Raw genomic sequence first — 72,089 nt, 5'->3', positions numbered from 1 at the left:
TTGCAGTTAGTTCTGAAGAAACTATCTGCAAAACCTAGCATTAATACTACTTAGGCAGAATTATTCTCTATGATTGTGAAATTTAAGACAAGGATTTCAGCTTGCTAATGAAATATTTCTAAGACTATTCCCCAGATTTACTAATCTCCCGTGTAGGACTAGCTTAGTCCAGCATGGAAGCAACAGTTTAGGAGCAGGATGGCAGTGTGCCATGCATATTAATGAGGCACACTTACATGGAGCGTGTAAGAGTGCAGGGGGTGTGTCTGAGAGCAGAGCTCTCAGAATAAACATGCCCCCACAATGTAGAACAACAGAAAGGGGTATGCAATGACTGAGACCGCTCACAGGTGACCGCATATCTCCAGCAACAGTCCCCCTTGTGCATAACAGCAACAGAATGTATAAATAAAATGAAGAAACCCTTTTTTTTTAGAAATCTGATTACAGCTAACCATAGCTGCCCCGGTGTGCCCATCGCTTAGCTATGGTTGATGTAGCTTAAATGGCTGAAGAGGATAACAAGGAAGATATATGCAAATGAAGCAGCATAGCAATAGTGTAGTGGGCAGAGTATTTGCCTTACGAGCAAGCATTCTCGGTTCAAGTCCCACTGCAGCAGATTTTGTTTTCCATGGCAAAGCACGTTATGAGTAATACTTATGTTGCATAACTCACTAAATAACATATATTTCTGAACTGGAGTACTGCACTAAATGCACATGTGAGGTGTCAGTGTCATAATGAAAAAGGCACTAGTAAGCAGGTGTAAGCACAAATAAGCAGTAGTAAGCATATGTAAGCACTAGTAAGTGGGCTTAAGCCCGTTTGTGCGGCAGTAAGCAATGCCCACACTGGTTAAACAATTCTAAAGCTAACACTGTGTAAGCAGATGTAACAGCAGGTTAGCAGTGCTTACTGTCACACAAACCCGCTTACAACTGCTCAAAAGTGGCTTAATCACTCTGTATCCAACGGCCCTTGTTCGGCCCATCAACAAAATAAACAGCCACGGAGGTCTCAAACCCAGGACCCTCTACACCATAGTCCCAGCAGTTATCCACCAAGCCATCACAGAAGTACGGAAATATGAGGTAGTAGCAAACAATTCCTCACCATAGTATAACCAAACTGAACCTATGAAAGGAATTAGTATACAGTTATATGTACCATAACCCACTACATAGCATAAATATGTGAACTGGAGTACAGCAGTAAGCCCAGAAGTGAGGTGTAATTGTAACAGAGTGTTGAAGTCCCCAATAAAACACAAGGACCGCACAGAGTGTACGTACACATTAATCATGGATATCAGACATACATATAAGGTGTAATGAATAATAACACAATGCCAAAAAGGCATTATAATGAAAGTCTAATGTAAGCAACTCTAAGCATTGCACAGGCCAGCTTAGGAGGTGTGAGCAATGTGTAGACCAGCTAACTCATTGTGGCCAGTGGTATACCCCTTTAAACAATGCCAACCATAGGTAAGCAGGTTTGCCCATAGCTTAACCTTTTCAAAACTGGCCAATCATGGAAAAGTGTGGGAAATCAGCCTTACTTAAACCCAAGAGGTGGGAATACATCTCATAACTGGTTGTAGCTTTCCCTTACAGGCACTATGGCAGTAAGGGGAGAAGGAGTGCACTTCCGGGCACAGTGCTGGTGCATCCAGGAGTCCAAGGTTATGGCAGGACTCCTAGTTAAAGACCATGCTCAGAGACTGCTGCAAGGCCAGTACCAGGGCTCCCAATATAAGGCAGAGGCCTGGGATCATCTCGCCCGTAACCTCATCAGTGCCACTGGCATACCCTGAACTGGTGAGCAGGTTAGGCACCACTATGCCGACCTGAAGCAGCGGAAGGGGGACCTCTTGGAGGAGTGGCTCCAAGAGGCTAGAGCATCAGGGGATGTTCCAGTATATCACCCTAGTATGTGTGCAATAATTGCCAGCTCAGGTATATCATGGATAGGTATGGCTAAATATTCCTCTTATGTCCCCTACAGCTACAACAGAGTGGGCTGCGAACCAGGAGGCCCACATCAGTCACCTGGCAAGGTTGCGATGTGAGGCAGGTCAGTAATACCCATGCATTTACTGTCATAGGAAATAAAAATAAAAGTAGTAGTAAATTAATTGCTAGTATAAAACCTGTATTGTTCAAGGAAAGTACTGCATACACTAGAGAATATGGCAGTAAGATTCTCATATTGTCTGTAAGTCAATAAAAATGTAATAGCCTGACAAAACAGGTCTAACTGCTGGACTGCATGTATATATCCTGGTATCATACGGTAATGTAAATATGCAATCTTGTAATAGTACTGTAGTATTAAGCACTGTTACCCACACTGTGCACCATAAATTGAATATGTAGGAATGCCTGTATATGACAGGTGTAATCCCCAGAGGCCATTTAGTACAACTGAGAGACTCATAGACAGTAAACAGGAAAAGTGCAGACAACAAAAAATGAATAGCACATACAACTGAGATTTGACCTGTAGTTTTTTAGCACACACAGCTACAGTTTGAATCCTGCCAATGGTAGTAGTCTGCATACAGAATCATACCTCACAACTTTACAGATATGTTCAGAATGTCTAATAAAGTGACCCATATCTGTTGCCTATCAACCTGTCCCCCTGGGAAATCAGTGGGATAATCCTAGATGTATAGGGCAGCAAACAGGAAATACAACTGATTGACACACAGCTATGAGAACAAAGCTGATACACTAGTAACTCCCCAATACCTTATGTGACTAAGAAGCCACGTATGCTCCATTTACACCCCAACTTGTCAAGCTGTGGTCAGAATGTGTATAGTAACAGAGTGAGATGTATGTGCATAATAGTAATGTGGACTCTGGTACTGTGTGTGGGAACATTCAAGTAGTGCTAATAAATATTCCTCCCACAGGACTGACAGATACCAACACTGTGCCCAGAAATAAAAAAAATGATATGCAGTTGCTCTGAATAATGAGGTATTACACATCACTGTCACCACACTGTCCATCAACATGTAACTGTGTAGGAAACTGTATATGAGTGTTGTAATACCAGGTCAGAATACAAAAGCACAGGGGATTAATAAGACAGAAAGCAGACAGGAGATATACAGCAATAGCTATATAGCAGACACAATTGTGATGGACAGTGTTTAAGTTGTAGCAGACACAGCCATGGTCTGAATCCTGGGAGTGGAATTAGGCTGCATACAGATGCACACCCCATAACTGTACAGATGAGGCCAGAATGTCCAGTATATGTGCCCATATCTGCTGCCTGTCCCCCTATCCCCCTGGTAAGTCTGTGGGATGATTCCAGATGTGTAGCCAGCAAACAGGGAATACAAGTGATTGTCATACATCATGGGAACACATCTGTCACTGTAGCAACCACCAAAACTGTTAGGAGAGTAATACTTCAAGTATGTACTGTCTACACTCCCATGCTGTCAAGCTGTGACCAGAGTGTGTACAGTAACAGAGTGAGATGTATGTGCATAATACTAATGTGTAATCTGGAACTTTGTGCGGCAACAGTCAGGTAGTGCTAACAAACATTGCTCCCACAGGTATGTTGGATACAAACACTGTGCTGAGAAATACATGCCATTATAATCTGTACTGGTACTGTTCACTTTGGTATTGTAGGAAATTGTGAGTGTTGTAGTTTCTCTGAATAATAAAGTATCACTGGTCACTGTCACCCACACTGTACTACATAATATAACTGTGTAGGAAAGCATGCATATGTGTGTGTCAGGTCACTAAAGGTGGAAGAGGGCAATATTCTAGATATTTCAAGGCACACCAGCATGTGGTCAACACATGGCCAGAGTCTGTGCAGAAAGAGTTGGATAGCTATGTGCACAACATCAACCCGGAATCTGGGAGTATGTGTAGAAACAGTTAGTTAGTGTTAACAGACATTCCCTCCACGGGTATACCAGGTAAGAGCTGTATACTGCAGGTAACACCAGTTCATGTGTAACGATGATGACAGCCATATCACTGTCCAAACTAAGGCTATAGGGTAGTGTAGTAAGACTTGTAAGGTACAGATAATAGCACTGACTAGGAAAGTAATGTGGACTACAGGAATATACTAGTTGCTAATTGACATCTTCCCCTCCACCATATCTCCAACAATAATCAACATACCCACCCCAACTGGTATGTATTGACTCTGATAATGTCCAATTGTTTGATAAATATATTAATGGTTCCCATGCATGTGTTATATTGAATTATTCCAACATTGGTGGCATGGTGCCATCAACGTACCTGCTTGCTGTTCTTATTACCACTGTGGTCCCATATATGCATGTGTCCTGTTTGCTATGCAACTGTTCCATATCTGGTGTCTGGGTTAATGGGAATATCTATGCATGCTGTTATACCTAACCTTGGAATGTGTTGACTATTACTAACCCATATATGATGATGAAATCTAAACACTATAGCATGCTTGGGAAGGCTGGCCTCAGCGGACCCACCTGTCCCACCTCAGCTGGCCGTGGCAACGGGCACCAGCATGTCTGGAGCCCAACCCCAGACCTCCCTGTCCATTGGTCCTGCACCATATTCGGGTGGAACCGCCTCAGGGGATGGGGCTCGCCCCCTGGGAGTGGGCGTGGACAGGCATCTGTCACCCATCGCCAGGTCGGGGTCGTGGTGCGTAGAGCGATCATTGAGCAGTTTGGTGATCTTCTATGCCAGCTCGAGGGCCATATGTCACGATTAGAGAGTCAACCTAGCTCTGCGACTCAGCCCCCAGCACAGCCACCTTTGGGGCTGTGAAGGTACAGTGGTGACTGCCCATGGGTGGGGACCTCAGTCCCACTGTTACCACTAGGGGGCTATAGGGCTTCCGATACCCCAACACCCCTCCCCATCAAAGTGTTTACCCCCCACACGTGTCATATACCACCCCTGTATGCATCTTGTTTGTCTTGTCTGTTAACCTACCCAACCTACCTCTCCAAATATACCTACTACCCCTCCCCAACATTCCACTCTCACCTGCAAAAAAAGATAAAAAGGGCAATCTGTTCCCACAAAGAAATCTCGCCGCATACATAGCTGTCCATTTTGCACACATGTCCACTGGACACATGTAATCCGGTCTAATTGGCATCACAACTTATTATTGTTGTCCTGATCCCTCCCCCAGAGGTTTGAGTGTCCAAATCCACCTCCAAATTCAGTGTATATGCACAGCTGTTGCTGTAGAAGAAATGGGCAGGTATGGACCTTCCCTACATCCGTTCTGCACATGCCTAGCTATTTCCCCTACTGTCTTTCCCTCTTTGTGCCCCTTTTTCACCCCTTTCCTATCAACCCTTTTTTCTTTTCTTTTGAAGAAATTAGCGCGGGGGTAAGCATGAATAAGCACTTTTAAGCAGCAGTAAGCAGGTCTAAGCCTGTTTGCACAGGGGTAAGCAATGCCTACACTGGGTAAGCAATTTAGAAGCTAACTGAGTATAAGAAACTGTAACCGGAAGTTAGCAGTACTTACCTCCGTGCAAACAACCAAACCCGCTTACAACTGCTTTAAAGTGCCTTAATCACTCTATATCCAATGGCCCATATTCTGCACAGCAACAAAATAAACAGCCTCTGTAAGGCTCAAACCCAGGACCCTGCACACCATAGACAAAGTGATTTACCACTAAGCCTTGCCAGATATTCATAACCCTGATGTTTTCAAAAACATATCATCCAGCCCAGTCATTAAACAGTACAGAGAATGTATTTCAACATGTAGATGTATGTGTGTGTAAATATATTAATATCTAAACAGATACAACATATCTTTACATATATATATATATATATATATATATATATATATATATGTATATACATGCAAAGGCCTACATCAACACATATATATGTCTACACCTATATGTCTACATATACACAAGTTACATATATGTAAGTATATATATATATATATATATATATCTAATACGGACATAGTTATATATATATATATGTAAGCAGATATATATATCCATATAGTTATATATGGACATACATGTGTAGATATCAATGGGAGATTAACTAAATCATATATGTCAACATATACCGTTAATGCGGTTGAGACGCCCCAAACAATATACGTCTTGCACGAATAGGTATACCCACCCCCCACCCCCACAGCCAAACACATCTGCCTTGCAATACACTACTATCAAGTGTTGCAGATCCCATAACCAGGTCCTGACATGACATGGGCACTATATGTTAACAGTACTACATCCCACCTGTATGATATCAGGCTGGTATTGGTAACATACCATGCAGTACAGTCTTGCTCCAGTAGGTAATGTAAAATGCGGAAGCTATCAACATCCCCAGGATACGTATGCATTTATGCAGATACAGATATACATATATATATATATATATATATATATATATATATATATATATATATATCCCTCTATCTATCTATAGATATATATATATATATATATATATATATATATATATATATATATATATATATATATATATATATATGAGTGTACTTTCCTACAACGAAAATTCACTGTTTTGAAATGGGAAAGTACATCCCCACTTAGCAGTTTCGCTTAATCTCACTAGATCGAAACTACCACACCACAATGGAGTGCAGTGAAAAATGGGCTATGTCCTCCACTGTGGTGCGATAGTCACGGACCTTAGGGTTAGGGCACAGATTAAGGTAAGAGGATAGCCCTACTAGCTATCCCCTTACCCTAACCCATGCCCTAACCCTAAGGTCAGTAACTATCGCACCACAGTGGAGGACATAGCCCGATTTTGAATTTCTTCCACTGTGGTGTGATAGTCACGGACCTTAGGGTAAGGGCATGGGTCAAGGTAAGGGGATAGCCCTACTAACTATCCCCTTACCCTAACCCATGTCCTAACCCTAAGGTCCATGACTGCTAGCCCGTTTGGGTGTACTTTTGAAGTTCGAAGTAGTGAACTTTTGTTCTTCAAAAGTACACCTCTATATATATATATATATATATACACACACATGTGACTACACATTTACATGCAGAGATATGTACAGTAAGATACTTATGTAGTAGGTGCACACTATATGGAACAGCCACTATGCCTATAGTTAACACCCTAACATATGGACACTGGATAATCTACCCATACAAATGACATTTGTTGCCTGCAACATATACCCACAGAGTGGTCATAGGATAAAACACCACACGCAGGTTTGCAGAAATGGAAAACCTTTATTTGTGTACTATTACAGATTTATATACCATGTCATATAGCTATTCAGACACTGACATCCATATAAACAGAGTACTGCAACTGTGAAACAGTTATACTAATACAGTAGTCTGGAAAGGACCACAATTGTTGCTGTCCGGGCCAAACCTTCAAATCGTACAACAGTAATGACAGACTGGCCCACAGGATACCACACAATCAACAGTAAGTAATGCAGGTGTACAGTTCAGCAGCCTCTGTCTAGCCTCTGTACACAATCACTAGGTGGTAAAGATTTCAGTTGACCAAATGGGATGTAACTGTTACATAACAAGGCATAACTGACACCATCACAGGCACACTGACAAACAGAACAGTCTGTATGGAAGGAGGCAGTAGGCCTGCAGTAACCCGCTTTATGTAAGCAATGTCAAGATAGGTGAAATGTATGGTACTGTAAATCCAGATGACTTAAGGCAGCTCACCCCTGATACCCAGATTTTGTAACAGCCTAGGTTATGTATGGTGCATCCCCCCTAGACTCAATAATACAGGGCCATATACCACTGTAACATACACTGGCCTCTGGAGTGCATATGGGCACACATGTATTGTGTAGGTAAAGCTCACAAATATATGGCCCCAGCCCCACCGTATGTGTGGGGGATACAACAGCAGTGGACTGCTGGCAGGAATGGCAGCGTGGTATACGTATATGTGCATATGTATTACTATCTGTATATGTGTAGACATATAATGCTCTGTGTGTGTATATATATATATATATATATATATATATATATATATATATATATATTTGAGTGTGTATATGCATATCTATGTATATATACATACCCATCTATATATGTCGATATGTACATGTGTAATTATCTATATAGATATCTGGATAATCATATGTACATATATTTCATCATATGTCCTGAACATGGAGTGTAGCCCAACCTCAGCCCCTATAGTCTCAACTTCATAGTGCAAGGGATGTCAAGTATGTATAGCAGGTATATTAGACTTTTGCTACTGTAATAGGGATTGTCTTCACAGACATGGTGTGTGGGGGAGGTCACATCTGCTTTTCACATGTACACCATTGGCTATTGACAGACATCCTAAGGACATCATAGTACAGTACTGCTGCAAGCACGTAAGGTTCCGTGGAATACAGCAGAGATATTGGCCAATATATGTGGACATTCTGACACAATCTGTACAGTCCAGATGTATACACAGAACCCCTTAGTGCAGAACATGTGGACCAAGCCTGACAATATGGATGTTAACAGCCATGTAGATGGGTATAACACATAACGACTGGTATACATTCGCCCGCATAGGTTATGCATTCATACACCCCTGTCTGTCCTGACACATAATAACTGCTGGTACAGAGGTGCCATGGCCACATACTACCCACTAGATACTGACATACATCTGTACAGCATCCCACTACTCTGTCTGACAGCAGTACATCTGGCAAGTATCTGGACATGACATTGCACTGGGTAAGTACACTAAGCTGCTAGGCATGTAACAAAGCACTGTGCAGGCTACAGGCAGACTAGCTCAACACTAGCCTACATCTCCTATGGGTGAATGCACATGTACCTGCATATATAGCAGGCTCTACGCTCTACAAGCATGTCACAACACAGGGTAAGGTGCACCTGTGTGAAAGTGCATAACCACAACCAATGTGAAAACAGCCACATATGGTAAGCTAGCATAATATTACAATATATGGACTATCTATTCAACACCATCCTCATATGTGCCACTCACACACTAACCCTACATATACTGGGCCGCTACACAGTGTGGTCTGATGCCTGTCTGTGGTATGGGACATGTGTGAGTATGACCCTACAAACATGTAAGCCAATACGGTAATACAGTGGAGCAGCATGTAACATAGGATAGGACGGGACCTAGAACAATGATATCTACCACAGTCTGTACACAGAACAAAGTACATATTAAGAATACACACACTGTCGACATTCACCATAAGTACACAGACCTCAGTATTGTACAAACAACCACAGACTGTCCAGGTTATGTCATCAAATATAAGCCCTACTGTACATAACATTTGCAGCAGTCTGATATTTCACTGGCTTATCAGATATGATGACACTAATTATGGTGTACAGCACATATGCACCTCTTAATGCATGACATATGTACAAAGGTTGACAGAGTTGTGGCTGGAAGCACATACGCAGGGCCAATATTGATATGCTGCTGTGATAACCTCATACATTTTCTGTTGTAACAGTGTTTGTCGCAACATATGTCCTATGAGGGATATGAAATCAGTAACTGTCACAGCTTTCACCATCTACAGACTGCAATCCTCACACTACCTTATGCAGTTCACAGATAGATGCTCAGTGGGTAACACATGAAATCAAAGGCACCACACACTGCCCAGTCTGCAGATGACCCTACAGATGGGGAGTCCTCATAAACATAGAACTGACATGGCAGGTATTAAAACATGTAGGACAACCATATCCGCACACACCCTGTTAAACCAACATTACTCTGAATGCAGTATAGCAGCACTTACAGTCTGTAGTCAGGTCAGGCACACCCCCCTCCAGTGTGTTGGCCTGTTTCCACAGTGTATGTTGTCAGAGGTAATTCCCCAATCCATCTGAGATGCTGTTTGCCAAACAACAGATCGAGTTCCTGCTCACAGTGAATGAAAAGGCGCAACACCAACATGATGTTCCTAGATACTGGAGTGTGTTTCCATGCAATTGGCTATGGGAATGTTATCACAGCTGTTCATCATGCAATCAGCTAGGGGAGGGCTGCAATTCGTGCAGAGGCCATCAGCTGATCATGAGCATCACTTAAAATACATATGCTGCTGCCTAAGCAAGGCAGGTGTAGGCCTCCACATCCACCAGTGAGGGAGTGAGAGAGGCAGACAGAGGCAAAAACAAGTCAGGGAGGGATGGGAGAGTAAAACTTAAGCATGTTTGTCTCACACACCTACCAGCGCAGGGTATGAAACCCCTGATGACTATGTAGTGCTATCACAGTTCTATGCAGTTATTGGATGCACCACATAGGTTACCTGATGTGGAGCCCTCAGAACATATATGTGATGGTGAGTGACATCTGCAACAGGGATATGGTAGCTATATGGTAGGTGTAGTACATGTGCCTGTCCACATGAACAGGTGCCAATATCAACACAGCCACACTCTCACAGGGATGCACACACATTGACACACTTGGTAGGGCCAGGAATACAACACATCACTAGTGAGATTGCCACAACACATTACTGTGCAGGTATCACATGCACCACACAGGTCATACGTAGGTTATATGGGCAAAGGGTATGGGGAGGGGTCTGACAACAGACAGCATGTTTCAGTATGCCAGTGAGTGTTGTAGTGAGTGTGAATGTGATCATACGGATCATACAACACACACAAACACACAGGGTGCCAGTGCTGACATGCATGGGTGCATTTCTGCATAGGTGTGTGGTGGTCGACTGTGCCAGATGGCTATACAAGGCTTGGTGATGGATATACCCTGGCGTCAGGCCATATGACAATAGTCTGCATTGTGGCTCAGGACTGTAGTTTATGCATTTGCCCACACAGGTGGGTATTGTATCCAGCATCCAGTCACCTGGGTGACTATTGCATGTAGCCAATGCTGTGCATCACTTGCCATGTATGTGTTCCTTAGTCCATGACATGGACGGTGTCTGGGATGTGCACACCTCCCACACGCATGTACAGTGACATGTGGAACTGTACCTGGGGTGTCTGGCCCATGTTCACATATTATCATCAGATGTGCCAATCTTGGCCACCTGTGGCAGGAACTGGTAATGGACAGCAGGTTTACTCTGCATCTACATTGATAGCATGCTAATGCCATTCCCTGGTGTCAGTGGCATCTGTCCATACAGGGCATGTTTTCAGGCATGGTATGTCCTTTATGGGTCACATTTGATGGCACCACAGGTGTTGCAGGTGTCCAGTGGAGAACATGGAGAAGGTGCACTGTCTGCATTTATGTGCCTATTGGACAGATGGACAGGGTGCCATGCCCTCTGTAGCCCACTGCAATCACTCCATAGTTACTATCAGTGGCCAATATGCAGTGTACTACCCACATATTGGCTGTTGCCTAGGCAAGTGTGTGTGTGTATGCGACATGGGTTGAGACTGTGCTCTGGATAATACTGGGATTGCCTGGCCTTGATGTCACATGTATGGGTATGGATTTGCACCCCAGCCTCTCAGATATTTCAAATCTGTTATCCCTGTAAGGTGGACATTGTGATATATACTAGGGGCACCATAAAAGAAATTTGCAAAACCCGCTCCACATTGGACCCAGGTGTCACACACTCACACCCACCTCCACACAGGATATGAGTTACAAACACAGAAAGACAAACACACACACACACACACACACACACACACACACACACACACACACACACACACCTGTCATGTCTGGGATTAGAACCCCTAACTAACTAGTTTAGTACACTACAGCACTATGCAGTTATAGTATGGGCCACGGAGATTACTGGAGTATTCCTTCCCCAAAGGTGTATATCACATTGGATGACATCAGCAGGATTGCCAAAGTAGGGCATTCAAATTGTAGTGAATGTGGCTAGGCTAAAATACATTACTCCCTACACAGACAGTGACACACACACAAGACATCCACAACCGACATGTGTGGGTATAGAACTCCTAACAGAGGTCTATATCACACTAAAGCATGGAGCTGTTAAAGGATGCACCATGGGGATTACTGGAGAACACCTTCCCCAAAGGTGTATTTCACATTGGATGACATCAGCAAGATTGCCAAAGTAGGGCATTCAAATTATATGGAGTGTGACTACCCTAAAAAGCATTTCTCTCTACATAGACAGATTCAGACAGACACACACACACACAAACACAGACACACGCATATGCTTGCCAAGTCTGGGATTAGAACTCATACTATAGCAGTACACAGTTATAGGATGTGCTACGGCGATTACTGAGCTACAACCTTCCCAGGGGTGTATTTCTAGGTGGCTGACATTATGAGCCTTGCCAAAATAGAGCATTTCAATTGCAGGGAGTGTGACCACCCTAAATAGCATTGCTGTCTACATAGACAGAGTCAGACAGACACACACACACACACACACACACACACACACACACACACACACACACACACACACACACACACACACAGACACATGTGCTAAGTCTGGGATTAGAACCCCTACCTAACTAGTTTATCACACTACAGCAGTACACAGTTATGGCACACGTTACCGAGATTACTGGGCTACAACCTTCCCAGAGGTGTATTTCTAGGTGGATGACATTAGCAGCCTTACCAAAGTCGAGCATTTCAATTGTAGTGAGTGTGACAACCCTAAAAAAGCATTGCTTTCTACACAGACAGACACACACACAAACACACAGACACACACACACACACACACACACACACACACACACACACACACACACACACACACACACACACACACACACACACACACACTTGCAATCTGGGATTAGAACTCCTACCTAACTAGTTTATCACACTATGAGATTACTGGGCTATAACCTTCACAGAGGTGTATTTCTAGGTGGATGACATTAGCAGCCTTACCAAAGTAGAGCATTTCAATTGTATGGAGTATGACCACACTAAAAAGCATTGATCTCTACACAGACAGAGTCAGACAGACACACACACACACACACACACACACACACACACACACACACACACACACACACACACACACACACACACACTTGCCTAGTCTGGGATTAGAACTCCTACCTAATTAGTTTATCACACTACAGCAGTTTGCAGTTATGGGACACGCCACAGAGATTACTGGGCTACAACTCTCCAAAAGGTGTATTTCACAGTGGATGACCTCAGCATGCTTGTCATAGTAAAGCTATGGGGAGGGCAGTGTGTGTGCATGGCCATAACCCATTCATCTATGGGTTGACTTACCACATGCAGGCACAAACAGGGTCATATTTCACAGGTACGTGTATACAGCTGCTAGATGACTACTTCCTTGCACTGTCATGTTGCACAGCTAGCACATGCACCACATACTCTGTAATGCGGACAGATACTGGTGGTTAGTATCTGCAGTGAGTGACATCTGACTCTCATGTGGTTGTGGCCCTTTAGCTGTGTGCTGGGTGGGACAGGCCTGGATGGCTCCTTGTCACAATCACCCCCTTCCACACATCTATGTATGTCTACCTTTGGCTTATTATAGTGTGGTGTCCTTACATATATGCCTTTATTTCTATCCACTGTGTGTGCAAAGCATGAGTGGTGCATACTGAGGAGTGTCTACAGTAACATCTGTGACTGCCAGATATGTCTGGTCCACTGGTATTTGCAGGCATGGCCTTCATGTGTTTACATTTGTGAGCATGCCCAGTATGACCTTTCAGTATGTTGTTGGCTGACATTGCCTTCATTTCTGTAAGTGTGTGAGCATGCCCAGTATTCCCATCTGTATTGAATGTGTGGATTGAGTCCAGGTAGTTTGTAATGCAATGCTGACCTTTGTGTTGTACACCTACAGGTCGCATGCTGTCTCTGCAGGGTATCCGTCGATCATTTGGCATTGACTGTTAATACATTTCTGCATAAGATGGGGGGCACACCTGACTATTTCTACATTTCTACACAGGACTGGGGGGGCACACCTGACTGTTACTACTTTCTACATAGGATGGGGGGGTGCACCTGACTATTTCTACATTTCTACACAGGTTTGGGGGACACACCTGACTGTTATTACATTACTATGTAGGATGAGGGGGCACGCCTGACACTTGTACACATTTGCTAGGACTGTACTGATATGTCGGGTACTCCATTTCATTCTGTAGTCTTATCTATCATGCTGACTAGAGGCATACCAGTTTACTACGGATCTTAGCTTTTATTTACCTACATATTAGTTTCTGACTTCCTACCCTTCAGAACTGACATCCCACTGCCTGACCTGTTGTAGTCTGTCTGTGTAGGCCTGTGGGGGGGTTACCCATAGGCCTCATTCAGAGGCCATAGCACATCATTTGTTTGTGTTTGTCTACACCTGTCCTGCTGGCTGTGACTGTTGTTGGGTATGTGAACTCCCCTGACTGGCATGTGTGAGTCATTTACCTTGTGGGTGTCCCAGTATTGAGGGTGGTGCTGCAGGGCTGCCTATGTCAGATGCACATTGTACACTCCCTACATATGGTTAAGCACAGGTAGTGTAATGTTTGGCATCCCTTTTACTGTATGTGCGAGTCAGAGAGAGGTGTTATTCCCTGTGTCCCTCCTGTGTCAGTGTATGTGCTATGCGTTGCCTCTTTGCCAAGGCCAGGGCATACTGGGTATGCATCCTTCTGCCTACTAGGGCAGGCTCAGGTTGTTCCTCCTCTGAGTCACTCTGTGCCTTGTGCAGGCCTTGGCAATGGTGGGGGGCTGTGTGGCCCTGCCCTGTGCTGTTCCTGCTGCAGCTGTTTCCACAGGATCATATTGTGTAGCATGGCTCATACAAGAACAATTTGGGTACATGTGGCTGGTTAGTACTGCAAAGCTCCACTGGATGTGTCCAGGCACCGGAATGCTCTACTATGATTCTGGTCTGTGCATGTGCCTCATTATGGAGTTCTTGTTCGGGTGTGTGTGCATTTCTGATGGATGTCACCAGCCACGGCTCCAGTGAGTATCCAGCATCCTCCACTAGGTGACCATCAGGGATGTCCCCATTGGCAAATCTCTGGTACACCTGCATCAGATGCCAGATGTGGGAATCATGATAGCTTCCAGGGCAGCCAGCACACACATTCATTATTATGCCCTGGGCATCGTACACGACCTGGCAGTTGATGGAGGGGAAGCCCTTGCAGTTGATGTAGACCCTACCCTGCTCACCAGGTGGTGCTTTGATGCGTATGTGCGTGCAGTCTATAGCACCCATTACCTCGGGGTTTTCTGCTATTTGGTGGAACAGTTGCATATTGCTGGCCAACGCCTCACGGGTGTTGGGGAAATATACGTGCTCACCAACATGTGCTGACATGGCATCCAGGAACTGGTGGAGTACCCTGGATGATGATGCCTCTGAAATCCCCATCATATCCCAAGATGGCCATTGGAAGGTACCTGTAGCTTGTATTCGTAGGCCTACACTTACCTTGGTATCCACTGGGATGGGTTCCCCTCTGTTAGTTCTGTGTGTCAGGTGTGGCCGGCACAGCTCAACAATTTGCTGTAGGAGGTCCCTGTCCACCCTATAGCGCTCCACTATCTCCAGCTCATGTAGCCCCTGGTAGGTTACCCTGGGTCTGTACACTTTTCTCCGTCTCCTCACTGTGGGTTGGTCGACAGCATTCACATCCTCACCACCCACAGCCTCTTCCACAAGTTGTATGATAGCTATTGCAGTCCCTATCATTTTGCTGTTGTGAGTGTTAAAAGTTCCCTTCTTGTTTACACCACTGTAGAGTGTGGGAAAAAACAGAGGGGAAGGTGTTTGCATAGTTTATAGTAGTTTTCTGGGCTGGGCTGGTCTGCTGCCTGTGTAATTGGATGATTCTGATACATTTCACCTGACAGTTATTCTAGTTCTCCTTGATTACCTTCCTACTGCCATTTTCCCTTCCCATTGCCTTCCTGTTTAAGCCCGGGGGCGCGCTGCACAAACAGTGTGCACAAATGTGTACATTGTTGCTATTTCCTGGTTTAACTTTTTTTTCTGCCTTTAAAACCTGGTGCGCGGTGCTCACACCCACTTAGGCAATGTAAAGAGTGCTAGGCAGATTTAGACACACCCCCTAGCTTAGCTGTGCTAAGCTAGGAGCAAACCCGAGCCACAGGGCTCCAATCCACTTACAGTATGCCTGACATACACCGCCATGATATCACTTAACTCCTAGGCTTGCACCAAACTATTCCTACTCTTACACTGTTGGGACCTGACTAGCATGCTGGGGAAAACTGGGATTCACTATCATTCCCTCATTTGCATAGGATTGCCTGCTAATGCATAGTTACATGTCTCACACTGTACCTCCCCCCTTAGCAACCACTACTCACAGGCCACGTTGTCTTCTGCCTGCCAATGACTTGCATGGCAGAACTTTGATTTTAGTTAGGGTGCTTAATTTAGGTTTCTTTTGTTATTTTCCCCCGACCCTGTTTGCACGTCGCTGCCCTACGCTTATACAGCCGAGATCGGATAAAAAAAAATTAAAAGTTGAGTTTTGTATTTTTTTCACTGTTTGCAATGCCAGTAGCCTTATGCTTGGCCATTGGCATGCTTACTACGTGATATGCAGCCTTTATTTGGAGCTGTCACAGCTCCGTTTTGGATTTTGCAGAAATGTACTCACTTACTAACCAAGTTCATTTATATAAATTGCTCTAGTCCTGCACGGCCAGTTGCAAGCTTCCTGAATTGCAAAATCACCTCATTTGCATAGATTTCTCCTGCAAATGGGGTGATTTGCATACAGGGGCTTAGTCCGTGCAGGATTAGTGCAAGACCGCTCATGCACACCCCTGCAGGCTGTTCCTGAATCGCACGGCAGACATATTGCCTGCTAGAGCTCCTGCACCGATCTTGCACACCGTGCAAGGTATAGAGAATTCGGGGGTATGTCTGAAATTAACTTGCATTCCAAATCCTTAAAACTGTCAAGAATAAAACAGATTTTACCTGGCAAAACTGTTGGCAGAAGTTCTCTGAAGCCATTTTGATGGAATATAATTTAGCAAGTAGACAATTTTCTCTTTTTTCAGTGTGTCCTGAAAATAGTATAATAATTTTAATTAGTCTTATTTTGCCTTATTATTGACACTGTCTAATTTATAGACATCTTTCTTTTATGTATTTATCCTGTATCCAAAGCAGCAAACCCCTTCCTTTTGCAGATTCTTACTATGTATTAATTTGTTGGGGTTTTTGTTAAACTATCCTTTAATATATACACGTCTCTTAAAATTATTTTCTTATATACTTTCTTTTGTCACTACTGTTCTTATTGTACCTCTTCCTTGGTGCCTCACTAAGCATTTGTAGGCTGTAGGTTAAGTGCTAGTTTGTAGTTTAAAAAAATATGCTGCTTTATTGCAAATTCATGTTGCTTTTGTCTCTCTCTTGTCTCAAAGTTGTCCTTTTCTTGGCTCATAGCTAGGTGTCCACAATTTACGTTGGTGGCAACTGTGGTTGTAAACATTTGCCATAGGTAGTGAAACATTTCAAGCATGTGCAAAACATACCTCTCCTGAAGTTCTGCTTAGGACAAATGAAAGAAATAGAAAAACACATTTTAGTTCTTTGCAGGTTTTTCTTAGATGTGACTTACAATTTAAACATAATTTATTGACACGTTTTGAGTATCTTACATATTTAAAATATCTGAACCAGAAACCTAATTTTTTTATTTTAAAGCATTACCTTTTACAAGACATGTGTGAATGGGCGTTGAAGGCTGGGCGTCGAGCTGGCACCTCGGCACTGTAAAAATCTATTGCCAATCATTAGCAGACTGGAGTTCCTCTGTGGCAACCCCTAACCGGGAAAAGCCGAAAGAAGAACAACTGAGAACAACAACAACCTTTTACAACAGCTGTAGCTGGAAGCTAACCCCCTTTTGTGGTATTGTTCCACTAGTGGTGCTCTTGTAATATCTCTTTTATTTTTATTTTGTTATTTGAATCAGTCAAAAGTCTATAATATAAAGTATAAGCTCTAATTCTGCATTTCACTTTCATTATCCAACCTATTTTTTACATTCCCTTTAATTGTAATAAGCCCAACTGTAACACGCCATTTGCATTTTCTGCCTAGCATATTTCTCTTGACTTATTACAGAAGATATTTTTAATGTCTCTGTTACTAAAGAAGTGTGCTATGTCTCAGTCCCCTCCCCCCACACGCCTTCTTATCCATGCAGTTTTTCTTTGGGTCACTATAATTGCTGTTAGTATATTTTAACCTCAGCTTATTTTATTGCTTTGAATTCGGGATGTTGGTAGCTCTGACATAAAATTATAGCTTTTCAGCATGTTTCTCCTATTCTGCTGGAGCATACTGAAAGTTTTCACTTATAAACTAGTTATCTCTTTATGGCAGTGATAAATGTCAAACCAGATTACGGTCTTTGCTTTACACTTAGTCAAGTTTCCATCGATATGTGTGCTGCGACTCATTATACAGGCATACTGTGGGTTAAAATTCTAGCTTTAGCAAGACAGTTGGCTAACTTTCTGTGTGCTCTGTCTTATCCAAGTTCATACAGCTTTCCTGCAGGTCACTAGATATTGTTAGTATATTATGACCTCAGCTGACTTCATTCTCTGGACTCTGGATATTACATTTTTGTTTTTAAAAAAATGACAACTTTTCAATGGTTTTCTCATATATACAGGAGCATGCTGAATGTCTAATTTATAAACAAATAATTTCTTTGTAGCAGTGATAAATTTTCAGTGCAAAGCTAACTACTCTACTGTATGTTTCTTCTCATCTCCTCCTCCATGTACTTGTAGGTTCAAGCATCTTTGCTTCATCAGATCATTATAATTACTGTTAGCATATTTCAGCCTCAGCTCACTTTGCAGCTCTGGATGTATATTATACATCTTGTTATATATTTTTTTCTTTTCAGTGCTTTTCTCTCACTGTACATGAACATGTTGAAAGCATGCAGTTATAATTCTACCTTAGGTCATCATCATCAACGCCCTTTTTCCCATTTTTAACATGAGGTCAAGCTGTCACATTAATATTGGTCAATGTGGCCAAATCATCTAGAGCCAATGTTTACACCACCGAGTGGCTAGTCTTGATGTGGAAACTCTGTCTTAGGTGTGCTGATAATTTGAAACACCAGGTTACCGTCAGCATTTTATGCTGCAGCTTAATCCTTCTTTCCCCAGAATGCAATGTTTTGTAGATTACTTTGCAAGCATACTCCAATTAAAATTTATAGTTTCAGCTATACATCCATCTATCTTACATTCATTTCTATTGTATATGCTAGTGGAGATGGTTCTGCTTTGCAATAACCCTAGCCACTGTTTACACTTGTTATATTTCTCTCCCTCATTCATGTTTTAGGTTTTATATTTACATTTTCCACATGTTTTAATATCTCATTTTAATCTCCACTGTGTGGTCTTAAAGGGGAGATACACCATTTCCATCTCCATATATGGGTAACTATTAATTTAGTTTTCTAAGCCAGATCTTTCCCTTTATAGTCCCTTTTTCATATCTGCTCTCAGTATGACTATCCTCATTTGTTTTAAAATTTTGGTGGACCATATGCTTTAATTATTTGATTATGGGACCAGATCAGACATCTTGTTTCAGTTTGGTGTCTTCTACTGAGTCCCATAGGAGTATAGATAGTTTTAAATTTGTGTGGATACTTAATGTAGTTAGGTTATTTGTACATTCCAGTATGGATGAATTGTTTAAAACAACATTATAGACATAGGGCTATAATTTATGCTTAGAGAAAATTCAGAATCGGTTCACTATTGTTGTAGTGGGTGGGAGTTTATTCTTAGCTGGTCCATTAATGTGGTCTCACGCTGTATAATATTGTTCATTTTAGTGATTTTCTTTCATGGGAGATATACGTTTTATCTTCCTATTGTAACTTAATTCAAAGACGTTTACTGTAATTTTGAAATTCTTGAACTATGCTAGAGTTTGTATCCTGGAAAGACAGAAGTTTTCAAGTCCCTCATAAGAGGAATCTTTTTTTGTACTTATTCTATACTACTGATCCTAATATTGCTATGATACAGGAGATTCATATGTTACAAAGTCATTGGGAATCACTCTGTAGAAAAAGGCTAAACTCTATTAAAGCAACATGTAGCTTTAAGAATAACCTAAATGTAACAATTCTGAATAAGAGATTAGCAGACTTGTATACTGTGCCACCAAATGGAGACACATATGTGATAGTTAGTCTAAGATTCTCATTTGGAAAAAAAAAAAAAACAATCCTCCTCCACAATATATAACCCCCTTTTCAACACAGGTTGTGTTTTTTTTTCTTTTTTCTTTTTCTTTCGGGGAGGGGGATCAGTCACCTTACTTTTAAATAGAATTATGAAGTATTCATTTATTATAGCAAGTAATTGGCAGGCAGTTATAAATACGGTGAAAGTCAGAAAGTCATATGCAAAAATCTTGCACTCAGATGTCTCCTGGCTTATTTTAGACAAAATGAAACATCATAGTTAAGCTGACCATTTGTTTTCTTTCTCCAACTATTTAACAGTTTTCTTATTGTTCTAGCCCTCGCAAATCATGGTCAAAATAAAGTTCTTCTTAATTTTAGACTTACATAGTCCCATTAAAATTGACTGCAACATCCGGCCAAGAGACTTTTCAGATAACGCAGAGATACAGCTTTACTTGGCCCTGTGACTACCTCTCTACCCCAGGCCATTAATCAAGAAGTCTCAGTCCTCACCACTGATGAGTGACAGATGAGACTGAAAAAAGGAATGAATTTACACAGTATTTTTAGATGCAGCTCTCTGCATCAAGCAGAGTTTCCCCCAAGAGCACACAGGCAACACACTCCAGACCTGGGAATGGACTCTGTCTCTCCAGATCCCAAACAAGACTCACTTTGAAGCACTGTGAACCAGTTCCAAGTAGCTAACACACCCACACCTGGGTATTTGATTTTCAGACACACACACACACACACACACACACACACACACACACACACACACACACACACACACACACACACACACACACATTCCTGGGAAATGCTGGTACAGATTCATTAGCTGTACCCCTTCTGTCCAGACTATAAGGTAATGACACTGCCACCAGTCAACTAGTTTAAGGCTCTTACAAGGGTATCCAGTCATACTGAGTAAAATCAATACTAATATAAATTGTAGAGTGTAACCCAAGCAGCAAGGCTTTTTGGAGTCACTAAAATAAGCACAAGTACTCTCAAGATGTTAAAAGTGTTCTCTAAAAGACTAGCCACAAGTGAGGTATAAAAATATTTAATAATAAATAATAAAATAGAAAATATGAGAATACTAAATATCTAAGTACAATAAACACCAAAGTTTCAAATGCAGGAGAAATAAAAGTAACACAGTTGGACAGATTCAAACAGATTCAGAAAAACAAAACTTAACTAATCTCACTGTATTTCCAGATTATCCAAAGAATAACTGTTCCCTAACTAACTTAATTAATACAGCAAGGCAAGATTAAATGCTGAGATGCTTACTTCTATACGGCAGTGTGATGTGCTTCTAACTGACTGAACTGAACTGAACTAACTCAACTGACATAGATCTTTTATATCAGGTACCAAAGAAAACAAACTGCTGTGACAGTTCCATCCTCTCTGTGCTGGTTTTAGAATGACATCACATTTGATCATCTGACTCTGGTACAATACACACTCAGAGCTTTGCTAAGATCTGTTGCAGTATCTGCATATTGTATAGGCTTCTTAGGGAAGACCTATGCCTGGCCTACAGAGCAATCCAAGACCCAAACCTAATGAACTTGCTGCATATCCATAAATCAAACGAGACTAGGGCCACCCATTTCAGGGACCTAAGCATAGCCTGGGACTTAAATAAGACATACTGCAGGGACAGATTTATCTCCAAATGACTGGAGCATATTTAGAACAGGCTACCAATTCATGTGAGACAGAGCACCTCTATGAAACTGTTCAAGAGGAACCTGGATGAGTGGATGGGGCACCGTAAATTCTTATTGAGGATAGAGCCCACAACCCTCTTGAAAAGGGGCAGCCATCAATAAGTGCAATCTTGGGTACTGACTATCATTTCTATGGTATTACATTGGGATGAAACGGCTAGGCTTAAACTGACCTCCGGGAGGAGAGCCTAGTAATCTCCTATGAAACTATGATCCTGTGATCCATCCCAACTCCGCTTCCACAGGAAGACTGGTATCTTCTGACAGAGGTGCCACACTTTCAGCCTGGGTACTACCACTTACCTCTGTCTTTGCAGTCACCCTGTCCATGGGAATATCAGTACTTACCAGCTCACTTTCAGGCTCACTGCTACAGGATAGCTCTCTCCCTAAAATAGCCACATCGCCAGCTCCAGCTTCAGGTGTGGGGTCTGTTTGAGTCTCCCCCAGGCTAGCAGATGTACAGGCCTGTCTCCAAGCCTGACTGCATGTAACTGCATGCATACAAGGTACTGCATTATCAAAATCATTACCTATCACAACATCTGCAGGGATATCCTCAAACACAGCTACCTTCTTGCTTCCTTTTCCATCCTCCCAGTCAAGGTGAACCCTGGCCAAAGGAATTTGGAATGGGATCCCACCTAAAGCCTGATTGGATTGGACTGCCCAAGCAAGAACTGCTCCTCTTTAACAACTGCAGGCTTCACATTGGTTATGTCAGAAGCTGTGTCTCTCTTAGCAGTGACCTATCTTCCATCTACTAAAATAGGATACAAACTCCGGTGATAGTTTGGTACCCTGTTGTTTCCAGGCAACTTACTACAGACACACTTTTATTCCCACTTGATGTCTCCCTCACCTTTTGTTCTCCACCTTGCTTCGGTGGACATTTGTATGCTACATGGCCCCTCTGGTTACATTTAAAACATCTACTCCCTGATCCTGGCAGCATACCTGAACTAGTGGCTTCCCCTGTTACCAGTAGATGCTGTTGGGGTGATTTAGGCTGCCCACCATGTGCAACACTGAGAATCCCTTTCTTGTGCAGTGATGCCCTGTTTGCTAAGTAGAGATCTCCTTTTCTCCCCAGCTCACCTGCAGTTACACTCTTGGTCTGCCAACCAGATCCTCATGTCCTCAGACAAAGTACTAAGGCTTGTTCCCCTCATCAAAAGGTCTACCAGTCTTTCAAAACTGCTGACCTAACACCCATTCACCCACCTATGAAAATAAGTGCTTAACTCAGCAATATAATCACATAAACTTCATCTGCCTTGCATCTATGCTCATGACACTTTTTTTCTGTACGTTTCAGGTGTTAACATATAACAGTTCAATAAACATTATTTCACTCTATCGTAGTTTAACAATCAGTATCAGACAATTTAGAAACAGCAGTTACAGTTTTACCATTTAGTAAGGGGGTCAGGAACCATACCCAGAGCTCTTGGTCAGCAAACATACTGTTTCGAATACATGAATAAAACTACCAAGGTCATCCCCCTCTGAAAATTGTGGAAGAAATTTACTGATTTTATTGCATCTGGGGTCCGATTATTCCCTTCCCCATTGCCTTCATGACTCTGATGAAGAATCAGCATTTCCCTCTCATGTTGTTGCTGCTTCTCTTTGTCCTTCAGCCTCCAATCACCACAGTCTCTCATTTTCTTCAATCTCCAAATGCTGCAGTCTCTCTTTGGTCTCCACATGTCACAGTTTCTCTTCAATCTCCAAATATTTGGCCTCCATTCATAATGATACTGCTTCTCCTGTTCTTCAGCCTCCAAATGTCTGCCCTTCAGTTCATGCTGATGCTGCTTTTCCTTTTCTTCATCCTCCAAACATTTGCTCTCCAAGTCATACTGACACTGCTTCTCCTTTCCTTCAGCCTCCAGTTCAAGTCTCTTTAAATCTCAATGTATTTTTAAGTCTTCTGAGGAAAAGGTAAACTGTCCTCTTTCTGAAGGCTGCACATCTCCAACACCAGACTGGTTGTCCTACTGGCCACTAGTCCACACTGCAGTTGTGATTAAGACTGAAATAATTTCCTCTTTAGTCTGGTTAGCATGCACCAATCCTTTGGCTTCGCACATCTTGGGCAACTGGTTCTTTGTCAGCTTACCATAATCTTCTGTTGACATTTTTGCCTGTTTTCTCTGACTAAACTAAACTAACAAAAATAAATAAAACTGTTGTGAAAGTGAAACTCTGAATGTTTACCTCGTGGCTGTTGAGAGTACACACATCTTCAGTGACAATTGCCCACAAGCTACTAAAGATCAATTAATATCCCACCGCTCTGCCACCAATATGTGACAGCCTCTCTACCCTGGGCCAGTAATCAAGGAGCTTCAATCTTCATCACTGACAATGGTGAGAGACAGTCATTAAAAACAGGAATGAATTTCCACAGTATTTTCAGATGCAGCTCTCTGCATCAAATATAATTTCCCCCAAGAGCACACAGGGAACACACTCAAGACCGGGGACTGGACTCTCTGTCACTCCAGATCCCAAAACATGCACATACACATACACACACACACACACACACACACACACACACACACACACACACACACACACACACACACACTCATGGGAAAGGCTGGTACAGATTCACTAGCTGTACCCCTTCTGCCTAGACTATAAGGTAACCACACTGCCACCAGTCAACTACTCTAAGGCTCTTACAAGGGTATTCAGTTATACTGTATAAATGGTAGTATGTAACCAATGCAGCAAGGCTTTTTGGAGTGGCCATGGCATCACTAAAATAAGCACAAGTACTCTCAATATGTTAAAAGTATTCTCTAAAAGACAAGCCACAATGAAAGGTGTAAAAATATTTAATAATAAATAATAAAATCAAGAACATGAGAATACTAAATATCTAAGTACAAGAAACACCAGAGTTTCAAACACAGGAGAAATAAAAAATAACAGCTGAACAGATTCAAACAGATGCATAAAAACAATACTTATCTAATCTCACTGTATTTCCAGACTGTCTAAAGAATAACTATTACCTAGCTAACTCAATTAATACAGCAAGGCACGATTAAATGCTGAGATGCTTACTTCTTCAAGGCAAGATGATGAGCTTCTAACTAAAACTGAACTGAACTGAACTAACAACTGACTGTGATAACTATCATCGATCTCTATATCAGGTTCAAAAGAAAACAAAACAAAACAAGCTGCTGTGACGGTTCCATCCTCTCAATGCTGGTTTCAGAATGACATCACATTTGATCACCTGACTCTGGCACAATACACAGAGCTTTTCTAGGATCTGTTGGATTATCTGAAAGCTATTAAAGAAGTTCAAAAACTTCTACTCTTCCCTTCAGGAATTATTTGTTTAAACATAAACATTTAATCAGTTATAATGACACTGTTGATACATTTTTAAAACAAGCAACACAAGTCAATGTGATAGTCAAATCACACAAAATTATTTACAAAACTCTAGATTACTATGCTGGCATATGTTACACATGCACTGCTCTACTTTCCCTGGCACAGATGGCAATACATAAGATTGTCACAGGCCCAAATAATCTTTTAAATTCAATTAGAAAATACACCCTAAAAGTCTATTAAATCCTGAAGTCGTACACTTTTTGAACCCTTACTTAGGTGTTTTTTAAAAGGTTTTCTTTTTAACAAAACCTTGAAATTAGTGGTTATTATTTAAAGCTGAGCTATAGGGTTTCTAAATAGTACAATCATCATTCTTAAAATGTCCAAAATGCAAAATTCTAAAACAGACTGAGTTTTTTTTAATTCAATAATAGTAATTAAGTCTAAGGTTATGAAAAAAATGACGAAGACTTAGAGAAACAGTTCAAAATCTACAGTGAAAATTTAATGCTGAATTGTTTAAATTTTGTTTTGGGCAAATGTCAAATTAATAATCAAATTTTCTGTTAGGGCCCAAATGCTTTCTAAATTCTTGCACTAATAATTTAGATGTAGATACAACCTAATAGAAAAATGTTACACTAGATTTGTTTTCAAACTCAAACTGCTAGTACTACTTCCAAGAAATCTCAGATTCAGTGCTTTTTAAACCTCCCTTCTATATTAGTAAAACAGCATAAATTGATAAGTGCTCCATTGTGATTAAAATCACATAAAGCCCCTGGACCTAATGGTTTCTCTTCAATTTTTTATAAAAAAACTTTATCAATAAGTTAACAATAATTTAGTTTACATTATTTGCTATAAAATGCTTTACCAATATGTTATCACAGTTTTTGTTCAACTTATTTCTATTTTTGCAGAAAAGAATAATTTCTGATGTATATCTCAACCAGTCTATAACTTTCTACCTAATATGAACACAGATCACTCAAATTCCAATAGTTGCTATCCTATAGCATTGATTAATCTAGACTAAAAGATATTTACTTTAATTTTTAATAAACAGACTAGACATGTTTTATAGTTTCTAGTTTTTCATATCACTCTTTCTAGTTCATATACAGAACCTAGATCAGATAATTTATTTAGAATTTCTCTTCATAATGGATGACATTTATGATGAAAATTATTTTGCATTGGATATAGATGGCCGCTGTTTTTATAAATTTTAAGTTCTACTTATATTATAGAAGCTAAATTTTCCTAAATGTTTTGTTAACTTGATAATGTCAACAAAGAAGCAGCAAACAAGGCAGGAGAAATTCTATAAAATGGTTTTATTCACAGTAGGTTAGCGCTTTCGTGCCTTCAATGGCACTTCATCAGACATTTAAAATTTATAGGGCTAAGGTACATATATTGCTTTAATGAAAGCATAACATATATGGACAAAAATATGTTGAACGTATGTGTAGATTGTTGAGTATTGTACTTGAGAACAATGTGTTTGCCTTTGAACAGAAGTTTTATTTACAGTGTTGGGGTGTTGCCATGGGCACACACTGCGCTAACAGCTATGCAAACCTGGTTCTAGCTGAATGGGAGATGAGCTACATTTTGACTGAAGAAAATCTGTGGCTAGGACATATGGGTTTATATTGCAGATTTGTGGATGATGTCTTTTTTTTGTGGAAAGGGGATACACAATTGGATGCTTTTGTTAAATATTTGGAGATAATCACCACATTTTTAAGATTTACTGTGCAGTCATCGGTAGATTTTATAGAATTTTTGGATATTTTATTAAAAGTGGATGAAGGGGGTAAAAATAAGCACTTTGTTATACCATAAGTCATGCTGGAAAAATGCTCTATTGGATAGGGGTAGCATGCATCCCCACCATATTTTTAAGAATGTTGTGGATTATCAGCTTCTGAGAACTTCCCGACTTTGTAGTAAGGAAAATGATTTTTTACATCATATAAATGTAACAGAGAATAATTTGTTAGAACATGGTTACAAAAGTAGGGAAGTTAGGGAAGCATCAGAAAGGGTTAAGTCCATGAGGGATGGGAAAGGTAGACCTTGGTATTCAAGACAGAAAAATATATGTAAGGTTAGGATACCCTTTACTTTTAGTACTGATTTTAAATATATAAAGAATATAATACAAAATAACTGGAATATATCATTGTCTGATGACAGGATGAAAAATATAGTAGGTGATATGCCAAACTTCTGCTACAAGAGAAATCGTAACTTAAAGAGTCATGTTATTGACCAAGACCTGGTGATAAAAATAACCTAGGTAAATTATATAGTGGCAAATCAGGTATATATCCATGTAAAAGATGTAAGGCATGCAGGTATATGAAGACTGATAATGTGTTTGAGCATCCTGTTACTAAAAGGATATATAAGTGTTCACACTATGTATGCTGTTCTACTAAAAATGTGATTTATATAACAACCTGTTCAGAATGCACTTCTTTTTATGTTGGTAAAATCAATAGAATGTTAAAGGAACGTATTTTACAGCATATGGGTGATATACAGAGAAATGTGCAAAGAAGTACAGTAGCTCAACACATTAATGAATTTCCACAGCATGAGTTTAAATTTATGGCTTTGTATATTTACACTCCTGCACCTAGAGGTGGTGATATAAAGAATGCCGCAGAAGTTAAAGAAACCCACTGGATAGCTGGCTTGAGAGCTGATGTTCCACCAGGCGTAAATGGTTTTATACCTTTAAAATCTATTTTAAAAGTTAAAAAATGTTAATTGGTTAAAGGTTTTAATTAATGTAATTGGTTTTTCAAGTGTATTTATATGCAGACTGATTTTATATTTTTGTATTGATCTGATGAAGGAGGCATCTCCGAAAGTGCTTATCTGTTAACTGTTAATTGTTTATTAAATATATGTACTTTGCCGTGGTTGTCCCATTGTTGTTTCTCAGGTATTATATAACAGTAGTACACCATAACTGGGGTCATTAGGATGTTCCAAAATAAACAAAATGATTCCCTGACATGGGTAAAATATGAATTAGCAACTCGTTTTCACAATGATTTTAAAAAAGTGCACAATGCAGGTTTGATATCAACCTCTAGGGTATTACTTGGAAACATGGCAATTTAGTAACACAAGATTGTTTGGCAGTGAAATAGTGTCATGGAAACTGATGAAAGACCATGTTATAAAAGGTACTGTTTAACTATAAAAGTCTGAGGCTATTGTCGCTCGTCCAGTTAGGATAAAACAGACAAACAGTTGTGGGTTCGGTTCAAGCAGCTTTATTATATACAAGCTCATCAGGATTGAGGCTTAGTAACTTAAACTTAAATAAACTTACAAACTGACTATTGCATTCATACATGTTAACATTCTGGCTGTTCTCTCAAAATGGCACTGCTGCCTGCACGTGCTCTCTATTTATATGCACGCGCCCTCACTTTGAAATGCTTCTTAAAGTTACAACACAAGCTCTGTTCCTAGGTTCATAGGTAGGTAGTAGGATATCTGCCCAAAGGCATTTATAAGCCTAGCCAGAATGTGTTGGCTTTCGCCGCCCCTCCCCCCCTAGATTAGTTCCCTGTGCCTCTGTCCAGCAGAGCCACTGAAGTGATCCCCGGGGTAAACTTTCTGTTTCCCATCCACTTGTCAAGGTTTCTCTTGAAGAGTGTTAGCGAGGAGCTCTGCCTAATGTAAATTGGAATCTTGTTCCAAAGCATGGGAAGTCTCTGGGACAGGAATCTATCCCTCCAGCATGTCCTATTTATTGTTGTGGTGAGGTTTAGAGCTGTAGAGCGTGTGGCTCGAGGGGATATGGTTTACTTTAGGTGGAGCATGTCCATCAGTTCTGGGCTGGACATGGCCTTGTATGTCAGGCAGAGATCACCTCTGAGTAGGCAGTATGCAACCGAGTACAGCTGGAGTTTCTTCAGTCGAGCTGCATAGGGCATCTGTTTGAGGACAGTGATCCTCTTGGTGAGGTGCTTGTGGTCTTTCCAGCTGTTGCAGGTGTCTTGTAAGGTACATCCCAAATGGGCATTGTACTCTGTGATGGGTTTGATGAGTGATGAGTAGAGGGGCACAATGACCTCTTTTGATCTGGATGCGAACCCTTTTGTGATTAGGTGGGCTGCATAGAAGGATTTTCTAACCACTTTGGCAATGTGATTATCAAAGGAGAGATTACTATCTACTTGGGTCCTCAGATCCCTTATTACGACTTCTGTATTTAGGGGACTACCACCTATGTGGTAGTTTGTGGGTACTTTGTTTTTTCCAAAGGGGATGACTATGCACTTTTTGGCATTTAGCTTGAGGCCATGATTTTGACACCAAGTATTCATCTCAGTGAGACTCTTTTGGAGGATGTCTGTGTCAGCAGGAAAGTCAATTATAGCCCCTAGTTTGCAGTAGTCTGCGAACTTGGTCAGCCATAGTCCTCCTGTGCTTGCTTTTATCTCTGAGAAGTATATGCCAAACAGGAGGGGTCCTAGGACTGAACTCTAGGGAATGCCACTTGTAACAGGTTTAGAGTCGACCTAGCTCCCACAACTCTCACCATGTGGGTTCTGTCCATGAGCCAGTTGGCAACCCAGCTTGTGATGTAGGGGTTTATGTTCAGGCTGGTGAGCTTGTCTATAATACCAGAATGGAGAATGGTGTCGAAGGCCTTTGCGAGGTCTAGGTAGGCTATGTGCACCACCTTTCCCTCATCTATAGCCTTAGTAACTGTCTCAAAGAAGTCCACCAGGTTTAGGAGGCATGATCTGCCTTTAACAAAGCCAAACTGGGTAGGGTCCAGTGTTTGGAGGTTCCCAATGTCTCTGTTAATGAGTTCCATGATGATGCGCTCCATAGCCTTGCAGACCAAGGTAGTCAGGCTTATAGGACGATAGTTCCCGGGGTCTGTTGTGGCTCCACCTTTGTGGAGCGGAATAACCATTGCTGTGTGCCACTCTATGGGTACGTAGCCTGTGGAGAGGCTGAGTTTGAACAGTGTGTTTAGGTGAGGGGTTAGTTCATCTTTGAGCTCATGTAGGACGCAGCCTGGGACACTGTCCGGTCCCATTGATGCTGTGTTTTTGGCTTTGGAGAGGGCTGTTTTTAACCTGAGTGTCTGTGATTTCAGGTATGGTTATGGGCCCTTTTGGGGGTGAGAGGGGGGTGAAGTTTGCACTGAATCTGTCTGCCAGGATGTTGGCAATATCTGTTGGTTCAGTGTATTTTGTGCCATTCTGCAGTAACTTCGAGCAAATCTGAGCATTGCCACTTAGATTCTTGACATAGCTAAAGAATGCCTTGTGGTTATCTTTGGAGTCCTTGGCGATTTTTCTTTCGAAGCTCACCTTGGATGATTTTATGAGGGATTGTACTTTCTTGCTGATACTGTTCAGGGATGTCTTCCCTTCTTGGGATTTTACTCTTTTCTGTACTAGTTTCCTCCTTCTATTGTATAGCTTGTTTATGGCAGGGGTCCACCAGACTGGTTTCCTTTTCTTGGAGGAGTGAGCTTTGGTTTTGCTTGGGATAGCATGATCCATGCATTCTTGTAGGTGCCCGTAGAATGCATTAGTAAAGGATTTTGCAGCTTGGACAGCATTATAATTTAGCATGGGGGCTTTGAAACTTTCCATCTCGGTCTTAAGTAATGTGAAGTTTGCTTTTGAAAAGTTTTTCATGGTGGTTTCCTTGTCCGGGTGTGGGGGCAGAATGTGGATATCCAGAGTGATTTGTTTATGGTCAGATCTAACCAGCAAGGGGTTGACCTCTGGTGTGGAACACCAGTTGCCCATGTTGGTTATGACCAGGTCCAATATGTTGTCACCTCTGGTGGGAGTGTTGACCAGTTGATCCAGGGCGTTTGAGTTTATAAATTCTAGGAAATGTTGGGCAAGGGAGTTAGTACTTGAGTAGTCCTCCCAGTTAATGTTTGGATCATTGAAATCATAAAATATTAGGGTGTTTGGTTGGACCTTTATGTTTCACATTGTTTCCAGAAATGCAGAATGGGAGTCCTGGAACATGGTGGGTGATCTGTAGCAAGCTACAATTTGAATTGCAGTTTTGCCCGTTGTTAGTTACACGTGGATGATCTCTGAAGCATCGTGCTGTGCCACTAACCTGGAGGTGTGGGTATCCTTGATGAATATGGATACGCCCCCACCTTTTGTATTTCGGTCCGGGTTCTGTGGCCAAAATGTATGGTATGAGTTATAGCCTGGTAGTGCTGGGATACTCTCTGGAGCCTTAAACCAGGTTTCTGTTACTGCACATATATTGATTTTCTCCCTACTGAGGAGTGCCTCGAGTGCATGCATTTTGAGGTTTAGACTTCTGGCATTGAGTAGTTTTTTGTTACTTGTGCTATTTACAGTGGTGAGTTTGTCTTTTGAGTCTTGCCTAAAAAAGGCACTATGGGGGTGGCAAGAGCCTTTACCAGTATTTGAAAGCCTAAGGGTGACAGGTGCAAACCATCTTTAGCGAAGCAGCGTGGCTTGTCGAGCATGTCATTCCAGGTGGACAGACAATGTATCCCCTTTGAATGACACCAGAAACTTAGCCAATTGTTGAAACTGATCATTTTTTCTTTATACCATGGTATCATTCTTGGCGAGATTCCTGCTCAAATACTCTCCAATTCTGATCAAACACAAGTGGACTGAGTCTGCAAAATGCCTCTGTCATATCAACACATAGTAATAATGACACTTGGAGTTATATATGAGCATACACACATATACGTCAGAAATTTATGTCAGAACTTGTAAATATGCCCAATAGCACAAGAGACTCCTTGAAATAACTGTACTTTGCAAAATACATTTCCGTACTACAAAAACACTTTGAAATCACTGTACTTTGTAAAACCACCAAACACTTCAAAATGACTGCACTTTGCAAATGAACTGTACACAGCACAAGAAACTTCTCAAAATGGTTGTACTTTGCGAAATAGCTCTGCACAGTGTAAGAAACACTTTAAAATGACTGCACTCTGTGAATAAAATATACACGGCACAAGAAACTTTCTGAAATTACTGTATTCTGACTGGACTTTGCAAAATTACTGTACTTTGCACACAGTAAACCCTTCAAAATAATTGTACTGTAATAAAGCACACACTGCAAACACTTTGCACACTCTGAAATACTTTGAACAACTCTAGTTGTGCTCTGAATAGCTTTAGTCAATGTGAAATAGTAGCTCATGTCAAACATGGTCGTTTACTAAAAAGCATGCAGTCGCCATGCTTTTTTAGCTTATTTTGCCCTTTTATTATACTCGTTATGCCCACTTGACCTCTTATAATGCTCATTATACTTTTCTTGTGCTCGTTTTACTTCAACATGCTTGGTATGCAAATCGGAAGTAACTCTGAACACCCTCATAAGTATTTCTGATAATTCTATCAAATATTGTAGTTTCAAATATTTCATTTAATCAATAATGCGTTTTGTGCCTATTCTTTGATTAATAATGCATTTGTGCTACTCGTTTGATTAATAATTAGTTTTGTGCATTGCAAATACTTTGTATCATTTTCTTTACAAAATAATTTATGTGAGTCTTGGTTACCTGAAGTTCATTTCTGTTTTTTTTTTTTTTTATCGTTTGAGCACTGCATCACTCAACCTGCTCAATATACCTCGACCGTTAACTCTACACCTTATGGCTTGAAGAAGTTGCATTCTCTAACCCGATTCTGACACTATGTCGCTCATCCGGTCAGAATAAAACAGCTGTGGGTTCGGTTCAAGCAGCTTTATTATATACAAACACATCAGGATTGAGGCTTAGTAACTTAAACTTAAATAAACTTATAAACAGACTGACTACTGCACTCATACATGTTAACACTCTGGCTGTTCTCTCAAAATGGCACCGCTGCCTGCATGTGCTCTCCATTTATATGCACGTGCTCTCACTTTGAAATGCTTCTTAAAGTTACAACACAAGCTCTGTTCTACAACAGTGCAGGCACGCAGGTGTAAACTATTAAAGTCTGAGGCAGTGCAGACACATGGGTATAAACTATAAAAATCTGAGGGAGTGCAGACACACAGGTATAAAGCCCTACTTGGTTTTCAAGGCAGTTGTATGTACATAACGGTTATATGACACAGGAGATGGAGGGAGTCAACCTTCTATTCAGACTGAATACAAGTATGTAACTTTTTCAAAGAGTTTCATATATTTGATGACACTGTAGCATTGATGGAAAAGATGAATCAAAACTGGGCTACTCTGATTTGCTATGGAAAATATTGTCATCCCTGAAAACCCATGCTTCTCTTATTTCCTACGTTATCAAACATCTCTCAATGTTTCTTGGTAAGGAATTCTGAATAAAGGAAAGCAGACAAAACAGGATATGTAACTGAGCACCTTCAATTATGGTTGCCTTTTGTCTGGTATAGGTTCATAGGTAGGTACTAGGCTATCGGCCCTGGGGCCTATACAAGCCCAGCCAAAAAGGTACCCTGGCATTTGCCACCCAAGAAAATTATTTTCCTGTGCCACTGTCGAGCAGAGCCACAGAGGTGGTCCCCGGGGTGAATTTCCTATTTCCCATCCAATCATCAAGATTTTTCTTGAAGAGTGCTAATGAGGAGCTTTGTTTGATATAGATAGGCAGTTTATTCCAGAGTATGGGAAGTCTCTGGGACAGGAATGTATCCCTCCGGCATGTTCTGTTTATTGTGGTGACAAGGTTTAGATCCCTAGAGTGTGTAGCCCGGAGGGATTGGGATTTCTTTAAGTGGAGCATGTCCAACAGCTCTGGGTTTGACATAGCTTTGTATGTTAGGCAGAGATCACCTCTGAGTAGGCGATATGCGACAGAGTAAAGCTGGAGTTTTTTGAGACGGTCTGCGTAGGGCATCTGTTTGAGGCCGGTAATCCTATTTGTGAGGTATTTCTGCAGCCTTTTCAGTTGTTGTAGATGTCTTGTGAGGTACATACCAAAAGGGGCGTTGTACTCTATAATGGGTCTAATGAGTGATGAGTAGAGGGGAACAATGACCTCTTTTTTTCTGGATGAGAAACCTTTTGTGATGAGGTGTGCCACGTAGAAGGATTTCCTGACTACTGTGGGGATGTGATTATCAAAGGAGAGACTACTGTCCACCTGTGTCCCAAGGTCTCTTATCACACTTTTGGCATTAAGTAGATTACCACATATGTGGTAGTTCAGGGGTACAGAGTTTTTACCAAAGGGGATGACAATACACTTTTTAGCATTGAGCTTCAGGCCATGCCTTTGACACCAGGCATCTGTCTCAGTGAGGCCCTTTTGTAGGATGTCCACATCGTTAGGAGTTTCGATTATGGCTCCTAGTTTGCAGTTATCTATGAACTTCATTAGCCAAAGACCTTCTGTGTTAGCCTGTACTTCAGAGAAGTAGATACCAAACAGGAGAGGACCCAGGACTGAACCCTGTGGTACTCCACTTGTCAATGGTCTCAAGTCGGATTTGGAGTCTGCTACTTTCACAGTGTGGGTTCTGTCAGTGAGCCATTTGGTAACCCATCTTGTAACATAGTGATTTATACCTAGTTTAGTGAGTTTATCTATAATTCCAGAGTGGGGGATGGTGTCGAAAGCCTTGGCAAGATCTAGATAGGCTGTGTGAACTAGCTTACCCTTGTCTACAGCTTTGGTGACTGCTTCAAAGAAGTCTATCAGGTTTAGGAGACATGATCTACCTTTTACAAACCCGAACTGGGTGGGGTCCAGAGTTTGGAGATTACCAATGTCTTTGTTTATAAGTTCCATGATGATACGTTCCATGGCCTTGCAGACCAGGCTCGCCAGGCTAATGGGGCGGTAGTTCCCGGGGTCCGTGGTGGCTCCCCCCTTGTGGAGTGGGATATCCGTCGCTGTGCGCCATTCAGCAGGCACAAAGCCTGAGGTGAGGCTATGATTGAACATAGTACTTAGGTGAGGTGCCAGTTCATTCTGTAGTTCATGTAGAACGCAGCCTGGGATGTTGTCTGGTCCCATGGATGCTGTGTTCTTGGCTTTGGAGAGTGTGATTTTACCTGTGCAGCCGTGATTATAGGAACTTTGCATTCTTCCGGTATAGAGATGGGCTTTTTACGGGGTGAGAGGTGGGTAAAGTTAGCACTGAACCTATCTGCCAGAATGTTGGCAATATCAGTTGGGTCTGTATATTTAGTGCCATTGTGCTGTAACTCAGAGCAGATCTGAGTGTTGCCATTGAGATTCTTGACATAGCTATAGAATGCTTTGTGGTTGTCTTTAGAATCAGTGGTGATTTTGTTTTCTTAACTAGCTTTGGAGGATTTTATCAGGGATCGCAGCTTCTTACTGAGGCTGACCAGGCAGCTCCTCCACTCATGGGATTTTACTCTCTTTTGCAACAGTTTCTTCCTTTTGTTGTACAGTTTGTTTATGGCAGGGGATCACCAGATTGGATTCCTTTTTTTGAAGGATAGCATCTTGGTTCTGTTTGGGATAGCATGATCCATGCACTCATGTAAGTGCTTATAAAGTGCAATTGTGTAGGATTCATTAGTCGTAACTGTATTGTCCATCTGCATGGGTGTCATGAAGTTCACCACTTCTGTCTTTTAGAGAAATTTTTTACCATGGTTTCCTTAATGGGGGGATGGGAGCAGGATGTGGATATCTAGGGTAATTAGCTTATGGTCGGATCTGACCAATGAGGCGTTGACTTCAGGTGTGGAACACCAGTCACTCATGTTGGTAATGACTAGATCTAGGATATTGTTGCCCCTGGTGGGGTTGTGGATAAGTTGATCCAGGGCATTGGAGTTTATGAATTCCAGAAAGCATTGAGCGAAGGAGTTGGTACATTTGGTACATGAGTAGTTTTCCCAGTTAATGGTGGGGTAGTTGAAATTGGCCATTATTAGGGTGTTTAAATGTGGGAATTACTGAGTGATGTAGTACGTGTTTTTTAGGTAAGTGCTGTTTTTTTTTAATTGTCAGTAATGCATCTTTCTATTATAACAAAAGTTTTGACTTTAGGGAGTTGGAATAAGTGTTTGACTGTTTACTGGTTAGGGTTAGAAGAAGGGGTAGATAAGGAGATGATGGGAGTGCATGTGTACAGATTTGCTTGTTGATGGTTATAGTTATGGTTAAATTGCATAGAAGGCAGGTAAAGGCTAGGACTATGATAGTGAGGGTCGGAACTTTGAATGTTGGCAGTATGACTGGTATAGGGAGAGAGCTACCTGATATGATGGACCAAAGGAAGGTTGGTATATTGTGTGTGCAAGAGACCAGATGGAAGGGGAGCAAGGCTTGGTGTATCGGAGGTGGGTTCAAATTGTTTTATCACCGTGTAGATGGGAGGAGAAATAGCGTAGGGGTAATCCTGAAGGAACAGTATGCTAAGAGTATTTTGGAGGTGAAGAGAGTGTCGGATAGAGTGATGTTTATGAAGCCGGAAATTGATGTTGTAATGATGAATGTTGTTAGTGCATATGCTCCACAAGCTGGGTGTGCGATGGATGAGAAAGAAAAATTCTGGAGTGAGTTGGATGAAGTTGTGATGACTGTACCCAAGGGTGAGAGACTGGTGATTGGAGCAGATTTCAATGGACATGTTGGTGAAGGGAACAGAGGGGATGAAGAAGTATTTCAACATTATAAAGTGAACCTATATATATATATATATATATATATATATATATATATATATATATATATATATATATATAGGTCCCCTTCACATGGTCGACTTTTCATAAAGTCGACTTTCATAAGAGCATATGATCGACTTTTGAAAAGCTGACCATGGGGAACCGCTATCTCCGCACAGTGCGGAATGGGAAAATTTCCCACTTCTGCACTGTAGTGCAATCTCGGAGTTGGTATATTTAAGTTACTGGGGGTGTGGGGGGCAGAGCCCCCCATGGGGGGTTCAGGGGGGGCAGAGCCTCCCTGCTAACAGTTTAAGGTAAGTGTTTGTTGTGTGTTTATGTTTACTTTACATAGTCAGCATTCTGAAAGTCGATCATATGGTCTCGGCCATATGAAAGTCCACTTTCTGAAATGTCAACCATGTAAAGTAGACCCATATATATATATATATATATATATATATATATATATATATATATATATATATATATATATATATATATATATATATATATATATATATATATATATGTGTGTGTGTGTAATTAACCATGTATATTATATATATCATATATAATATATATACACACACACGCACACACACACACACACACACACACACACACACACACACACACACACACACACACACATATGTACAAGTATAAATAATGCATGCATGCACTCACATATGTACACATGCCGAAACATATCTCTCAAATGTCCAGATTTTCACAGAATATCCAAATTTTTGTCTTACATTTTTGGTCTACTCTTTATAAAATTTGTGCTTTTCTGCCAAATCATTGACGGCTGAGGTCACTGAATAATGACACACATTTTAAGTTTCAGATTTCATATCCTTTAGAAAATGCACGCTGAAAGAAATACTGTTATTGTAGTAACTTTCTTAGTTTATAACAGCAGTGTTTAAATTTTGCCCCTATTTTTGGACCTTCATCCCTCTGTTATTTTTGGCTTTGCACAGATTTCATGGGCTATGAAAGTATGGGCAAAAGTATGTATAGAATGTGTGTGTGTGTGTGTGTGTGTGTGTGTGTGTGTGTGTGTGTGTGTGTGTGTGTGTGTGTGTGTGTACATGTGCATGAGTCTACATACATGCATATGATTGCCCAAATGACTATAACAATAGATTTATTTTAGTATTTTGTATGAAGTGTAAAAGAAACTCAAAGCTATGAAGCACAACTGGGAGCAATATACTTTAAAACTAATTAAGTATTACAATTCTGTTTAAAACTTATTAAGTATTACAATTCTATTTAAAATGGCCATAATGAAACAACTGTCAGTATACAAATACTGTAATAAAATATGGATTGTTTGATATCAAAATATCATATAGAAATTGACAGTGCCCATTTTTACTATGCCATTAATTTTTGTCAGCAAACTCCATTGCTTCAAGTGGCCCAGGGCACTTGGCAATGCAGGCTGAATTATCACATAAGTGCCAAGAATTATTCCATAGTCCATTTGAACCATAGCCAGCTACTGCAACTCCACTGCTATGTAAAAATTAGTTGCCAGGTCTTCACATGGATCTAAGATAGGCAAGTTTTCTCTTCTTAACTTGTTTACAGTAATTCAGGGTCGGAGTTAAATGGGAAAAGTCACTGGTCCAAAATTTAGTTTGCTGTACTTCATGAGATCACAATTATAGAACAGTAGAATGTAATTTTAAATGAAAATTTCTCTAGAATTCTTAAAGGACAATTATGCCCTTAGCACAACATTTCTTTTCCCCTCAGTGTGTGTCCTCCCTCAGCAATAATCCCCATATGTCCAAATATTAAAAAAGCTTCTTCCATACCTGCTATGTTGGGGGGGGGGTGAATGAAATCTTATGTTACTCTATGAATTTGTCTCCCTTGCTCTTACATCATTGTCATTTGACATAGTACACCTGAAAGTTTCTTGCTAAGGTAAAAAACACATAATGCAAGGTATCCACAGGGTCATGAACCTAAGGATTCAGACTTCATTTTGGTGGGCTGTCATTTATAATTGCACCCTTTTCCTCCCCCAAGCCTTAAACTATATGACTCTTTGCTTACTTCTGAATATTATGGACACCTCAAAATAATCATTATTTAAATATCGTAAAATGGGCAAAGTAAAGCAATGGTTATGGAGATAGGAGGGGCAGGTCATAGATTACTGAACTAAACACTGTTAATAAAAAGGACAGAAAAGCAGTTCATTGTGATGTTAAGTCACAGCAGTATTTCTGTGAATTCCATTGATGCATTTTGTGTATTTTAATGGCATATTCCTATGGATATATCGATTTGTGTATACTGAGGTTTCATAAATGCACTGCCTAATTTACTGTGAAACTGATGGAAAAGAAAAGAAAAAAATATTTGTTGACAGGACTGTTGCACAAGATCTTTTTGATATATTTTGCCATTTACAAATAACTAATTATCTGTGCTTTTATAAGTCAAGACATATAATAGACTGGATAACAGAGAAAAGAAAGGAAGGTAGGGAAGGAATGCTTGGGTGGTACCTAGCTGAAAGGATAAGGTTCTAAAGGAAAAACTCAACATCTGTATGCCAAGAGGCTCGTGTTTGTCCAGAGGCAGTGACACTTGCATTGTATGCTTGAAGTGTTGGTTCAAGTCCCAAATGAGAACTAATTTATCCTTTCATTTCTATGGCTGGGACAAGAAAAGAAACTCCCAAACTCCTTCTTTCAGAAAGACATGGTTATCTCAGTTATTTGGTCCCACTTCAGAAAGCAATTTTTACAGGAAGTGTAACCATACCTCTCAACTGTACAGATTTCGCAGAATGTCCAGATTTTTGCCTCATATTTTTGGCCTGTTTTTCATAAAATTGTGGTTTTCTAGCAATAATTGAGAAGTCATTGAAGATTTAAGTCAGAAAATAATGACAGACGTTTGAGTTTCACACTTCATACCCTTCAGAAAATTCATGCGAATGCAAAACCTGTTATTCTATCTACTTTCTAAGTTTGTAAGAGCAATATTTAAAAACTGTCCCTATTTTTGCCCATTTGTTCCCTCCCATTATTTATGGATTTGTCCAGATTTTTTGCTCTAAGAGGTTGAGGAATGAGTGTATCACTTGTAGGAAAAAAATGTAAGAGTCACTTTAAATGGATCAGTGACAATTTTACTGAGGATTCTCAAATTTAACATTTCTCACTACTTCCATTTTAATAGAATGGAAATGTGATCTGACAGGTGAGACTAGGACATCATAATCTGTCACCAATGAGCTCATAGTTCATTATGGGGAAGAAGTTGCTTTCCAAGAAAATATGATTATATCAGGATGCAATTTAGAGGAAGAAAATTTTAAATTAGTAATAATTAGTTACTGTCCTGCTTGTAGGTTTGGACTGGGTAGAAATTCAAAGATAAAAGAATAGCTGCTTTCTCAGTTTCTGCCTTATGATTTAGACACTGATTATAACCAAGTTGTTATATGTGTCAATATATGTTCTTGAAATGGATATCAAGAAATAAGCTCGGATAACATACAACTAATGGGCTTTGATCAAGAGATGTGGTAATAATTCTTTGTAGTAGTGAAGCTTTGTCAGTCCCATGTGCTGCCAGATACAGACACAAAGAGAGAGAGAGACAGGGAAAAGAAAAGTGTACAAACAACTGTGCTACACCTTTGAAAGCTACAGTGTCATCACATAATTCTTTGCAGTACATGGAGCTTTAGCTGATCCAAAGGCCTGAGGCAGGCAGAAAAAAATGGGAAAAAAGAAACTATCAAAATATCGGAGCACAAAATATTTTACAGCTTTATAAGCTGAGCCACACTTAGTACTGCATTACAGACAATGGCTGGAAGCAAAGTGTATCTCTGATCCCATAACTTTTACCTCTAACACAAAAAAGAAGTGTGGCAGTGTAAATTGTGTTGCAGTTTTTAAAGTTATTTCAATTTCCTGACACCATGTGGTGGTCACTGTTTATGCTCTTATGCAAGAGTACAGCCTGAAAGATGCTTAACAAAATTTAGTTTGCATCAGAGAGATGCTTAACAGTGTCATCCTGGAGTGGAACCTCAGCGCTCCATATTTTGAGGAGAAAGATAATTTGTGAGTATAATTTAAGTATGCTTTCCCTTTACCTATTATTATTAGTTTTTTAAAAGAGCATACAGATTTCCTTTCAAAGATAGTGTTATCCTTCATGAGGATCAGCTCCACAGAAGTCTATACAGCTGTTCCTGTGAATAAACACTCCTAGCGCCTCCATCTCCTTGCACCAATCTTCATACAATAGCATACTGCTACCTCCAACTACATCACATTTCTTGCGCAGACTCACATCATCTAAAGTATCCACAATCAGAATGATCCATTAATATATCACTGACCTCCTCAAGGTGCTCATCTACTTCTTATGCCAAATACATATCTCTCTGGTCACCAAACCCACCCCCCCGCTCATATTGTCTACTATATAGTGTCTCTAACTCATCAGTCACAGAACTTCATCTATGTCGCATTTCAAACTATCTTATCTATCCATATACAAGGGTCTCCTTGTTACTAGACAACAGTATATCATTCTCTCTCTCTCTCTCTCTCTCTCTCTCTCTTTCTCTCTTTCTCTCAGTCTCTTTACATTTTTCACACTTGTATCAGCCCACCCTGGGCACACAGTTATCATTACCGCCTCACTACTTGAGCACCTAACTATCTCCAATACTGTCTTAGTATAAAAATTTCATTTAAAGTATGTGTACTGAACAGCACAACCACCAAAACTGTCTTTGTATTAATTTTGTGTAAAAGATTCACTTTAATGCACGTGTGTTAGACTGCAACTTCCAAAAGTGTCTTTGAATATTTTTTATAAAACATTCTATTTAATGTATGTGTATTATGGCAACAGAAAAAGCTGATTGCTTGCATCATCCTGGAAAAAAAACAAAAGCCCTTTTTGTTGCAAGAGAAAAAAACTCCTTTATAACAGCTTCAGTGAATACAGCCCATCCTTGTAGAAGCAAACATTTCCACTCAATGTTCAAGTTTTATGGTTATCTGGGATAGCTTCCATACTTCACACTGCAGGCATAATTTCTACCTTCACTCCTGCCTTCAGACTTCCCTGAAGACACATTAATGATCCTTTCCAAAAAAACATACCTTTCTCTTGTTAAGGCTTCCCTTCCTGCTTTATTTTGTTTTCTTTGCTCATCAGTTTCCTAGCAAAACCACCACTATGTCACTATCTAGCTATCTATCAATCTGTCTATGTATAATATATATATATATATATATATATATATATATATATATATAGACAGATAAATGTTGGTTGGCACGGTATAGAGTTGTCACCTCACAGCATGGATTCCCTGGTTAGATTCTCGGTTAGGGTACCATCTGTGCAGAGTCTGCATGTCCTCCCTCTGTTCACATGGGTTTCCTCCGGAGGCTCTGATTTCCTCTCACATTTCAAAGACATGGAGTAAGTAGATTGGACACTCTAAACTGGCCACAGGAGTGAGTGTGCATGTGAATGTGTGCTATGAAAGAACCACCATGGCAGGGCTAGCCACCCGGCAGTGTAAACCTTGGCTCTGGATGATTGTCACTGGTGTAGTAGCACCCTGACACCATGTGCAAAAAATGGGAAAAAAGTGGTTACACTAAAAAGATTCCCTTGTAGGAGGATAGCTCCCCCTACATCCCCCTCTGATCTGGACGGTTACACCCCCATATTCCTGTTACTTATATATTTTATCTCTCAGATCACTGTATATTGGTAAAGAGGGAGTACTGTGTGGTACATCAATTTCAGAGTTTTCTTATATTTCTCAGTAATTGCATTTAAATTCTCCCTGTTCTAATGTTTGTACTTTCAGTCCTCTAATCTGTAATGGAGACTTGTCTTATATTGATATACGTTATTCAGTTTCAACACATTTTTTGTTTAAAATCAAGTCAGTTATGACTGCATAAATCTTTTGCTAGTATGTTTTAAACAGCACTTACAAAATATAAAAAGCTTATACATTTGTAGTTTTCTCCATGTTTAGCAAACATAGATTTATCTACAGCAATGCTAAATTCTTGTTGGATTTTTTCCATTATGCATGACGATAGCAAACTGCGGATCTGTTTCACTACAAATACGGTCAGGCTTACCACTCTTATTGTGCACATGATTTCACCTGTTTTCACAAACATCACCATCAGTGATATGGTTTCATTCACTGATAGGTACCCCTCTGCAAACATCAGTATTTAGCTATTCATTTTCCTCTAACTAACCCCATAAATTGGAGTCTCCATCATGTGAATCCTTATCCTTGCATGTCTCATTCTCATCCTCTCTGCCAGATTGATAGCCATAGACATAGGTACTGAACCTCATTCTGAATGCTTTATCCTTTCCTTGTACCAATGAAGGCTTTTGGGTTCACCTAGATTACTTGTCTTACCAAAAAGTTCCTTATTATACAAGGACATATCTTTTTTTCTGGAGAATTCTTCTTCCAACATCTAGTTTCTGCTCTGATTTATTTCATGAAAGTAGTACTAAATAAGATACCACCAGCCAAATGTTAAAAACATTATTTCTTCCCCTCCAGAGGAGATATCTTAGATGTATGCCTTCCCACCTCCTTTATCTGAATGTGCTGTCTCCAGAACTTTCTGAACCATTTGCCAGAAAGGAAATGAGCTCCTGATAAAACCCAAATGTGGACTTTCACAGTGTCTACCTATAATAACTCACACACACATAAAATAATGTGAGGATGAATTTGCAGTGCAAGTTGCACCTGACAATATTCACTGCGGCATCAAATGCTCCCTCATTTAAACTAACAAAACTGTTTGTATACAGAGCTGCAAGTCTTATTTATCTGACAGAATCAATTCTGCTGAAAGAAGGAAATTACCGGTGACCTCCTCTCAAACAGGATAAGAAAAAAAAGAACATTAAGGGAGAGAAAAATGAAAAACAGAGAAAAAAGGTATTTTAAAAACGAGGGAAAGGGAAAAACAGAAAGACAAATACATTTTTAAAATGAGGGTCAAAGAATATCACAACAGAATGTTAAACAATTTTTAGCAAATATTAAGTAAGGAGTCTGCATAACCCATCCCGGAATGGTATCTGGCTAGCTTGCTGCAAAAAATCAACGTCTGATTTCTGAATGATGCAACAACCAAACATCTATTTCTTCCCAGATTCCTAGTACAAAGCATCAAGCCATATGTGACTGCTAGTGAAAAGCATTATACACAATTTAATAAAGACAGCGCCTTTCACACGGTGACATTTATTTGCAATGTGTTTTAAATTTTGCATCTTACAACATGTTATTAATGGTTGTCTCACAGAAAAAGTCTTCTGCTGTGTTTCTTCTTTACCGTGCTTTCAGGAGTCATACTACAATAAATGGACAATGTTCATTTTTAGTGGAATATTATCCCTATCATTTCTCTGCTTTGTTGATGCAGCAGAATTAGGGTGTACTGTACTGACAACACGACTACTTAGCAAAAATACACAGAAATGAACATACTTCTATCTGGACTGCAGCAGCTGGTAGGAGCTGACATGTTTTTCTCCCTGGCACTTCTACTGTTCATATAATGCACTAAAATAGTAGCCTAAATGCTGCTAGATGCTTGCATGATTCATCTCTCTAATTCAAACAGCAGAGCAGCTGTCTGATATGAGATTTGACACAGTGATACCATGTTATTCAAGCCAATGTGTCAGTGGAACATGTTCTGCTTGAACTGTTCTAGAACTGTTGCACATGCAGTATCTTAGTAATATAAAACAGTGCAATCAAACTGCTCCTGCTACCCTGAACTGCATGGCATTGTGGGCAGATGTTAATGCTTGTAAACCACTTTCTAGGATCACTTTTGTTTGATCAGGTGCACCTTTGAAAACAAAGAAATCAATGAGTTCAATAGACTGCTAATTTACCACTATAAATCAAGGGTCACTTATTTATAATAATAATAATAATAATAATACCTGTTTGTTAACCAGGTAGACCCAGGAACAATGTCTTAGTGACTTGCTGAAGGTCCCGTAGTAAGCAAACAAAAGCTAAGAAAATCAAACCCTGTACCACAGGAACTATAGTTCAAGCCATAGATTCCGTGCCAACTACGATATAGAGTGGAATGGTACCATTCTATGTCCAGCATTGTAACCTCGGTTCATTTTCATCCATTTGAAGACCTGCTACAAATTCATCAGTGTAGTTTGTCCGTGAACTCTCACCCTGGACATAATAACCACACCACATTTACATGTGACCAATATGTTTATTTGCCAGACCATAATAATATATCTTCTTCTTCTTCTTCTTCTTTCGGCTGCTCCCGTTAGGGGTCGCCACAGCGGATCAGCTGTTTCCATTTCTTCCTGTCCTCTGCATCTTGCTCTGTCACACCAACCACCTGCATGTCCTCTCTCACCACATCCATAAACCTTATCTTAGGCCTTCCTCTTTTCCTGTTACCTGGAAGCTCCATCCTTAGCATCTTTTTCCCAATATACCCAGCATCCCTCCTCAGCACATGTCCAAGCCAACGTAATCTTGCCTCTCTGGCTTTGTCTCCAAACCTTTCAACTTGGGCTGACCCTCTAATATACTTATTCCTAATCATGTCCATCCTCATCACACCCAATGCAAATCATACCATCTTCAACTCTGCAACGTCAAGCTCTGACTCCTGCCTTTTTGTCAATGCCACTGTCTCCAACCCATATAACATAGATGGTCTCACTACCCTCTTGTAGACCTTCCCTTTCCCTCTTACTGGTACTCGTCTGTCAAAAATCACTGTTGACACTCTTCTCCACCCACTCCATCCTGCCTTTACTCTCTTCTTCACCTCTCTTCCACACTCACCATTACTCTGAACTGTTGATCCCAAGTACTTAAACTCATCCACCTTCACCACCTCTACTCCTTGCATCCTCACCATTCCTCTATCCTCCCTCTCATTCACACACATATATTCTGTCTTAGTCCTGCTGACCTTCATTCCTCTTCTCTCTAGAGCATATCTCCACCTCTCCAGGGTCTCCTCCACCTGTTCCCTACTCTCACTACAGATTACAATGTCATCTGCAAACATCATAGTCCACGGGGACTCCTGTCTGATCTCCTCTGTCAACCTGTCCATCACCATTGCAAATAAGAAAGGGCTCAGAGCTGATCCTTGATGTAATCCCACCTCCACCTTAAACACATCCATCACTCCCACTGCAGACCTCACCGCTGTCACACTACCCTCGTACATATCCTGTACCACTCTTACATACTTCTCTGACACTCCCTACTTTCTCATACAATACCACAACTCATCTCTAGGCACCCTGTCATATGCTTTCTCTAAGTCCACAAAGACACAATGCAACTCCTATTGACCTTCCCTGTACTTCTCGATCAACACTCGCAGAACAAACATCGCATCTGTAGTGCTCTTTCCTGTAATGAAACCATACTGCTGATCACTAATCATCAACTCCCTTCTTAACCTAGCTTCCACTACTCTTTCCCATAATTTCATGCTGTGACTGATCAGTTTAATCCCTCTGTAGTTACTACAGCTCTGCACATCACTTTTGTTCTTAAAAATCAGTACCAAAACACTTTTTCTCCATTCCTCAGGCATCCTCTCACTTTTCAAGATTTCATTAAACAATCTAGTTAAAAACTCCACTGCCATTTCACCTAAACACCTCCATGCTTCCACAGGTATGTCATCTGGACCAACAGCCTTTCCATTCTTCATCCTCTTCATAGCTATCCTTACTTCCTCCTTGCTAATCCACTGCACTTCATGATTAACTATCCGCACATCATCCAACCTTCTCCCCCTCTCATTCTTTTCATTCATCAGCCCCTCAAACTACTCTTTCCATCTGCTCAACACAATCTCCTCACTTGTGAGTATGTTTCCCTCATTATCCTTTATCATCTTTATCTGCTGCACATCTTTCCTAGCTCGGTCCCTCTGTCTAGCCAATTGGTACAGGTCATTTTCTCCCTCCTTAGTGTCCAACCTTTCATACAACTCTTCATATGCCTTATCCTTAGCCTTCGCTACCTCTCTCTTTGCCATGCACCTCATCTCCTTATACTCCTGTCTACTTTCGTCATCTCTCTGACAACCCCACTTCTTCTTCGCCAACCTCTTTCTCTGTATATTCTCCTGTACTTCTTCATTCCACCACCAGGTCTCCTTGTCTTCCTTCCTCTGTCCAGATGTCACACCAAGCACCTTTCTAGCCATCTCTCTTACTAGCTCTGCTGTAGTTACCCAGCTATTCGGTAACTCTTCACTGCCACCCAGTGCATGTCTTAACTCTTCCCTGAACTCCACCTCACAATTACCCTTTTTCAATTTCCACCACTTGATCCTTGGTGCTGCCCACACACTCTGTTAGAAAAATATGTATTTGAACATATATAAAGTGCTAGTTAAAAAGCAAATAGTATATAATGCATTTTATTCTATTAATAATATGGCAATAAGAATGATTTTACATGTAATTGTTTGAAGCTTTGGAACTGCAGTGTATTTGAACTCTGACCCTGGCAGTAGCCAGCTCAGCAAGCTTATGTTTTTCACTAATGATTATCTGCTGGGTCAGGAAATTAAATGTATAAAGCATTGAAAATCTTCTTCTCCTTCCTCTGGGACAATTGGCCTTGTAAATGTTACCAAGATAAGACACAGCTGTTGAGAAAATGTTGCAAGAAGAACAAAGAAGTGTATTACAAGACTGAACCAGCTATTGTATTCAAGCAGGCCTGAAACCTTGAAGGAGTAACATTTACAGAAAGACATTATAACTGACCAGGTGCTTTGCAAGGCTGTATTATTCCCAAGGGAAAGCTTTTTTAAAAAATATAACATCAGCAATCTTTATGAATAGAATACTGTTAGTAAAAGTGATGTAGATGCCCTGTGACTAACCACGTCAGTAAGGTGGGCAAAACCTGAATGTAAACACTATAAAATATTCTGTACTTCCTGCATCATGTCAGACAAAATTCTGTACTTGTATGTTTTTTTGCCTCCTGGTGTACACTAGTAAACTTTTGCATCTGAGCCTCCTGTGTTGTTATCTTTGTTTTTATTTAACAGTTTGGTCCTTCTTGAATCGGAAACCCTCAAACAGCTACAGATCAGAGTGTACCGGTGGTCGAACACTGCGCAGGAGAAGCTACCAAAATGGTTCTTCTTGAAATACAAAAGACCTCGACTGAATTGTCGTTTTGAGAGGCTGGCCACTTTCTGATCTGCGGCTGAAGAGTGGTCTCGAACAGGTCGACTCAGGAGGCTCAGGTAGGAAGATATTTGCCTTTTTTCTGTTTTAGATCAGGGACTAGGTTGCAGTAAATACTGTTGTCAGAAGATTTGTTATACAGATCAGGGACAAAAGGAAATTACTGTATATTTTGTCAGAGATCAGAGAAACAGAATAAGGTAGGCAGTCATTCTAGATAAACTGTATAAGGAACTGAAATACCACGTGGTGAAAAGGGTTACGTAACATTTTCTTTTAGTATGGGAAATCAGTGCACTAAAAACTCGCGAGATCCGGCCCTAACTGAAGACACAAAATATATGCAATTACAATGGGCTGATAATGTTAGGTATTATACAAAATGGGTTAATAAATATGGATTTGATGGTAAATTAGATAAAATTTCATTAGTTAAACTTTTAAAACAACTTAAATCTGACGCAGAAGGTCAGGCAAAAAAACAACAATGATTAGGCATTCCTCAGGCACACAGGTGGATTGAGGAAGTAAACTGAAGGGAACAAAAAACTAAAAATGCTAAGACGTTATTTTTAGATAAAGAGGATAATAATACAGTAATAGCGACGGCTCCTCCTCCCCCGCCCCCTCCGATGCCTTTTTCAGGATATGAAGCAGGAGGACAAGCTGGTCCACCTCCACGTTATCCTGATGTCACAAGAACACTAAAACCATTTGTTAGAGATCCTATTGAAACTAGGTCCCGGACACGTAAAACACTTGGGGACACAGACTTGTATCAAATAGGGAGAAACACACCAGACGAGAGTGAGGAAGAAATCTGTCCACTAATCGAGGTACCAAATCCTCAGGCAGGACAGGAAGGGCAGGACCCAACTCTTCTAGTATACAGACCATGGACACCGGAAGATATTCGGAAAGCTACAGAGGGAATCCCTCATCCAAAAGTCAATTACACAAAGTTTTTACAAGATTTACAAGGTATGAGACCAAGTTACCACTTGAATGGGGAAGAAGTGGAAAAGGTAGTTAGACAAATTGTGGGTCCAGACTGGCACATGATTTGTGGCACCTGGAATCCTCGTAATGCAGAGCTTAAACCACTCCCACATAGTGACGCAGAACTAGACAACAGAGTGAAAGGTCTTACAGACCGAATTTCCGAAAAATGGAAACCTAGAGCAGATTGGACTTGCATTAACCAATGCATACAACAAGAGAATGAAACTGTAGATGGGTATTATGGTAGATTATTGGAATGTTTCAATAACCATAGTGGTATGGCTATTCCTGAAAATCAGACACATGATACCTCGTATGAACAGCAACTGAAAATGCGTTTTGAAAGGTTGCATTGCACCTATCAGTAGCTTTATTACGAAGCATATGATAGATCATCGAACAAGTAGGCTACAAGCCTTACTTGAATATGTTAGACATGCTGAAAGACACTTTAATAGTAAAAAGAAAAAGAAGACACAAGTCTTCACTGCTGAAGACGGAGCTGAGGTTTTTGTAGTACAGTCCGGTAAAAAGGGTAAGAAAAATGCCCAGGGAAATAGACAATCTGACAAACGGTCAGAAGATTTTGAAGAAAGAAAAAAGAAAGGTGAGTGCTTTAATTGCGGAAAGAAAGGACATTTAGCAAGGGATTGCAGGCTAAATAAAAAGGTGACTACAGAAAGTAAGGGTGATGAGGACTGACTATATGATAGTGATGAAAGTCAGAAATCATCAGGAAAGACTAACAAACAAAAGACAAATGTAAATGTAGTAGAAGGAACAGAGGAAGTGCAAGCAGATGTAGAGGATGAAGAAAGTGAAATTTTAGATTTGGCATTACTGAGCTTGGAGCTCTATCTGGCAGACACAAAACCGGAAGTCACACTTCTGGTGGAGGGAAGGGAAGTAAAATTCCTGTCTGACTCAGGAGCGTCACGAACTTTGATACACCCCTCCAAGTTACCAGAATATTCCGAATCACCTGATTATATATTAGTAAAAGCAGCAAACGGACAGCTATATAGGGAGCCACTCTCCCATGATATAGCAATAACTGACCCTGTTTCAGGCATGACTCAGAAAAGTAAAATTGTAGTTTCTGCAAAATGTCCAGTAAACCTACTGGGAAGAGATCTTATGCAGATATTTGGCATAGCGGTAGTTCCCACTATGCAGGGTATGGAGGCACAAAGACAAATGGATACTTTCGTGTGCGACCGGAGGGTGAGACTTTTTACTGGTACAGCCAGGACCTAGTTACGACTGGTCCAGGGGCAGTAACCGAGGAACTGATGAATGTAGCCATCAGTAAGGCCCCTCCCTTGACACTGACCAACAGCATTTGTTACATTGTACTCTATACTACTGTAGCATGCCAGGACCTGATAAAGAATACGAGCAAGAATTTTCAAAATCCTGCTAACAGATTAGTATTACGAACCTTGTATTGGGATACTGAGGGAAACAGTGTGGTAAGCTGTTCATTACCTCAGGAATTCATGACACTGTACAAATCTAATCGACTACCGCATGTCAGCTTAACAAAAAACAAGAATATGAAATGGGCAGACTTAGGAGAAAAAGTAACAAGATGGGAAAAACAAACTGATTTAGAATTATCAGAGCAGGGAATACAAAAACAGAAATTGAATTGGCTAACACAGACACATCCAGCTGTACACTTACAAACTAGTGAAGACAGCTGATTAGCATTCTTATTAGAAAAAGAAGAAAAAGCCTTGTGTGACATACCAAAGATTCTTTGGTCAACTGGCAAATCAGATGTAGGACTTATTCAAACAGCAAGACCAGTTGCTATTACACCAAAATCAGCATTTAGACCACAAAAAAGACAATACCCCTTGAGGAAAGATGCAGAGCAAGGAATCAAGTCTATAATAGCAGCATTACTCAAGGAAGGAGTACTGGTAGAATCTCTTGATTCACCATGTAATACCCCTCTATTTCCTGTTAAAAAAGCAAACGGGGAATGGCGGATGGTACAGGATTTATAAGCTGTAAACAATGCAATAATACCTAGAGCACCTACGGTGCCAGACCCACACACCTTGTGGAACGATTTAAAGCTGCAACAAAAATATTTTACTGTAGTAGACATAAGCAATGCTTTCTTTTCAATACCTATACATCCTGATAGCCAGTATTGGTTTGCATTTACATTTCAGGGTAAAAGATATACCTATACTCGGCTACCACAGGGATATTGTGAAAGTCCAACAATATTTGCACAAGAAATGGCAAGCAACCTGGCAGGGTTTACCCCACCAGGAGGTAGTCAGATTCTACTTTATGTAGATGACATTTTGCTAGCAGCCCCCACCCAGCATCAATGCAGGGAAGATACGATAGCATTATTGACATTTTTGGCAGCACAGGGACATAAAGTAAACAAGAGTAAGTTACAGCTTTGGAAAAAACAAGTCAGATACCTAGGATATGTAATATCCAATGAAGGTAGAATATTAGACGAAGACAGAAAAACAGCAATTTTACAAGCACCTAAACCAGCGACCAAGAAGGAAATGATGTCCTTCTTGGGAACAACTAATTTTTGTCGAAGCTGGATATCAAACTATGCTTTAGAATCTGCTCCACTGGCTGATTTAATATATAAAACACCAATGGCAGCACAAGATATATTACAATGGACACCCGAAGCAGAAACAGCTTTCTGCAGACTAAAACAATTGATAGCTTCTTCATTAGTTTTAGGACTTCCGAATTACCACAAAAGATTCTTTCAGACCGTAGATTGTAAACAGGGATACATGACGTCAGTTCTGACACAACAGCATGGGGATAAGCAACGCCCCATAGCTTACTATTCATCACAGTTAGACCCAGTGGCACGGTCGTTGCCTCACTGTGTACAAGCAGTGGTCGCAGCTGCAATGGCAGTACAGGCATCGGCCTCAGTGGTGTTATTCCACCCTCTCACATTGAGAGTGCCTCATGCAGTCGCGATAATTTTACTACAAGAAAAAATAGCATATTTATCTCCTGCTAGACATCTTTCATGTATGACCATACTGCTGAGCCAACCTCATATGGTAATTGAATGTTGTACAACATTAAACCCGTCAACGTTACTTCCAACCCCTGTGGATGGCACACCGCACAGCTGCCTGCAGGAAATTGAACAAACAACTTTGCCCAGACAAGATCTCACTGATATGCCCTTGGATGATGCCGAGGTGACATTTTACGTGGATGGCTCATGCAGAAGGGGTCCTACAGGGAAAAATCTAGTAGGATATGCAGTGGTTACAGATACAGAGATCTTAGAAGCCCAACCTTTACAGCATAACCTATCTGCTCAAGCAGCAGAACTGATAGCCTTAACATGGGCTTGCACTCTAGCGAAAGATAAATGTGTGAACATATATACTGACAGTCAGTATGCTTTCTCTACAGTGCATGTTTTTGCGCAACAATGGAAAAATAGGGGAATGATAACATCTAATGGCAAACCGATTAATCATGCGCAACTTATTTTGAACTTATTAGATTCTATTCAGTTACCTACTAAAGTAGCTATTTGTAAATGTTTAGCTCATACAAAACAACAGGATAGAATTTCAAAAGGAAATGCAAAAGCTGATGCAGCTGCAAAGCAAGCAGCCTCAGACTCAGAAACTTTACTTTTAACCGAGGAATTACAACCCTCTGAGAAAACAATGCAGACACTAACTACGAAAGCAGAGAAACAAAAATGGGAGAAACGAGGTACAATCCTCGAAAATGGACTGTATGTCTCCAAAGAGAAAAAATCAATATTACTGTCTAATTTATTTAGATATGCAGCTTTGTTGAGCCATGGGCAGTGCCATGTCTCAACAGGGGGGATGGTACAGTTAGTAAATCGAATATTCCAAACATACGGATTCATAAATTATACAAAAAAATTTTGTGCAGCATGCCATATTTGTAACAAACATCATGCACAAGGGGCATTCAAACCTAAGCAAGGGAGTTTTCCTGCACCACCATATCCGTTCCACACTATTTGTATGGGTTTCATAGAATTGAATAAATGTGAAGGGAAAAAATACTGTTTAGTAATTATAGATATGTTTTCCAAATGGGTAGAAGCTTTTCCAACTAAAAATCCGGATGCAGCAACCGTGGCAAAAGCCCTAGTAAGAGAAATAATTCCCAGATTTGGCATACCGGAAAGGATTTATAGTGACAATGGGACACATTTTGTTAATCAGACGATTCACCAGCTTGGGAGATTCTTTGAAATCTCCTTAAAGAATCATTGTGCTTACCACCCACAGTCTGCAGGACTGGTGATAAGGTACAATGGAATTCTAAAAAACAAATTGAGGAAGCTAGTGAGTGAGACACAGAAAAACTGGATTTGCTGTCTGCCTTTGGCACTGCTGAACATGAGAACAGTTCCAAATGTAAAGGGTTTGACTCCCTTTGAAATGATATTTGGAAGGGCGTATTATGTGCCACAGTGGAAAGCTCTCATGCCTGCAGAACTAGAGGCTGACAGCTCATTAGCTAGCTACATGAGAAAACTGTTAACAAATAAAACTGTTTTGCAGTTGAACTCTTTTTCAGATAAAAGACAGACCGGACCGCTAGAAGCAGTGCTGACTCCAGGCACCTGGGTGTGGCTGAAGGTTACGAAGAGGAAGAATTGGGCGAGTCCAAAGTGGGAAGGACCGTACCAGGTACTGCTGGCAATGCCTACTGCAGTCAAAGTTGCTGAGAGGACGTCCTGGGTCCATCTGACGCACTGTAAACTGGTAAAGAATTTTCAACTTGATAAACATTTTGGGACTGATACACAACAAAGGCAGGATGGCCAAGAGCAAAACGAGTAAAAATACAGATCAACCCCAAAGATGTTGTTTAATCATCTTGTTGACTATGCATTTATTGACTATGATTGTGATGACCTTCCTTTTGTTGTGGTTTTTCCTACATGTAACCACACAAGTGAAAGTGGAGACGTGATGAACTGTCTATAGACTGGCATCCGAACTTTAACACATACCTAGCTATGAAGCATGTATATGTAGAGACTATGAACATTTCAAATTGCTGGGTTTGTACTGCTATACCAACAGCATATGGAGGACTGTTAATGTCCGCTGTCCCCTTGGGGATAAATGAGACTTGGGAGAATTTACTTTTTGATACAGGATCTGTAAGATCACAAGACAAAATTGCATTGTATTTGCCTATTACACAGAGGGAATTGTATGTTTTATAAGAATGATACACTTCAAGTGGGTTGGAGTAACTGTAATATAACCATATCTTATAAATGCTATATTAAAGTTAAAGATAGAGGCACTGTTTGTAATACAATTATGATTCATATTTGAGTTTAATGAAAACAACATTAAGTGATGTGCAGAGAAATCCTGTTTTGCATAAACAACTGTCTATTATAGACAAGAAAATGTTTCATTCAGAATTAACCCGCATCAGTACTAAAGTAGAAAACTGTTATTTTGTTTGTGGGAAAAAGGCATACAAATGGCTACCTGAGAATTGGTCCGGCAGTTGTTTTTGGGTTATCTGGTTCCGCCATAAGACATACTGCAGAATTACCTCTAGGTAAGATACGAAATGTGAGAGATGTAGCCCGGAAACCTGAAGGTCCAATCGGAAAACCTGTAAATCCAGTGGGACAAATCGAAGCTGGTTGGAAAGACCATCATTCCGTAAAAAACAAAGAAAAATTGACTCATATGGACTTGAGTGACAGTGTAATATCCCGGGCTGGAATACTTCCAGCATATGGAGCAGTCAAATCGATCTGGGAGTTGAGAAAGCTGTCGAAACTTCTCAAAGTAATGAGTAATGCAACTTTTTTCTGCTCTTGAACTAGTGACTGATGAACTGAATGCAATGAGAACTGTTGTGCTACAAAATCGAATGGCTCTTGACTTCACCCTAGCGGCGAGAGGTGGTACGTGTGCGCTTATCAAAGAAGAATGCTGTGCGTTTATACCAGACAATCGACATGAAATTAATGACCACCTAGAGGTAATACAGCAGGTATCGGCCATGACTGAACCAGGCCCAAACCCACTGATGAACTTTTTCCAGAGTCTGTTTGGTGGGTGGGGTTCTATCCTAATGAACATCTTGATTGCTATTTGTGTGGGTCTGCTCCTATTAGGAGCATGTGTCTGTTGTGGGATTCCCTGCATGAAAAGATTGATCAAAGATTTTATTGATATATCTGTAACTGAAACTTTGTACCAAGACATTGAGTTAGAAAAATTAATTTCAGATGAAATTCTTTCCGAAGTATAAACTAAATGACTTGCCTGGTTGAAAGTCCTTAATGGAGAAGGCTAGAGGATGAAATGACATTGTTTATATTTCAGAACAGAATAAAAGTATTAAAAGGGAGGAAAATGTTAGAAAAATATGTATTTGAACATATATAAAGTGCTAGTTAAAAAGCAAATAGTATATAATGCATTTTATTCTATTAATAATATGGCAATAAGAATGATTTTACATGTAATTGCTTGAAGCTTTGGAACTGCAGTGTATTTGAACTCTGACCCTGGCAGTAGCCAGCTCAGCAAGCTTATGTTTTTCACTAATGATTATCTGCTGGGTCAGGAAATTAAATGTATAAAGCATTGAAAATCTTCTTCTCCTTCCTCTGGGACAATTGGCCTTGTAAATGTTACCAAGATAAGACACAGCTGTTGTGAAAATGTTGCAAGAAGAACAAAGAAGTGTATTACAAGACTGAACCAGCTATTGTATTCAAGCAGGCCTGAAACCTTGAAGGAGTAACATTTACAGAAAGACATTATAACTGACCAGGTGCTTTGCAAGGCTGTATTATTCCCAAGGGAAAGCTTTTTTAAAAAATATAACATCAGCAATCTTTATGAATAGAATACTGTTAGTAAAAGTGATGTAGATGCCCTGTGACTAACCACGTCAGTAAGGTGGGCAAAACCTGAATGTAAACACTATAAAATATTCTGTACTTCCTGCATTATGTCAGACAAAATTCTGTACTTGTATGGTTTTTTGCCTCCTGGTGTACACTAGTAAACTTTTGCATCTGAGCCTCCTGTGTTGTTATCTTTGTTTTTATTTAACACACTCATCCTCCTCTTCTTAATCACCAATGTCATCCTACAAACCACCATCCTATGCTGCCTAACTACACTTTCCCCTGCCACCACTTTACAGTCTCCAATCACCTTCAGACTGGCCCTTCTACATAAGATATAATCCACCTGTGTGCATTTTCCTCCACTCTTGTATGTCACCCTATGCTCCTCCCTCTTGTTAAAATACGTATTCATCACAGCCATGTCCATCCTTTTCGCAAAATCCACTACCATCTGACCTTCTGCATTCCTTTGCTTAACACCATACCCACCCATCACTTCCTCATCCCCTCTGTTCCCTTCACCAACATGCCCATTGAAATCTGCTCCAATCACCCATCTCTCACCCTTGGGTACAGTCATCACCACTTCATCCAGCTCACTCCAAAATTTTTCTTTTTCATCCATTGCACACCCAACTTGTGGAGCATATGCACTAACAAAATTCATCATTACACCATCAATTTTCAGCTTCATAAACATCACTCTATCTGACACTCTTTTCACCTCCAAAACACTCTTAGCATACACTTCCTTCAGGATAACCCCTACGCCATTTCTCCTCCCATCACCACCACGATAAAACAATTTGAACCCACCTCTGATCCACCTAGCCTTGCTCCCCTTCCATCTGGTCTCTTGCACACACAATATACCAACCTTCCTTCAGTTCATCATATCAGCTAGCTCTCTCCCTATACCAGTCATACTGCCAACATTCAAAGTTCCGACCCTCACTATCACAGTCCTGGCCTTTACCTGCCTTCGGGCATGCCTTCCCCCTCTTCTCCTCCTTCGGCCAACAGTAGCCCAATTTCCGCCAGCTCCCTGTTGGCCAATAGTACTGGTGGCGGTCATTGTTAAGCCGGGTCTCGACCGATCCGGTATGTCAGACTTTATTTGAACTCAGCATAACATCAGTTATGAACAGAAGAGAAACATGTAACTACAAAGTTCTAAAGACCGCTCTTCCATGAGAGTCACATTAAATACCATTTCTCTCACTCCTAACACAGCAGTAATCCCCAATAGTGGCATCCTATGCTGCTCATTCCTAGCATAAAGCCTGCTCATGACAAAAGAAAAAGGAGGGACTGTGTATAACCATAAATCACCCCCAAGCAGACAGCAACAGCAACCAAATAAATAGGGTGGGCAAGAGGGTGCATAGAAACATCAATATCAAAGAGAACCTACTTTCCTGCCCTTAAATACTAATTCCCACTGCTCCTACCTACAACACATTCTATAACTCCCTCATTTCTTTTTTTTTACCTGACTCCTTCCTCCCTTACTAAACTACATCTAAACCCTACCACCATTATCACCTACCATTTGCTGCACTTACTTAACTTTCTGGACAGGCATACAGAGACAAAAACTATGCCCAACAAACTCTTAATGTCCTTAAACTCCCACCCTGAAAACAATAACCATACCAGATTGATATGTGACCAACATGTTTATTTACCAGACCATAACAATATATATCAAACTTTATTTGACATCAAGATAGCAATCCATAACATCAGTTATGAACAGAACAAAATCATGTTCATGGCAGAATTCTAAAGACCAGCCAGCTATGAGAATCACATTGAGGACTGCCCCCTTTTATTCCAAACACAGCAGGAATCCCCAGGAGCAGCATCCTATAAACTTTGCTAATGACAAAAGAAAAAGGGAGGACTGTACTTATAACCATAGACCACCCATCAGGCTGCCTAACTGGCAGCTTGCTTCCCCCTAGTTCTATCACTATCTGCAACTCATTCATTTGGACTCTGATCCTTTGAAACTTCACCAAGCACAAATTTAGAAAAATCAAGATCTTAACATTAAAAATATGCAATTCAGTGTCACTTAAAATGGATATCATTATGCCTAAACCAAACCAGGGCCCTATGCACAAAGTCCAAGTCTTCCAACACCAATACACCCAATGAGGGTGGCAGTATTTGACCAATAAACTGTCTAACTGTGTTGAAGGCTGATGCCTTGACCATACAACTATCACCTCTGGAAATTTCTGGTGTACAAGCGTTAAATTGCTAAACATACAATAGAATCATTTCTGTTTAGTTATATTGCAGAAATAGTTGCCTTTGAAGAGTATGCAAATCACCTTAGTACTAGAAGCTGGCTTCTGCATGTCTTCCAAGAAAGGTAACAGTCTTACACAGCTTCTCTCAATTTCCTTTCCAAACCACTTCTCATGCAGTTGCATCAAGGCCCAACACACTTCCTCCTGGTCTTATAGCAGCTTGCCCACCCACCAATAATATGTAAGAATGACCGACAATCAATATTCCAATTCATTTATACCAAAACAAAATACAAACTGCACTATACATACCACAGACCTTATATAAGATCTATATGCTTCTGAAGTCCATCTACCTTTTCTTTTAATAAAATTAATAGACCTACCATTCTGAGCCAAACCCAAGGTTCTGCCTATACGAAAAGAGAGAAATACTTTCCTTAAACAGTACTCTGATTGTTTAATGCCCTATTCAGAACCACATTAATCTGAATTAGCAATATATGCCTGCTGTCTAAAAAAAAACAAATCAGTTTGCCAAGCCAATGCAAAATTTCTCATGGAACAAAACCATGTGACTGGACATCACACCACCTTATGATTCCTATGCAACAGCAGCTATTGCTCTTTACTAACCTCATCTGTCTTAGACTTTGAAAGCCATTCTGAAACTGAATCATCAGTTAAGCATACATCAGACCATTTTAAATTTCCCATAAGTGCACAGATCTGGTATGGACCGTGATACAAACACACCGAGAGAGTCATCCACAACAGATACAACTCAAAAGTAGCTGACACCCCATGCCTACCCTTTAACATCACCTTCAGCAACTGCCTGCTGATAGGCATTATACCATCCCTGGTACACCTCTAACTCTCCCCAACCTTTCAACAATCTCTCAATTAACCAATGCTTCAAAAAGTCCAAACTGCCTACACATTTAACAGCTGTACTTAGTGCCACTAAATAGACAATGGAGCTCAATAACTCACCACTCTCCCATCTATTTACCACATACCTTGCTAACAAACTGATTTACCATTTCCTGTCATACAAAGACAAACCAATCACAAAACCCTTAAAAGACAACAAGACAGCCCGAAAAGACTTCTTGGTAGATTCTGACTAGCACTGCTGAATTAACCACTAGCTGTATCTTTCTAATCTCCCATACCTTCACTGGAACTGCTGCTGCTATCTCTTCTGCTTCTGGCACTAAAGCCCAAAAGTAGTAGAATTGAAAATGAGACAAACTATCAGCAATCATATTCAATTTGTCCAGAGCGTACTTAGCACAGAAGGAAGCACTGTTATTAAGGGAATGTAAGAGCAGCAGCTGAAACATAGTAGCCTTTGCTGACTTCTTTAACAATCCCTGCACCAACGATTCATTGTCTGAAAGACAGATTATGTTTTCTGCTGCATATGCTCCTGACAAACCACCATTGCTGCCCAATGGGCATCAGCTCTGGGAAAGTAATATCCCTCCTTCTTGACTCTGACCAATCATGCAACCACAAACATGAAAATCAATTCAAAATAAGCTACTATTCCTAGTCCCCTACTGCAAATAAATAGAGATGCAAATTCCTTGATGAAACCCAGTTTTCCTACTACATGGACAGTTTATTAAAATTCACTTAGAGCTTACGCCATATAATCAAATCCTCCCTTAACTCTTTTAGACACCCTGACACTGTAATGTTTTTTTTCTTGCCACCCCTTAAAAGATTAGTCAATAACCTATCACCTATGCCCTTCTCGGTCTTATAACTCTACACTCAAAATTCAATAAATCCAGTAACTCCATATCCTATCTTTGCCACCTATCCTGATTTTTCTGGACAAACAGAAAACCAGTGTTTTTTAAAATTAAGACTCTTAACTGCTTTTTTAGAAGAAAAGCTTCACTAATGAGATGCAGTCAGAGAAAAATAAGCCATCCTGCCTCCCCTGACATGACAAATTACATCACAAAATGGGTGTGGATGTGGATGGAGAGGGCAGGGAAAGGAGAGGATAGGCACAGTCAGGGATGGTGCTGGGGTCTGTGTCCTCTGTCTGGTTTCAGCCACAGCAAAAGACGGCAACCCTACCATATCCTCTTTTATCCTAGCTTTCGACCTGTTCAACATACATCAGATTCTGTTACATAATCAGTTTATACTCTGGCAAATGAAGTAGGCCTGAAGACATATCGACCAATAAATCTAAAGGCAACTTTCTTTGGATCCCTTCAATTTTTCCATTGCTAGTGGTACCCTTAATGATTATCACAACTATAAAAATTGCTGGTTACCATCCATCACTCCTCTCCTACTAAGAGAAAATAATCTAAGTAGTGAACCACCCTCTGACCAGAAACTCTCTGCCTCCAAATCCACTGTAGAGCCACATTAAACTTAATGAATGTTGCACAGCCTACTGAACAACCCATGGGCATATCAAAATAAAATCTGTCACACTGGCACATGGTGAACATCAGCCAGTCCTCTTCCTTGATAGGTAACAAATGAAAAGCCAGCTCATTATCTAAATGTACCAATTGAGAATCAATGAAATTATGAATTACCTTTACTGCATCATCTAGAAATGTGTACTAAATCCTTACCTCTTGTTCTGAAAAAGACTGGTGCTGTATCAGTCAACATTCACCTGGCCCCTTCCTGGGGACTAACCCAAACAATGAAATCCTACATTCTTGAAACAGAGGAAAAAACAAGAGGCCTGGGAGCCTACATGTCCATACTAGTTTATCTAATAGAGACTCGGCCTAGTTCTTTTTACTCTCCACTCTTCACTGATTGCAGGTTACTACAAACTTGATCACAGTTTTGTAGCAGGGAGTCTACACTGCCAGCAAATATACCTATCAATTGCCTTCAGCTTTTGAAATGCTGGTCATCCCATAATTAAGCATTCTCTCAGCTTGAATGCTGTACCTCTCTTATAGTCAAAAAGTAAACTGCTGAGAAAAACCTTGTTTGGGATCCTTCTCTAGAGCCACTGCCATGACATATACAAAACCCAGAACCCAATTGTTCCAGACCCTTATCCTGAACTTGCACTTGGCCTTCTTCTCTCCAAAGTGTCCTGAGTTGCTGTATAATCCTTAGATCCTGGAGCCTCTGTCTCAGCAATCCACTAGGCCTCATCTGCATCAATGACTTCAAAAACATAAATGAATTTCCCTCACCAAATTTTTTTCTTTTGAAACCGCATGTATATTGAAGTTAATGAAAATACCCAGGCTGCCTGCTAAAGAGGACTGTACCCCTCAGAGACTCAGGACCAATATACTAGACCACAGTTCCACATCCCCTTCCTTTTCCTCTGCCAATCCTTTTTGCTTGAAGGACAAATAAGGAAAACTAGCCCCAGCTACTGGTGACTCCCCTGTACCCATGATTTCCTCCTGGCACTTATCATACAGACCACTATCTCCCCTACACCCTGTTCCAAACTGCCTTCCCTGAAATGATCCTGTAGCCTCAATCCGCTCGGCCCTATAAGCTTTGTAAAATGCTTAACAAATAATCACGGCTTCCTGGATAACATTAGTCTCCCTTTGAGTACATAAAGTAAAATCAGTACCTGTTATGTTCTACAGCTCCGCTGGCATAGATACCTCCCCTTCCTCAGGCCTCTCGTGGGTCTTTCACTTCTATTCTTTCAGCCTCTCCACTTCCATGCTATCCTCTTGCACTGCCCACTTTGTCATTCCTCTCATTCTTTTCACTGGTGCCCTCAATTCTTCAGTGCTACTGGCCCACTACCTCCTGATAGAAGGCTTCTGTCTGTGAAATGATCAGTTCCCCAGTTCTTCTTCAGCTCTGACACATTTGACATACTGCAACAGAAAACAAGCTGTTAATAGGTCACCTATATGCCACATTAATTTCCCCTTAAACTACTTACAATTTCCCCATAGCCTACCCTTTTTTGTATGTTATTATTAATATGCACCTCATCATAAGATAAGTACAACAAAATTTGCAGCAATGCTCCTAAGGTGCATTCACATATAATGAACACGAATAAATAAGAGAATACAATACCAAACAATACAGTATAATGCAATGCAGTAAACAACTAAGTTATCGCAGTTCTGTATATTTCACATGAAAGGAATAAGGTAAGGTGCACAGGAATGTAAACATACACCTTATAGTGCAAATGGCTATTATCTGTACTCAGTGTGAGTATTTACCATTGTTCAGTTCACACATGGCTGTGGGATAGAAACTGTTCTTAACTCTGTTTGTCAGAGATGGAATGGACCTGAAACATCTGTCAGAAGGTAGCAGCTCAAACAGGTGATGTCCAGGGTGTAAAGCGTCTTTCAAGATGTTGGTTGCCCTTCTGAGACAGAGAGAGGTGAAAAGTTCCTCTAAAGAGGGCAGTGAGTAGCCAATGGTTTTCTGGGCAGACATAATCATCTTTCAAAGGGCCTTCCTGTCTGCCACTGAGCTGTTGGCATACCACGTGAAAATGCAGTATGTCAGCACACTTTCAAAAAAACAGCGGTAAAAAGACACCTGTAGTTTCTCCTGCAGGTTATTTTTCCTGTGCATCCTAAAGAAATGGAGTCTCTGCTGAGCCTCCATGGTGTTTATGGACCAACAGAGATCTTCTACCATATATACACCTAGAAACATGAAGGCAGAAACCTTTTCCACACAGTTTCCATTGACATATATTGGGTCGTGATCTGCATTGTGCCTCTGGAAATCTATTATGAGTTCTTTTGTTTTGGCAGTGTTCAGACAGCCAGTCTTTGAACTTAATCTCTATATGCTGTAAATCATGTAACCTGTCAACTTTCCACCTTGCTTGGTCCCCCTAACATGCAATTAATGACCTTACTATTATTACAGCCACGCTCTTACTCCCTTCTTACTAGACTGACTCCTATCACAGTCTCCCTGGTACCATCACGGGCTACCCTATTAAATTCACCCATTACCTCATCCTCCCCCTCCTTATGCAACATAGCTGCCTTTTCCCTCCCAGGCTAAGTAATGAGTTAGCCCATCACTCACTTGCAGTTGGCTGGCAGACCTTACCCCTGTAGTCCCACTACCAGTCCCCCTCCCAATTTTCCCTTGTGTTTTATATACATATATACATGTGGACAAGTTGATTGAAACTCACAAGTGTTAACATCTGCTTTGTCAACACACTTTGGTCAACCATCAGGTATGAAGTATCAATAATCCCCAAGGCTGGGCAATATGCCCCTTTCCTAAAGATTGGGCAGTATCAGAGTTAGTATATATAACTAGCAGAGGGTGTATAAGAGAATCTCTCCACATGAGATGCAGAGGGGCAAGCCCCTCTGCAAAAAACATTGTTTTTCAATTTTGTTTGCTGTTTGGTTTCCATGATGTGAGGATATACTTTGAGCATGAGTAGAGCCTTGTCAACATTTGTGTGCCAACCTTTTACTGTTGATGTTACAACATCCATCTTTAAACCTCTTAGGGCAGAAAGTTTTTTTTCAATTATAAACGTAAGACACTGCTAACATAATGAATTTAGCATCAGCAGCTCACATCTAAACTGTGTCTTAAGGTGTCATGAATTAAAGAGTTCAATCCCCAGTGAGTACTTATTTAGGCACCCCTAACATGCAATCAAGTTCCAGACTCTGTGAAAATTTCTTGTCTCCTGAATGGCGTGACACTGCTACAGAACCACCCCTCACCCCCATCCTCTCAGTAAGCATTGCTGGCCAAACTACAAGAAGTTCTTCCCATGAGCAGCAGGAAACACCACCCTCTAGATACCTGCCAATACCGTGCTTCTCTTTTATTTATTTATTTATTTAGTTACTTAGTTATGTTTTTATGTATGTATTTATTTATTTATTTTGGCAAAGAGCTAAAAAAAAGCAAAGCACCTGCCCCCTATAACCACATGCAGGCACACTCCAGGGGTCCTGACCCTCCCAACTAGCCATTTGCAAGGTAATTTGCCTCAACTATCCATCCTAGTTCACTCCTCCCCAATTTCATTCTCAAACTACCCCCCTGCATTCAGTGGGTCTATATCATTTAATTGAAATATATATTCATCGAATATTTATTCATCGAACACTAAATAGCGAAAATCATTTCAGTGAACCTTGGACTTTTTCCCGGAGTTAGGGAGAAACTTGGCCATCACCATAACTTTGCCCTTTTTTCCACTGTAGTGCGATCTCAGAGTTGGTATATATAGTTGGGAGGGAGCAAAGCCCCCCACTTGGGTGGGTATGATTAGTATGGTATGTGTTCCAGAGTGCTAGTGGGCGAGTGGTTCAAAACCCTGGAAAAAAGTCTGAGGTTCACTGAAATGATTTTCATTGTTTAGTGTTCAATGAATATGTATTTGATGAACACATATTTCATTTAAGTAATATAGACCCCATTCACTCAGGTAGGGTGGACTTTTCTTATTATAATATCTATTTTTCCCCATTCCACCACTGCTGCCTACCACACATGCAACTATTCATGCTTTTCTTCTTTTTTTTGTTATAAAAATGCTCCTCTAACCATACATTGCTGAGCAAGCAGTATAGCATCAGCATGCCTTTCCTTCTGGAAATGAAGCCTGACTCTCCAAGCCTGCATTTTCTAAAATAGTATTAATGACTTCTCTACCACAGTCATCAGAAAAATCATTGTTTAATAAGGGCCCAACAAAATATACAGAAATAATGAACCTACTATGCGCTGACAATGCCAGTGATGCAAAGGTTAAGCCTAGACACCCTTGTATTCACTGCTACTGCTACAGTTAGGCAAACTAACTACCTTACTGAGCGGAGTCCCTGCTCTTACCTAGTATCCCTTGATTATACAGTACAAACCTGCACCCTCCACTTCTCCACTTACTCAGTGCCTACTTTGGCTGGCACTCTGGTGCTGGCAAATGTATTATGCATACAAACACCCCTGTCAAAGACTGAGAACATACTCAAATGCCCTTAAATGCTACCCCCCCCCCCACACACACACACACCTAAATACATTCAACTCCCTCACTTCTTTTTCCTTACCTAGCTCTTTCCTCCCTTACTAAACTACATCTAAAACATAACCCCGCCCCCTCCCAAATTAGTTTACTTTTTTAACTAACCGGGCAGGGTATTCATGGGGAAAATGCCTAGCAAATATGGCTAGACTTCTAAAGATCCTCATGGATCAATAGCCTTGTAAGTTCCTAAGAACCTAAAAAAAATATCTGCCCAGCAAACCCTGATACTCACAACTGCAGAAACCTCTTTCTCTGATTGTTTGGCTTTCTTGCAAAGCAGATGTCATAGAACACCAGTGTTGGAATCCCAAGGAGAAAGGTTTAGCAGTTAAACTGTAGGTGATTTAAAGTTATATATCCATCAAACATAAATATTATAAATATACCTTAACAAAAAATAAAGGCTGAATGAACATTCAAGGTTAGGGTTCCCACCTTTTCAGATGCCCAAAGTGGGACATTTTTCTAGAAATGTGAGATTTTGCAGGATAAAATATACTCACAGCCAGTGCAAAGGATAGAACTTCACTTTTTTGCCAAAATAAAAGCTTATTTTTTTAGCACTTGAGTTGCTTATGCTATTTCATATAATATTTATGTGTTTCAGATACAAAATAACTATTGTATGCAACTATCAGAGAAAACTTAAGAAATATATTTTGTCTTAAAATCTCAGGACATTTGCCATTTTTATTTTTTTTTTCCACAGGACACAACTGCCCAAAGTGGGACTGTCCCTCGCAAATATGGACAGGTGGTAACCCTATTCAAGGTTATATGGTGTCAGACATTTAATGAAACTGCACAATTTATCAAACCCTGGAACTTGCTCAAAGTGATAATTCTGCACGTTATTGCAATCTGTTTAAAAGTGCCACTTTTCAAGCAGTATCAGAAAATATGTAAAACATAGTGTATTAATGATTTATAACCCAATTTACATTTCAACAATGGGTTAGGAGTAAAAAAAACGTGTTGAAGAGCATTTTTGCTGTAAGCATTTTTTCATATTAGTTCCTTGCTGTCTGATCTCCATTACTGTAGTTTGGTCTCATTATATGAAAAAAAAAAAAATGAATGTGCATTGTTATTTTCACTAATGAGTCTAGCAACAGTATTTCATATCACATTGCTGCTAATATCTCTAACACATCTCTTCACCCACTCACTAAATGTTCTATTAGTCTTACTTAAATCAAGCATTTTGCATATATAGCATTCTACTAAACATATCACATCACACCCACTGCAATCAAAAATTGTTGAATTTTGTAAATATAGTACCTGTTAGGATACTGAAACTGACAAGTAGTTTCTAAATATTTAAACAAGTCACATTTACAACACTTGCTTATCCCATTTTGTAAATGTATAAGCTTTACTAGTGTTTTTGGTTGCATCTCTTTAAATCTAGCCACCTCTGAAAAATAAATATAGGCATACATGGCTGAAATACTAACTATTGTACAAATGCACTCTAATGCACAGATGTCAGAATTTTAGCTGTCAGCCATAGCCATATCTTCTGAATTAAAAAAAGAACATAATCCAATAGTACAGATTAATCATACCATCCTCTGGAAGGGCTACTTTCCCTATTTCTTGAATACCCACTCATAATAAAACTGCTACCTATCTGAAAAACACTGTTAATAACTGCATTAGCATCTATGTCATCCTTATCGGGTAGCTGTTTAGTCACTAAAGCAGGATATATCAAATTCGACTTCCGTCAACAGCCAGTTTCAGTGAGCACTTCCTGTTGAAAAGTGGCAGTCACCATAGAAACAGACCATTTATTCCAAGCTGACCATAAGCATCCAATAGCCATTATCTCTGAAAAATATTGATCTCAGTGTTTCCTACTTATTAATAAGTGGTGCTAAAAAACAATTCCTTATTTGACAATGAGAAGACTGATAGCCAACCACCACCCACCATCACTTCCAGCATAAAAAACATATTCTGGGTGTTTTGGGGTTTCTGAGAAAGCACTGTTTTTCAAAAACAGTATATTTGGTGCATCAGATGCATCAAGAATGGATAAATCTCACTAGTCATGTAAACATAACCATTGGTAGCAAAAGACTGTTTCAGGTGGGCATTTCCCCTGGAAATGTCAGTTGCTCAACAGGTAGCACACTCTCCTTTGCTGTTGGAAGATCAGATGGCTGTGGGTTCTGTTCCCACCTCAGATGCTTGGATTCATTTGTTTTCATTACTTACACTGCAGTAAAGTATAAGGGAAGAGCTGTACTCCTGAGTGTGTCTTGCTTCAGATGTCTGACTTGGCGGTAGCTTCAGTGGATGTAAAATATCACCACACCAGACTTTTTCCTTTCCTTCTTTAATTAAAAATAGCAACAAACAGAGAGTTTTTCAGCAAAGTCTGGTGTGGTTCGTGCAATTTCCTTACAGTTCCTGTAGCTTTACTGGCCTTCTGGTGTGTGGTAAAAGATAATTCTCATTATGACTCTTATGCTTAGTTCTGCTATACTCATGAAATGTTGTCAAGCATACCTCTCAACTGCCCAGATTTTCACAAACTGTCCAGATTTTTGCCTCATATCTTTGATGTGTTCCTCATAAAATGTGTCATTTTCTGGCTGATTACTGAGGACTGAAGTCCCTAAATAATGACAGATATTTAAGTTTCAGACTTAATTTTCTTCAGAAATACACCCTAATGAAAACCTGTTATCCTATCAACTTTCTAAGATTATAAGAGCAATATTTTAAATCTTTCACTATTGTTGAACCTATGTCCCTCCATTATTTTTGGCTTTGTCCAGAATTGTTGGACTAAAGGGATGAGAAATATGCAGCCAAGTATTTTAACACAACAGGCCTGCATCATAAGAATTGTTTCTCTAAGTTCTTGCAGATTCACATTCATTATTTCAGTCATGTTGTCGATGCACCTTAGCCTCGGCATTCCCTTTTTCTTTTGAGTTTGATCTTTCCCAACATCAGTGTCTTCTGTAATGAGTCCTGTCTGTATTTTACATCCAAAGTTTGAGTTTTAGTGTTACTATCAGGTCTTCCAACTCCGAGGAGTAGTCTAGATTTATTATTGACTGATTTGATTTTCTTGCAGTTCTGAATTCTGGAAAGTTTTATCCCACACCATGGTTCAAAAGCATCAGTTTTTTCCAGTGCACAACCTTACTCATAGTCCACATCTCATAGCCATGTACACAGCCATATAGTACCATTTGGAAAACCAAATATTTTATATATGGACCTTTGATGACAATATAATATCTTTGCTTTTTAAATCCAGATTTGCTATAGCTTTCCTTCCAAAAAGTAGATATATTTTAATTTTATAGCTCCATGCACAACCTGCAGAGACCTTTGAGTCCAGGAAAATAAAATCTGTCGCCACTTCATCTTCCAACCCTTTTATTTGCAAAGAATGTATAGGGTTAGATGACATAACTTTAGTTCTTTTGATGCTGAGCATTGATAAAGAGCTCTATTTGAAAGTTTTGTTTTGGATTATTTATTTAGTTAGTTTGTTTGCCAGGATAGTATAGTGATCACAATAGACCATTCTCAGGCAGAGCCAGGGTGAAAAAAATTCACAAAAAAATAAAACAGACCTAATTTGCAAACAGAGTAATCATAGAAGGTAGATAATCCCATAGACAATTGATAGATAAATATTATTAACAGAGAAGAAAAACAAAAGTGAATTAATTTTAGTAGTAAATATGAAACGGAAGCAGCAGTTGAGAACAAAGGGCCAATGTAGATCTGATGTAGGTGAGAAGAGAGTTAGATGATGTGTCCAGTGGTAAAGCATCTGCTGGCAGATTTTTGATGGAGGTGTCTTTTGAGTTCAGCCCTGAGTGTGGGGAAAGATGAGACTTTTTAGGTGAGGGGGGCAGGGATTGCAGCATTTGGGTACAAGAATGTAGAAAAAATGGTTAAGTACAGTGCAGTTCAGTTTGATTTGGTGGTGTCTGGAATGAGGGAGTTAGTTGGGAAAGGTTGTGGAGGTTGTAGGGTTTATTATGGAATTTGGTTGCAAGATGTGGGAAAGTATTTTGATGAAGCAGTTTGAAGAGTCCCTAGGTGTAGCTCAACCCTGCAGGAGACTGGTAGCCACTTGGTAGCCATTTCGCTTTGGAGAGGTTGATGCAGTGATGTTTCTGGAGTGAGGGGTGGGGGATTGGAAATTAATTGGCAGGTTTTGTTTTCAACTGATTGTAGACTGGATGAGTGTTTTTAGAGGCTGTTGCTATAATGGGGAGCAGGAGCTCGTATTCAAGTTGAGAAATAAAAACTCCTTTGTCTATTGCTGCTGCAGCTGTTCTAGAGAGAAAACGAGATATTTTCCAGGACCATAGTAAAAGAGCACTGATCTTTTTCCTGGTGTTTTCAATGTGGCTTTGCAAGTTAAGTGACTGGTCTTATAAACCTAAGTATTTAAAGGATGTGGCTGTTTCTATTGAAGAACCATTTAAATCTGCAATGTTGAGATTTTTAAGAGTTTTTTACAGCTTTTGTGAGGTTTCATATATCATTGTTTAAGTTTTGGAGGGGTTTATAAGTCACTTACTGTTGATTAGCCAAGATTTAAGGGAATGGCATTCAGAGTGAAGCTGGATATGAATTGCTGAATGTGAGGCAGTGGATTCCAGAAGAACCATGCAATCTGCATAATGAGTGATACTAAGTTTAGGGAGATCAGGGAGTAGTTAGTTAATAAAGACTGAAAATAACAATAGGGCAGTAAGGATCCCTCAGGGCAGTCCTTTGGTAAGGGGTGCTGGAGGTGATAGGGATGAGATGATTTTGACTCTGAAATACCTACCTATTTGTTAAGAAATTTGAGGTAATCCAGAGGACTCAAGTGAAGCCTAGTATCCTACCTGTGACCCAGAGGGTGACAGGACTAACAACAAACAGAGTATATGGGATTAATCCAGATAAAATCACTTTAGCTAGCAGAGCTAGGAGACTCTCTCTCTCTGATACCCTCCCTTTAGAAGGAATAAAGACACCTTGTTGTAGATTGCAGTGGTTTATTCAGTTAAGTGAGTAGATAGACGAGTGTTTTTATTCTAATACATTACATTCAACAGGTCAGTTATTTAAAGGCAGCCACAGACAATGGTGGGAGGGTCCATGGGAGCTGATAGGTGGAAAATCTAGGCGATGGAAAAACAAGGAGAAAATCCCAAAGCTTAGAGCTTAGTCCTTTATTTGAATGTTCCTGAAAGACCTGTGAGGGTTTACCAGTTCAGCAGCCTGTGGAACCTCATTCTTAGTTAAAAGGTTTTATTTTTATTTTTATTTTTAACTTCTAACAAACAAAACATGACAACACACCATGAGCTACAACTATAGAACTGTATTTAAGAAAACACTTTCACCTGAGCTTCATCAGGTCCATCTACTAGAGTGGTTTATACTTTGATCACTGAAAACGCCTGCTTTTAAAAGGCTATCATCAGACTTTATTAGTCTGTTTTGCAACACGTAAAATGAGAGGCTGTGTCTGCATCAGTGGGGTTCATATTCCTTCAAGCCAAGTATAAAAACTAACAGAATTTTTTCTACTTTATCACTTGTAATATGAGAGGTTGTGCCCACCTTTACAGGGCACATTATCTCTTGATGGGTCCTCTTCATAACATCGACTTACCATTTCATTGCTGTTCAAAACAGTGAGATAAAAACATCGAAAATTTGTAATCTTGAACTCCCGGAACATTGTATTTTCTCTCTGGGAAAGTAACCACTTGGCCACCATGGTGAACTTTGCCCTTTTTTCACTGTAGTGAGATCTCAGAGTTGGTATATTTAAGTAGGGGGGTGTGGGATGTAATTTGCTTCAGTTTGTAATGTTGTCATTTGTGGCCAAGTGATTACTTTCCCGGAGAGGAAATAGGATGTTCTGGGAGTTTGTGATTGTAAACTTCCAAAGTTTTCATCTCACTGTTTTGAAAGTCAAAGTTTTAAAGTAGACCCCTCCTGATAAATAATATGAAAGACTAATATTCTCTTGCATAACAAACAAGGTTTATAGTGCCTGCTTATAAGAGTCTCATATACATGATCAATGTGACCAGTGTCCATTCTTCTACCTTTTGATGAAGACAGCCCTTTGTATATGCAGGGAGGTAGTCACTTAAAGCTACACTAGGTGATTCCCACTTTTGAACAATACATGTATCCAGAGAAATAGCATACACTGAAAACAAATCACAGTGCTCATTATTTACAGAGCTCATAGATGTGCACAAATAGGAGGAAAAAAGTGAAAAGTAGTAAAGTTTGAGACCTCAGAACCTTTTATGTAGGCTTTCTGTGCTCATGGAATAAAAATCCACCAAGTGGTGAAGTGCAGCATATCCAAAAACTTTTAATAAACATAAGAAGCTCATATCTTCTTTGAGCATATGGTGTAAAGAATATAGCAGTGTGCAGTAGTGGCCTGGAACAAGAATTTCCATTCTAATGCAGACTGTAGAAATTTTGTTAAATGCAGGCCTTGGTTGT

The sequence above is a fragment of the Protopterus annectens genome, chromosome 9.part0 (genome assembly GCF_019279795.1).
Source record: "Protopterus annectens isolate FY-2018-M chromosome 9.part0, PAN1.0, whole genome shotgun sequence".
NCBI classification, from domain to species: domain Eukaryota; kingdom Metazoa; phylum Chordata; order Ceratodontiformes; family Protopteridae; genus Protopterus; species Protopterus annectens.
This window is presented reverse-complemented; position numbering follows the sequence as displayed.